Source organism: Marmota monax, unplaced genomic scaffold, assembly GCF_021218885.2.
Source record: "Marmota monax isolate L192 unplaced genomic scaffold, Marmota_monax_Labrador192_F-V1.1 WCK01_AAM20220418_F8-fsc00177, whole genome shotgun sequence".
Classification (NCBI taxonomy): domain Eukaryota; kingdom Metazoa; phylum Chordata; class Mammalia; order Rodentia; family Sciuridae; genus Marmota; species Marmota monax.
The window spans coordinates 182275-243222 of record NW_026694922.1 but is presented as its reverse complement, the minus strand read 5'-3'; the positions used below and the strand labels follow the sequence as shown (position 1 = coordinate 243222).

Sequence of the window (60948 nt, the reverse complement as noted above, 5' to 3'; positions counted from 1 at the left end):
CACTCTCATTTATCTGGCAGGCTCAGGCAGGATGCAGCACTCAGACCAGACCCACCTGTAACCTCCCGGGTGCCCAGGGCAAGCAGGTGGCCTGAACCCACTTGTCTGGTTCTCTCAATGCCCTCTTCAGAGCCTGGCTCATAGTAGGTGCCCAGTAAAATTTTGCTGAGTGAATGAATGAATCCCAGTTGGAGGAATGAGAATCTCAGTGCCAGAGGGTCTCAGCTCACTCCCTAGGCCATTGTGCAATTCAGGTGAAATACGGGCTAAGGAAGAACTTGTTTTTATAATGAGAAGGCTGGGGAGGAGATAGGCGGTGTTAACTTCCCAGCAAAATGGTGTGGGGCTGGGAGAGAGCCAGGTGCCCGATGTTCCCCTGGGCCAGCTGGTCAGGCCAGCTGAGCTGTGATCACCACTGAGGGCCCAGTCATCACTCAGCTGCCCCTTCCCCCAGCCTCTCTGGCGGGGAGGGAGGAACATCCGTCAAAGTCTCCTTCCCTCAGTGACCCAGACAGATTAGCAATCCTGCCTGAATCTACTGCTCCTGTCCCCATAGCCGCCTCTTCCTCCTCCCATCAGCCTGAGGAGCAGGGGCTGAGTGGGGGCATGACCTCAAGCTGGCCCATCCTAAGCACCATCTATGTGCCAGGCACTGGACCTATTTCTGTGAATCTTCTTCTTCCAGGTGACGGGACACTGCTGTGTACCCATTTTACAGAAGAAATGGGCTCCAAGCCGGGCACAGTGGTACAGCTCTGTCATCCCAGGGGCTTGGGAAGCTGAGGCTGGAGGATCACACGTTCAAAGCCAGCCTCAGCAACTTAGTGAGGCCCTAAGCAACTCAATGAGACCCTGTCTCTAAATAAAATATAAAAAAAGGGCTGGGGCTGGGGCTCAGTGGTTAAGCACCCGAGACCAAAAAAAGAAAAAAGAAATGGGCTCCAAGCCCCCAAAGACTCACCCAGAGCTACACAAGTGAATCCCAGAGGAGTCCCATTGCTATCACTCCAACACCAGTTTGTCCCCAAGCCCCCACTTTTAACCCATGCTGTCCCCCAGGCCTCAGTTTCCCCTTTGCACTAGAGAGCTGCAGTCTTCCGCCTAGAGGAGCCTGGTGGAGAGGACACCCCTGCTTGACTCCATGCAGCATCCCAGAGACAGCATGATGGATGAGGACCCGTGGGGGGCGGGACCGGCAGGCCCACACACCCGCCAGCCCACGGGGAAGGTGATGCATCTTCTCTCCCCCTCCTTCCCCCCAAGGGCACAGCTCCATCTGGTCAGGTGCGGCACCAGGCTGATGGATGGGCTGCCCGCCAGGCCACCCTCGCTGCCGCCACCACTAGCACCCTCGACGCTGCGCTCCAAGGTCAGGAGGGCAGGCCTGCAGCTGCTCATTCAGTCATTCAGCAAACACATTCATCCAGGGCCTACTAGGTGCTAGACCAGAGGAATGAGCAAATCAGCTAGGAGACCAGCCGTCACCCTCTAGATATGACAAGGGTGCTCACAAGGCAGATGGAAGGTGGCGGTGAGAGTTAAACGAGGCCTCCTTTGCCAGTCCCGAGGGACCAGGGTGACGGAGCTGAGTTAGGCCGACAGAGCAGTTCTTACCAAGTCCTGAAAGTGAGAAAGGCGGGGTGGGTTCTTACAGCTGTGACAGGGGCAGGGGGGTGGTGGTGAGATGGGGCAGGGCAGGAGGAACAAGACTGGAACCAGCAGGGGTCAGTGCCCAAAGCAAGGGGATGGTAGATCAGCCCTATTTAGTTAAAATTTTTATCTAATTATTTTCAGTACTGGGGATTGAGTTCAGGGGCACTCTATCACTTAGCTACACCCCACCAGCACCTTTTTATTTTTTTTATTTTGAGACAGGCTGTCAGTAAGTTGCCCAAGCTGGCCTCAAACTTGCTATCCTCCTGCCTCAGCCTCCCGAGCTGCTGGGATTACAGGTGTGTACCACCATACCCTGGTATTAGTTTTATTTTAAAGATGAGGAAACTGAGGCTCAGATATGCAGAAGGACTTGCCCAAGGTCATGTAGGGAGGGAGAAGCAGAGCTGGGCCGGGGGCAACCTTCTGTGAGAGCCTGGAACCCTAGAGTCTAGGTCTCCTCCTCCTCAGCCCAGACAGGCTCAGAAGTCTGAAGACAGCCCCAGCAGCCCCAGCACCTCCTCATTCATGGAGGCAGCTGTCCCCTTTGCGCCTCCACGGACAGGAGCCAGGCAAGAAATATCACCTCATTAAAATGACAAATCTTTTCACTAACTGAACCGGAAGCCCTGCCGCCCTGCCTTGGATCCCTTCACTCCCCCTTTCCCCCCACCTGGGGCTCATCTCTTCTCCCAGATCAGCGGGCCAGCAAGAGAAACTATTCAGGGTACAGCTTTGTACAGCTGGGACCACTGCCTTGTCCCTGAGGTGACCTTGGGTCCCCCAGCCCTCTTTCATTGGAAGGGCTGTGTCACAGGGGCCTCATCAGCCCTTCCCAGCAGGGACCCGAAAGGAGTAGGGTGGGGGGCTCCATTCTGTAGGTGAGGAAATTGAGGGTTGGAGAGGGAATCCTCCAGATGGGGTGCCCCCTGCCCCCCACAAAGGTACTGCCTGTTGGTCCCAAGCAAGGGGCTGCTCCAAGAGACAACAGAGACCCCGTTCAAGTCTGCAGTTTCACAGTCCATGTCCCTGTCCCTGCTCACAGGACAAAGCAAGAGTGACATCCCCTGCTGGGCTTGGTGGCTCACGCCTGTCATCCCAGCAGCTGGGAGGCTGAGGCAGGAGGATCGAAAGTTCAAAGCCAGCATCAGCAACAGCGAGGCGCTAAGCAATTCAGTGAGACCCTGTCTCTAAATAAAACACAAAATAGGGCTGGGATGTGGCTCAGAGTCAAGTGTCCCTGAATTCAATCCCCAGTAACCCCCCCATCCCCAAAAAAGACTGACATTCTAGAATACTGTCCCCAAGTGTGCTCTGCTGAAGAGCCCGTATTTAGGGTCAACCCTGCCACCTACCTTGGTGGGACACTTTGTACTCTGAGCTGCTGTCAGTTTCCCTGTCTGACTATGGGGGCTACTCCTAGTCCCCTTGACTGAGGCTGAGTCTGAGCAGGGCCTGATGGGTATTGAGTGAGCATGTAGTCACACCCACCCACGTGCGTGCATATGCAGTGAACCCTGCACACGTAGATTGCGTGTGATGCGTTCACCCTTGCCACTGACACATGCGTGTCTGCTCTGACTGGGCTCCTGCTCTGTCCTGGCTGTGGGTTTCTGGGGCAGATGTCAGATCCCTGAGTGGATGAACATATGCACCTGGCATCCAGTGGCCACAAGCACATGTGTGCCCACACACCCAGCTGCTGACACACACATCTGCACTGACAGGCCACACAGATCTGAGCATGTACCTCTGTGTCATGTCCATAGCCACTGGAGGCCCCACGTGGGGTCCAGGTTCCTCTAGGGAGCAGGGCAGTTAAGCAGGCAACAGAAGACACGGCCCAGCCCTGCAGGCAGCCCTGGTTCCCAGAATGACCCCCCCCATTTCCCATCCCTCCTCCAGGCCCAGCCTGCAAGGACACACCGTCCGTCCGCCCAGTGTCCTGGTCTCCTTGGATGCAGACAGAGCCCACGGAGGCGTCTGGCGCATCTTGACTCGGCCACAGCAGCTGCACCGGCCTCTAGCCCCCGTGCTCAGCTGTCCTCCTGTCCTTCCCCACCTGCTGAGCAGGGGAGGCAGCTGCCACCAGCCACCCTCCCGCATCCACAGTGAGGAGGGGGCTTCTTTCAGGACGGCCCAGGAGAGGTCTCCCTAGACCTCCCCATGACCTTGGGTAGGTCCTTCTCACACACCTGCTTTCTGTTCTGGAAAATGGGGGAGGAAGGGCAAGCTAGAAACTTTGGTGGCCCCATCCAGGTCTGGCTATGTGATTTTTCTCGGAGGCCAAGAAAGGGAAAGAGAAGGGGGGTCAGGTGGGAAGGCGGGAGCAGGGTGGTAGGGACAGGCCCCCCAGGGTTGGGAGGGCAGACCGCCTGCGACTGGGGCTGTGCTTCTCAGTGATCTCCACTCTGCCTTCTGGTGGGTGTTGCTTGGTCATTTTGCAGATGAGAAAACTGAGGCCTGGAGAGATCCCATAAAGTGCCAAGAGCTCCCAGCTGCCTGCACTGTCCCACACCGAGGGTCAGAGTGTGGGAGCCATGCCCAAGACATCTCCTGCCCTCGGTCAGAGAGGTGATGTTCCCGGAACGGCTTTCTCCAGAGCCAGGCACTTCCCCACCCCCTGCAAGAAGCACCTGGCTCCGAGCCTGCCCCCAGCGCAGCCCATCCATCTCTGTCACTTCCTGGCTGGGCTAGTGGCCATATATCACCTGGCCATGCCGAGGCGGCAGGGCCAGGCGGGTGGGCAGGGTGTTGCTGTGCTCTGGTGCCACCCACCTCAGGGCTGATGGTGGGATTTGACACTGTCATCTGCCTGTGAGTGGGGATCTGGGGCCAGCAAGGAAGGGGCCTTCTTGGGGTCCCACAGGCCACCCCACAGGTAGCCATTTCTTTTGGGGGAATATGAAGGGGGCAGTTGGAGGCCCCAGGGTGACCTGGCTGAAGGGGAGAGTAGGTCAGGGTGATGGCCTTGTAGGTGGAGGGGACAGAGGTGGTGCAGCTCTGCAGCGTTTGGCAGGAGGACAGAGATTTTTATCTCCCCCCCCCACACACACACCGCCTCCCCGAGTAATTTGCTGATGTAGGTCGCTGGGGCATCGTCTCCTGACTGAGCTACTGCTGGGGGGTGGGAGCCAGTCAGCCAGAAGGAAAGGGCCCACAGCCAGAGGTGTCCCAGTCACTCCCCTGGCCCCATGTCAGCCTCCTGTCTTCTTCAGCCTCTCTATACCCCCTCAAACCTGCCCTCGTCTCCCAGGGCTGCTTCTGTAAGGAACCTCCAGTTCTTTGTTTGTTTGTTTGTTTGTGGGGAGGGGGCAGTACCAGGGATTGAACTCAGGGACATTTGACCACTGAGCCCCATCCCCAGCCCTTTTTCATATTTTATTTAGAGACAGGGTCTCACTGAGTTGCTTAGGGCCTTGCTAAATTGCTGAGGCTACATTTGAACTCACGATCCTCCTGCCTCAGCCTCTCTAGCTGCTGGGATGACAGGCATGTGCCACTGTGCCCAGTGGAACCTCCAGTTCTTGATTCATTTGACAGTCATGTATAAGCACCTACTGTATGTTATGATGCTAGCTGTGAACAAAATCCAGCACCAGGCAAGAAAAGCGAGTTGGCTGTGTTACCCTGCGTTAAATGCAAACCAGGTCAATAAAGCAGCATAAGGAGGAGAGGCATTATTTATCTTTGTTTGTTTGATTTAAAGCTAGGGTGGCCAGAGAAGGCCCATTAGGAAGGTGACTTTTGAGTAAAGACCCAAAGGAGTGAGCCATGAAGGTATCTGAGGGGAGAGCATTTCTGGACACAGCAAGTACAAAGGCCCGGAGGCAGGAAGGTGCCTGGTACTCAGCCACGAGGGCCCAGGGAGTGAGATGAGGAGGTGGGGAGGAGGTCCTGTGGGCCCCTGCGGGCACTTTGGCTTTTCCTTGGAATAAAGGTGGGTGACATGGGATGACTGGCAGAGTTTAGGGGAGTGATTGTGGTAGAGTAGGTGACCAATGGAAGATGCTAGAAGGTCAATGGGACGGGCCTGGAGGACCACTGAATTGGGCATGTTATAGGCGCCCTCTGCCCTGGTCTGTCTTCCCTCCTTCCTTCCTCTTTTCTCCTTTATTCTTTCTTTTATTAATTAACCCACCATATATCTATTGAGGGCCAAAGACACTTCCAGCCCTTGTGAACTCCATCCAAAGGACACTGCTTCTACCAACCCCTCCATGAGGCACTTCACAAGGTCTGCTCCATGTGCCAGGTCCCCTAGCCCCTCTCCAGGCCCTGGAAGGTCAGCCTTTGTGCCACCTCACATGGGTGCAGATGGCATGTGTGAGCACCCACAGGTTGGGGTCCTGGGTGAGAATGTGCCTTACCCTTGCAGTATGAGATTTGCTGTGCAGCACACACAGGGTGTCCCTGCCCTCCTGTGCCTCAGTTTCATCATGTGACACACAACTGGGGAAGGGGGACTTAAGAATCCTTCCCATTTTAAAATGAAGACATTTGGGGAGATGAAGTTCAAGGGTACGGTACTTGCCTAGTATATGCAAGGCCCTGTGTTCAATACACAGTGCTACAAAAAAAAAAAAAAAAAAAAAAAAAGACACTTTGTGGTGGCCCTGAGTCTGGAAGCCACTGGTGTGAGGCAGGGACACTGGATACCACAGGTGTAGCTGCATGAGCCCTGTGAGCCCAGGGGACACAGGGAGAGACTAATCTTGGGGAACCCTCCATCCCTGTTCTCTATAGGACTGGGCTGTGAGTGTTGGGGGTCCCTGTGGGCTGCTCCTCTCCCGGTGGGATGGGACCCAGACCTAGAAGGGGCTACATGCAGATCCTGGGCCAAACCTCCCTCCCACAGCCACCCGGAGCCCCAGCTTGGAAGCGTCTAGCAGTGTGACCCAGCTAGCCTAGGAAAAGCCCCTGCCCCTGGCCCCACATGGCTCCCCAGTTTACCCCGGCCCCCCACAGCTTCTCTAATTACACAGCCATAAAGCACAAATCTCTAACGATCCAATTAGTAACACCATTACTGCTCTGTCCAGGATTAAAATTACCAATTAAACTGCTGTCGATTTTATCATCACTTAGGCTCTACATGACTGGGGCATTGCAGGCATCGAGGCCCATTACTGGACCCTCGGGTTGGGGGCTGGCCAGGGACATGGGCCTAGCTTGGCCCCAGGGGACATTCCTCCGTCCACCATTGAGGACTTCGAAGGATTATAGCCCAGTTCTCCATAGAATTGATGGTGGCAGAGGGCTGAGGTGCTCCTCAAGCCTAGCCCCTCCCTGGGAAGTGTCTCCAGCCCAGACCTCTCCCGAATTCTCCATGGACAAAACTATCCACCTATGTCCCAGTCTCAGTGCCAGGTTAATCTAAGCAACTGAGTCTTAGGATGAGAAGTGGAGGTTCCTGCCCAGTGTGGTGGTGCACACCTGTAATCCCAGCAGCTCAGGAGGCTGAGGCTGGAGGATCGTGAGTTTAAAGCCAGCCTCAGCAATTTAACAAGGCCCTAAACAATTCAGTGAGGCCGTCTCTAAATAAAACATTTAAAAAGGCTGGAGATGAGGCTCAGTGGTTAAGGGCCCCTGGGTTCAATCCCTGGTACATAAAAAATAAAAATAAAGAAGTGGAGATTCCTCATCTGAAATCCTGTCCCCCACTCCTCCTGTCCCTCTTTCTATCATCACAGCCCTCTTTGCCCACAGGCTCAAGGTTGGCACCTCACATGATATCCCACAGCATGGAGGGGAGGTGTCACTCTGATTGATGAGCAGGCACAGATTAGCACTGTTCCTCTCCCAAGTGACAAGTGGGTGCCCCTTTAGAAGCCCTCAGTGCTTGGTCTCAAAGCAGGGGAGATCTTTGAGCACAAAGGTAATCCTCAGGGCTCTGACCAGTACTGGCCACTCCCTGGTGGTGTACAAATAGGCTGCCTCCGGAGCCTGGACCTTCTAAAAAAGAACTTGGAATGAATGCTCAGTCTCATGTTCTCCAACCATTTCTAGGTGCTTCTAGAAAACAAGAGGGGCAGGGCCCACAGGGTGGGAGTCTGGTCAGCTGGAACTGGAGATGCAGCCAACTTGAAAACCTAGCCCAAAGGGGTCTGCTGAGGGCAGGGGTCTATGGCATTGTGAGACACTGCAGGTATGTTTGTGCAGTCCTGGATCCCGGGTTCAGTGCCTTTGTACCTTATTCTTTTGGTGCTCAGCCTGAGAAATGGGTTACAGGTTCCCTTATTCCCTGGGGAGGTTCCCAGAATCTCAGACGTCCAATTTGCCCAAATGTGGCCACAAGTGTGGAGAGGGTTGCCACATGGGGCCACAGAGCCCACCTCACTATTCTGTGTTTTTCAGCCTCTGAGCTCACACACAAGCCCTTTATATCACACAAAGAGATCTGGAGAGGAGGGGGACTGCGGGGTCCCAGCCTCACCCTGATCCAGGGTGTCAGGATCCTGGTCAGGAGAGGCAATCCATCACCCTAGGCTGTGGTGCCTGGGCTGGCCGGAGATGGGGTGTCCTTTGGGGGAGAGGCTGACCTGGGCAGTCAGTCCAGCTTCTGTTCAGAGGCAACAGACTAAGGCAGGAATCTAGAGAACCCAGAGCAATTAGGAGCCGTCTCGCGCCTCAACTCTCACCAGCTGCCACAGCTGTCACTTAGGAAGCAAGCCTGGAGCAAGGACTAGGGCAGTGGTAACCATGGTCCCCGTCTCATCTATTTAGGGTTCTGATCCCTGGGGCAACCTCCCATCCTGTAGCCTGACCAGACCCCAGGTATAGGCTCCCACTTCCCAGAGGGAAACACTAAAACTTAAAAAATATCAGAGACAAGGACCTCTGTTATTTCTTAGGCAGGACACACACAACCTCTTCTCACCTCTGCCCAGCCTCAGTTCCCACCCCCGCAGGCCCTCTTTGTCTAGAGCATGGCTTCTCACTCTGGCTGGCCCTCAGTGCTCCTAGGGAGCTATTAAGAATTTTCTTGGGCTGGGCATGGTGGCACAAGCCTGTAATCCTAGTGGTTTGGGAGGCTGAGATGGGAGGATCACAAGTTCAAAGCCAACCTCAGCAAAAAGCGAGGCCCTAAGCAATTCAGTGAGACCCTGTCTCTAAATAAAATACAGAATACGACTGGGGGTGTGGCTCAGTGGTCGAGAGCCCCTGGGTTCAATCAAAAAAAAAAAAAAGATCTTGGTTGGGCACATTGGCACATGCCTGTAATTCCAATAGCTATGGAGGCTGAGACAAGAAGATCACAAGTTCAAAGCTAGCCTCAGCAACTTAGAGGGACCCTAAGCAACTTAGTGAGATCCTGACTCAAAAACTAAGAAAGGGCTGGGGATGTTGCTCAGTGGTTAAGCGACCCTGGGTTCAATCCCTGGTATGTATAAATAAACAGATGGAAGGAAGGAAGGAAGGAAGGAAGGAAGGAAGGAAGGGTCTTGCCCAGCTGGGAATAGGAGTGCGTATGTCTGTAATTTCAGCTACTTGGGAGGCTGAGGCAGGAGAATCACAAGTTAGAGGCCAGCCTGGGCAACTTAGTGAGACTCTGCCTCAAAATAGAAAAATTCAAAAAGGGCTAGAGGACGTAGTTCAGTGTTAGAGTGTTTTCCTAGTATGTGTGAAATCCTGGGAAAACCAGTGGGAGCAGAATCTCAGAGAAGGAATTGTGCCTGGATGAACTGGTTTTTTCCAGTTATGGGTGTCAAACCCTGCCTGGAGGGTCTGAAGCTTCTCCACTTCTGGGGCCACACATTCTCCCCTGTTTTCCAGCTCCACCCAGGGTAGCCAGGTGAGATCACTCCTAGGCTTGGGGGAATTCTAGAGGTCAGTGAGGGAGGTTCAGAAGGACCAGGCTCAGGCACTGTGAACTTCATCATCTCGGCAGATCTGTACAGCAGGCTGTATGACGGCAGCATCAACCCCATTTTACAGGAGAGAAAACTGAGGCCAGAACAGGTGCCACACTCAAGGCACGAGGCTAGGGACAGGAGTCAGGCTTCAGCCCAATCACTCTACCTTCAGTGCTCTTTTCCCATCCCCAAGTTGCTTCTCAAGGAGAAGGACTTTAAGGGCCTGTCCTCTTTGCCCTGTTTCCAAATAAGGACTTTGTTCCCTGCTCTTCTGTACACTCTCACCACCTTTAGGAGCTGGGCCTCTGAGGGCTCAGAGAGGGTGGCCAGAAAAAGGCAGGGACCAGAGCAGGCAGGAACCCCCAGATTCTGGACTGCACCCTCTCTCGGCCCCAGCCTGCATCTGCCAGTTCATAAATTCCATTATTCATCAAGTGATTGCATGAGTTTGCCCGGACGATGAATATTTTATTCACCTCCAGACACTGTCCCCAGCGGGTTCTTGGAACAATATTGTTCTCCAGCCAAGGAGCAGAGGCCAGAGCCTCTGCTGTCACTGGACACCCCCTCCCTGCCACCTGTACCTCCTCATCTCCCAGTACCTTCTCTCCCAGCAGGCCCCTTGGTTCGGGCAGGGCTGCAGTCAGTGGTCTAGGCATGACCTTGGACTTGGTGCTTACCCGCCCTCCACTTTGATTTCCTCCTCTGGACAGTGGGTTCATGGATCTCTTTGGCAGGCCGTCCGGGGGCCCTCTACTATATCATCTTCCCCTGAAGGACCCTGGGTTCTTCTGGGAGCTCTCCCTGGTGCTGAACACAGGTGGCAAGAGGATGCGGGTGTTGGATGAGAGGTCTAGGAGGGGCCTGTGCTGGTCTTGAGGAGAGAAAGTTCCAGTGTTCTGGGGGGACAATCCCAGTCTCGGGAGGATAAGGACCAGGCCGGTCCTGAGAGGAAGGAGTTTGGTCTCTGGACACTGTAATTCCCCCTTGCCTTTCTGCCACTTGGGGAAACCCAGAGTCACAGGTTTCAGTGGATCGCCTTTCCTGTTATCTCTAGCCCCCTGAGCCAAGGATTAGTAGGTGAGGTCCATTGAGCCTCTTCTTGGGGAGGCCCAAGGCCTGCACATCTTCTGGTGGGCACCCAGGGAGTGCAGTGTGACAGCGGCAGCACCTTCCCCAGATGGGGGAGCGACAGACATAATTCACACCCTGAAATCATGCCATCTGCTCCCATGACGTGTAGAGGAGAGGACAAGACTGCCCTGCCGCAGGGCGGGCGGGTGAACAATCATTCCATTCATTGTCTCATTCATTCATTCAACAGATCATCTTCCCAAGCTCAGTTCAGCCCTGTGCCAGCTATGAGAAATGGGAGACCCCGGGAGATGCAGACCCAGACCCTGCCCTCCAGAGCTCAAGAGTGGTCCTCTACACTTCTGAGCTTTTGCCCACCCTGGTTCCTCTCCCCGGGTATCCCCAGATTTGTAATAAGAGCCACCAGATTCTGTGTTCTGAGCACTTTACATGCAGGATCTTATTGTTCATTCAAGGGCTAGATGCATTCCCATTGAATAGATGAGTAAACTGAGACTCAGAGAGGTCACACAGAAAGCTCTGGCTTCTCCATGAAGAGCTCTGACTGCTCATGACACTGCCTCCCCGACTCCTCATCCAGAGACTTTTCAAATCCTGCCACCATGATTCTCTCTAAAAACACCTCCCCCAACCTTTCAGCAGAGCACATGAACTCCAGTCTTGCGATACTGCTCAGCCCTCTGACCCTTGCTTTGTGAGCCCAGGTGGAAGCAGCTCTATCCTCTGAGTTCTGGCCTGAGATGTAGGGCCTGGCACCCAGGGTCTGCCCAATGAACCTTGGTACTCAGCAGTGGAGGGCTGAAGAGGTCAACAGTGGTTCCCAGAGGCAGCAGGACTCCAGCTGAGCCTGGGAGAGCACAGAGAGATCAGCATGACCTAGCCTGCTCCCTGGAGTCCCTGTGTCCGCCCTGGACTCCAATCCCCCAGCTCTGCCTGTGGCTGTATAGCCCAACCTGGTCCTTTCGGCTCCCTCAGCAGACATGTCCTTGCCTGTGAACGGGGGCAAGGCATGATAATGGGGGCTGGACACTCCCATGCACAGCCCGAGGGTGTCCCATGTATTCCCCAAGGAGACAGAAAGAGGAACAGATACAGCTGTGGCATGTGGAGGTGTGGTTCTGACCAGCAGCCCCCACTGTGTGGAAAGCCAGCATCATGGGCTATGGCTTTGCATCAGGCGAGAGGACAGGGACTGAGTCACCAGGGGACTGGGATGACAAAGATGGCCCAAATAGTGGGGTGCACCACAGCGTTAGACTATAATCCCCAGCAAGCCATGCACTTTTGGCCTGGAAGGAGATGGCCTCGGGGAGTACCCTGGTCACAAGACAGACAGTCAGACCCCTTAGACCAGACAGACCAAGGCCAAAATCTGGGGGGAGGCTCATGTCTCCATGGATATCCAGATCCTCCCTCAGGACAGACTCACAGGGCCTGGCCATCCTCGGGAGGCTCACTTGATTTGTGCTTGATTCACTCAGGGACTTTTTCTGTCCCTTCTTTTTGAAAATTCCCCACCCGGGTGGCAAAACCAGGAGCTGCAGAGGACTCAGGGGGAGCTGCCCCTCCATCAGGCGAGTGCCAACGTGCTCTGCAGCAGCCTCCCAGGGAGTTGCTGGGAGCTGAGTTTCCTGCCAGCCCCTCAGCCCTCCCTCAGCCCAATTTCCAACTGGCTGGCTGGGCCAGGGCAGCCTGGACACTCAGCAAACTGAGTACTACTGCAGCTCATGCTCTCAATCAATACTCAATGCTATAATTATTAATTCATATTCCTGGGGGGGTTCATTCTAATAAGAAACTCCCAAAGATGGAGGAAGGCACTCATATTTTTTTAATTTGTTCATCCTCATTGCTGCCTGAGGGTGGCATTGCCACTCTCATTTCACAGGTGGGCAAACTGAAGCCCTAGGAGGTTAAGGGGCATGATTAAAGTACTATGGCAAAGAGGAAGCAGAGGGAGGAGCCAGGTCTGAGTTCTTTCTTCCTCCCATCTCTGCTGCATCAGAAACTCCAAAGGAGCTCAAAGCATTCAGTTGTATAGGTGGACAGTCAGACAATGGAACAGGTGGGAGAGGAAAGCTTTTGGGTGGGGACCTTGTGGGGCCTCTCACACCTCCAGCCCAGGTCTTAACAGGGTCTCCCCCCATATGCCTGGGGAGACAGATAGATGGACAGCTGGGGTCTTTCCTGGATCCTCTGCAGGTTGTGGGTGCTACTGGAGTAGCCCAAGAAGTGCTGAGGCCCAGGACTGGCTTACTGAGTCCCCTCTCTCCAGGCCTGGAGACAGGGATATGATTAATCAGCGACAAAAGCAGAAACAAGCAGAAAAATGTAATCAGCTTGGGAAGGGCAGGGCCGGGCAGGGCTATGGCAATCAGCTTTCCTGCTGGGGCCTTTGGCTGATTGGACCCAAGGGGGCAGGGAGATAATTCTGCTGGGGGCTTCACAGATAAGACCTAGACTGAGGCCAACCCAGGTCAGAAGGTCATCATCCTGTATACACCCAGGCCTCTCCCAGCCCAAGGACTTGCACATCTGGCCCCACCTGCCCATAGGTTCTTGCCCCTTCCCCCTCCCCTGCTAGTTCACAACCATGGCATACACAAGTGACCAACACTCCTAACACTCATCCATCTACACGTAGATGGAAAACACATGTACGAACACTCGGTGGCACATGTACACTTTGAGAAAAAAAGATATACGCATGCACATGCTGCTCCCTCAAACACTTGCCACTCCCCACCCCCACCCCCACACATGCTCTGGGCCTAGGGAAGCCCTGCATGCACATTAAGTGTGACTTGCAGCCACTTGAACACACAGGCCCTCACACCAGACCCCACAGGCTTGAGGCCCCATCTCTGTCCCTCCCTGAGGCCATGAGACAGACCAGGGCTCCCCATTTGCAAATGGAGTGACAGAAGCTTGGGAAGGATCTAGGACTGGGGTCCCATTCTGGGGAACAAGGTCAGCTGCTAGTGTCAGCCACAGGACAAGGAAACCTGCCGCAGACCTGTCCCCTTCTCCTGCCTGCTGCCCACATTCCATGACCTTGGTCAACGTCCTTCTCTCAGCCTCAGTTTCCCTACCTTGAGCTTCTCCTGGCACCAACACCAGGCTACTTCTTGAGGAACCAGGCATCTGGGACTAACCTCACCTTTCTGGATCTCTGGTCCTCAGTTTCCAGGTCTCAGCTACTGGGGGAGGGGGGCAGGGACTGTGGGGGAAGGTGGGTCAAGGGGTTCGAAGGAAGGGCCCCATCCTAATTCACCCCCATCCTGGTCCTGGTGGCTGCGAATGTGAGGTGTGGGAGACGAGAAATCTGAGGGAGACCTACGAAAAGGAGAATCCGGGGCCGAAGGGAGGAAGGAGCCCGGGAGGGCTTGGGGCGGCCGCTCAGGGGCCGGCGGCGGGCAGGGGCGGGAGGGGGGAGCGCGGAGGGGGCGGGCAGGCGGCGGGCGGGGGAGGCGGGGAGCGCAGCTAGCGCGGCACAGAGCGAGCGAGCGAGCGAGCAGCAGAGGCGGCGAGAGCCGGAGCGGCTGGCCGGGCGGCCGCGCCGGCGAGCGGACGAGCAAGCGGCGAACAGCGCGGAGCGCGCGGGGAACTGAGGAGCGGGCGCGGCGGGCGCAGCGCGCGGCGGTCGGAGCCGAGAGGCCGGAGCGGCGCCGCCCCCGCCGCCCCTGCGGGGCCCCGGCTGGGAGCCCGAGGAGGGAGGGGGCGGCATGGCCCGGCGGCCCGGGGCGCGGGGGCGTTAGGCCCCCGGAGGGGCGCCCCTAGCCTCGCGCCGCCGTCCTCCGCAGCCGCGCGCCCCGCCCGCTCCAGCCGCCCCGGGGGCCACGGGCGGCCCATGAGCCCCGGCCTCAAAGTTTGCGGCGGGCGGGCGGGCGCGGAGCCTCCAAGATGCCGTTCCACCCGGTGACGGCGGCGTTGATGTACCGGGGCATCTACACCGTGCCCAACCTGCTGTCGGAGCAGCGCCCCGTGGACATCCCTGAGGACGAGCTGGAGGGTGAGTGAGTGCCCTGTCGGGACCCCTGCCCGCCGGCCCTCCTACCTGTGCGCCCAGGTGAAGCGCCGGCTAGGGGCGCAGCGGGGCGGGGGGCTGTCCGCAGGTACCGGCAACCAAGTGGACCGCTCCAGCGAGCAGCTGCGCGGGAGGCAGGATCGGTTCGCACCCCTGGGCGCCGCGGTGAGGGTAGCCGAGGCGGAGGGGCGGCCCAGCCCCTGGCCGCGTGGTCCCCTGCGCTGCGGAAACTTGCCGGGCCCCGCAGCAGGGTCAGCGGGCCGCGCAGCCCGCGGTGACGGTGCGGCAACGCGGTGGACTGGGGTGGGAGTCCGAGCTACGCCCCCCGCGCTGGCCGGGCCAGAGTACCCGCATCCCGATCCCCTCCGCGGTGCCCGCCCGTGGCTCTGCGCTCGCATTGACATTCCGCTCGTGTCGCTTTAAAAATCCAATCTGCTTGGGCAGCCGAAGAAGGGGAGAGGGCGACTGCCCTGCTCTTGCGGGTTGTGGGGCTTCCCCCAGCCCCTTCTGAGGCCGTAGCCCCTTCCCCTCAGCTCTGCGGGGACCCCCCAGCCCGGAGCGCCCGGAAGGCGGCCGGGGAGGCGGTGGCGACAACAAGTGGCCGGATTGGGCGGCTCAGTCGCGATAGCCAAGCTTAGAAGGGAAAGGCAGAGAGGCAAGGACCCAAACCTGCCCCTTACCCCAGTCCCTCGGCCTCTCAGACATGAATGGGGACCTCAGGCAACTGTCTAGAAGAAATCAGAACAGGCGACCGCAGCTGGGGTCCTCAGAAAGAGTGTTCTGGGGAGCAGTAAGACCCCTAGGGCCTGCCCAACTCTTTCCCTGCTGAGGTGGGGGGAGGTGCTCATGATTCCCCTCCCCCAGACCTCCTGGTGCCCCATATGGAGTGGAGTTGGGGGCTCTTGGCTGATGGGAGTCTTGGCCTCTTGGGATCTGCTTGTCTGCTGCTGGGGGAGGGGCTGAGATCACCTCAAGGATGAGCCTCTCTGGGTATCTTGGGTTGAAGGGTCTCTCAGATCTGGGGTCTCATTACGGCCGATTAATGTACAACCTAGGGAACAGTGCAGTTAGGGATGGTGGTGGGAAGCCATGAAGGGAGTTCCCTCCAGGTCTCTAAGCTGGAATGGGGCAGCTCTTTGGGGAGTCAGACTGGGTCTGGGGAAGATCCAGAGAAGGCAGACACCACCACACTCACTGCACCACAAGACCAGGAGCCACCTGCTCCTCACCAACAACCCACACAAACCCTTGGGTTCCAGGAAAGCTTTGGAGGCCAGGTCTGGGCTCTGGTGCAGGCAGGACAGATGGAGGGACACTGGTTTCCCTGCCCTGGCCTTATCATTCATTCCCAAAGCCCAAGTCCCACCCTCTCTAGACCAAAGCCCATGGTTCAGAGCTTCCTCCAGGGCCTGGGAAAAGGAGGGGGCATGATGAGGGGCAAGAGGCAAGGGAAGGGGCATAGGCCATCTTTTTCCCATCTTCATTCCCTCCTGCCTTGGGCCAACCAGACCTCCTGCCAGTTTCCCCCTCCAGAGACCCTCATCCTGGTCATTTCTTCCTGGTCACTCAAACAGGGGGCCACATGCTTCCCCACACCCCAGGCAGCTTCTACCTCATTCCCTTCCCTTGCTCCAAGCACCTCCAACATGACCCTGGCACCCCAGCTCTAAGCCTCATTGGATCCCTCCTTCCCTGATCCTCAATCCTGGAGTGCATGCTCTGAGAGAATCAGAGAGCGGGCTGGGATGCAGGGGTGAGTGGGCCACAGGGTGGGCAGTCCAGGGGCAAGGAGGCTGCAGGCTCCCCTTGGGCCACCTAGCCGACATGTTGGCAGGAGCCCAGCGGCGTTAGTCACCATCACACCAAACACACTCCCTGCTTCTCTCCCGCCCCCTTATCCTGGGCTAGCAGAGGGGCCCTAGTGCAGGGGGCACCTGAAGGGCAGGGACCTCCCTGAAGCCATCGGGTGGAGGGCATGGGACCAGCAGATACCAGGGTGGCCCTGGGCCATCTCTTGGCCTGCGGGCATCTACAGATGAAGACACAAAGACTGACTGACCCCCTTCTCCGCTGCAGGAACCTCAGAAGCCCTCAGAAGGTCCTGGGCTCCTTGCAGGGGTCCTTGAATGCCAGGGCAGGGTAAAGAGAGTGGCCATCCCTGGCACCGATCCCTTTTCTGCTGCCTCTTTTGTGCTCCACTGGTGCTCCTTTCCCGGGACTGTATGGATAAGACCCAGGCCCTTGGCTGGGAGGAGGCCCTTCGTGGGGGAGCCACATGTGCCAGGAAGAGGGAGCCAGGCAGACTGGGATGAAACACTGCAGTTTGTGTCTGCCTTCACTGAAATCCAGGGGGCAGTCAGTCTGCATGGGGAGGAAGATGAGGAAAGGGGATGGGGAGGGCAGCCTTAAGATGAAGGCTTCCCAGCCAGATAAAGCTAAGTTCAGATCTCTGCACCCTCTGCTCATGGAGTGACCTTGGACAATCTCTTGCTTCTCTCAGCCTTGGTTTCCCTGTATGTAAGGAGGGGGTTGGTATTGCTCTCCCGGGGGTCTTGCAGGTAGAGGATACATTGAAAGTACTCAGGACAAGGCCTGGCAGCGTGTCAGGGGTCCCACCATCACAGCAGGGGAGATTGAAGAAGGGACGCTGGAGGAATATAAGCCTGGAGTGTGTAGTGTCCGTGAGGCGGGGCTGTAGGGTGAGGAAGGCAAGCTGGGGGGCTAGGTCTGGCAGAGGCACTTGGGAACCTGTGGCCCTAGGGAACTCTGGATGGCAGTTGATAGGGTAGGGGCATGGCTGGGCAGAGCTGGCTTGGGGCCTACGCAGCCCCACTGAGGGAATGGGAAGAGCTCCGTCACATTCCCTCTGTATGACACACTATGGCTGCGAAGCACCCCCGTTCTGCCAGGCACCCACAGCAGAGGCCTCCAGGGGTCCCAAGGCATCAGTGGGCTTGAGCACCTGAGGGTGGGAATGAAATAGCTGCAAGCCATCACCCTTTCTGGCCAGGGACAGATGAAAAGAGTATGTAGGTAGGGAGATGGCCACCCGGGCAGGGTTTTGGGGTTGTCCAGGAAGACAGTGAAGACTGCATTGAGAATGGCCAAGTGGAGACCTTCTGGGGAGGAGGAGCCTGGGTAGTCTCCTTTCTGCCTCTGGTCCCTGCAACCTGAGCCCAGCAGCCGCCTCTGCACAGGCCAAAAACTCAGGGAGGCTGAAGAGGTGGGGCGCAGGGCCAATGCCGCGGAAATGACAGCCTCTGCAGAGGATGGACACTGCCCCTTCCAGTGACCTCCATTCCGTGCCCCTTCTCTGGACTCGGGCTCTCTTGACAGAGCGCTGGTGGCCTTTGGGGCCTGCTAGGGACTCAGGCCCTGACATAACTCCACAGGTTAGGGAGGGGGCTGGGGGATGTTAGCCTGGGGTGTCAGGTGGGGTACAATGTTAGCCTGGAAACCTGGTGGCCCTGCCAGTCCATTCCTGAGCCAGGCATCCCCATGCCAAGATGGAGCACAGCAGGTTTACCCTGGCCTCATGCGGCAGGAAGGGAGCAAGGCTTTTGGGGAAATGTGCTGGGCTGTGATATGTTGATGGCACACAGAGACTGGGAGTCATGACATCTATGCCTCTCAGGGACCACCTACTCCTTATTCCACCCCCTACACACACAGAGGCCAGGCCTCAGCCATCAGGCAGGAGTCTCATCCCCATTTCACAGACCAGGCACCTGAGGCTCTGAGAGGGAAGTGCCTTGCCCAAGTCACCTGGCTCGGGACAGCAGAGCCAGAACCTAAGCCCAGGCCTTGGGTCCTGGCCCCAGCAGTGGGCAGACCAGCCTGGCATCCCAAGTTCTCCCTCTCCTTCTGGCTCTACCATCTGGGACAGTCTGATTTATAGCCAGGCCTGGCCAGCACTTACACGCTTGATTTTCTTGCTTAATCATCCCAGAAAGTCCCATTGTACAGGTGAGCAAACTCAAGGTCACCCAGCCAGGGTAGAGGAGGTTGGGTTTTGAACCTGGGTCTGTGTGATATCAGGATGCCTCCCTGACCAAGGAAGGTGGAGCCTGAACTGGGTCTGTGTGGGCACAGGGGCTTAATGGGGTTGCGGGGCTCCCGGACTGTGGTACGAACTGGTTGTGCAGTGAAGGGGGGGTGAAGGGACACGTGGGTGGGGAGGTGGAAGGCTGTGGATTTACCTAGTGGCCTTGGGAGGTCAGTCCTGCCTGAGACATGGCCCTGGGACCTGCTGGGCTGCCTCAGAGCCTCTTGTCCACCTGCCTTCCTTCCACTGCCTCTGCTCCTGTGTGGTGCCTTTCCTCGGGGTCTCCAGGGAAAGGAGTTGGGTTCCAGTTGAGGCAGCTCTGGCAAGGTGGAAGGAACATCCGGGAACTCAGCTCACTGGAGGGATGAAGGGGGCTGCCTCTGCAACTTTCAGTGTCCAGGGCTTTGCCAGCCCACCCTGAGATGCCCAAAGAAGCCTGTAGAGAGGGGGAGACCAAAGACTTGGAGAGACTTGGTACCCGATGCTGGGTCCCCCTGCCCCAATTAAGTCCCTGGGTCAGCAGCCCGAGGGTGGTCCTCCACCTCTGCCTTTGCTCCATTTCCCATTTCTGTGGCTGGCTCACAGGGTGGGTGAGGGTGCTGCCCTTTGAAGGCTGGGCAAGGGGACAGGCAGCCTCCTCAGCCTCCCTTCCTGCTTCTTCCCATTGCTGACTGTTAGCAGGCTCCAAGTGATGGCCTCACGTCGAACGGTGCGTGAACTTCTGCTCAGCTGCTTTCTCTGTGTGCCCCAGTGGGTGGGTCCCCACATCAGTTATTCAGTTTCGTCATTCATCCAGCAAATGTTTATGCTTGAGTGACAGGCCCTGTCTCAGGTCATGGGGATAAGTCATGAATAAGATCCCCCGATCCCTGCTCTTACAGCAGTCATAGTTCACCATTCAGTGTGGGGGAACAGCAGGTCTGTGGGGCCCCAGAGGAGAGCCAAGGTCAGGCAGGGGCAGGGAGGGCATCAGGGAGATGGACTGTCCAGGCTGAGAACTGGGGCTGCATGGGAGGTGGCAATGGGGAGAGGAAGAGCGTTCCAGGTAAAAGGAGCTGTATGTTCCAAACCTGGAGATAGAGCAGTGCTGATGTCCAGGCCTGGGAGGGGCTCCTGGGGGCTAGAGTTCAGTACTTGGAATGGCCAGAGCCTAGGGCTGGGTTGGCACTGGCCAGAAACCCACGTGTGTTTGTGTGTGTGCGTATTTGCCTCCATCTCTACCCAGGGACTCCCAGGCTCTTCAGAGTGAGCCTTGTGGGAGCCACACCTGTTACACAGCTCTAGTCATGGGGAGCACACTGCTTCCTTGGTGGCTTAGGAAAATGCTTGGTGGGAGTTGGCCTAGAGTTTCCAGAGTCTAAAGTTTGCAGAAACCCTGGGCCTGGCCCAAATCTCTCAGCTCAGCCATTTCCCTAGCTCCAGATTCTCAGCTTTCCTTGAAATGTACCTAGGCAACTCGGGGGGCTTCCCTGTGTTTGTCTCAGACATACTTGTGAGACTCTGACCTCAGCTCAAACTATCTGGCTGTAAGCCATGGCTCCTGGTCTGTGGTAGAACCAACAGGCTGAGCTGTCCCCCAGAGACCAAGGAATAACCCCAAAGTGTAGGATTCTAAAAGCAGTTTTAGGATTCACAGACGCCGGCATTAAGTCCTGGATCAGCCTGTCCAGAAGCTGGCTGCCCAGCCTCTTCAGGACTCAGTGTCTAGGTGGGGAGCACGGGGGCATTCCTGTGTCTCTAAGGAGTTCAACTCTGCATGCTGAAAACCCACCCACGGGACAATTTAGGCAAAGACCAGCAGGCTGCTAAGTGAAGAAAGACCTCCAGGGAACTGGAGCTAGTGGACTGAGATTTGTCCCCCAGAGGGGCCCTCTTGGGGCTGTGATAATTAAAGAAGCAGAGGAGGAACAAAGGTGAGAAATTAGGACCTCATTCACGGTTCCTGGATGTCATCCTCAATATCATTCCACCCATTTTGCTATGGGTGAGACTGAGGCCGGTCCAAGGTCATACTCTGCAAGTGCATTGTTCCCCAACTAAGTGACCCAGGTTCTCGGGCCTCAGTTTTTCCCTCTGTGCAATGGGGAGGAGACTCCCACATCTGATCTAGCATGAGCCTGGTGGGGCCCCTCCACCCCACCTCTGTCTCCCCCAAAACTGGAAGGCAGTATGTGTCCAGCTGGGAGCCCATTAGCTGGAGCTGCTGCCGCCTCATGTGGCTGTCATTAGCGAGGCTGGCCAGTGTTAAGGAGCTGAGTCTCTGGAGGAATCTCAGGAGGTGGGGATGAAGGAGAGAGAGAGATGGAAGGGATGGGAATGAGAGGAGAAGCCCTGGCCTGGCAAGCCTGGCATCCTCCCTGTACCTACCACACGGGGGCGTCGTGAGCTCATCAGGAGAGGCTCTGGGAGCCTGGCATGCTCAGACTCCAGGGGACAGTCACCGCAAAGGGCCAGGTACTCCTTTGCAGCCTGGCTCGGCCTGCCCAGAGACCCCAGAATACAGCACCACTAGTGAACCCTTGGGCCATCCTGTGACTGTTTCTCACCAGATCTGCAGATTCTGGGTTGGTTAGATCCCAGGGGTCTGACAAGGGGGCTGTTGGGGACAGGGTTGAGGTTCCAGACTACTCTGCTCCCCCCACAGAGATCCGCGAGGCCTTCAAGGTGTTTGACCGTGATGGCAATGGCTTCATCTCCAAGCAGGAGCTGGGTACGGCCATGCGCTCTCTGGGCTACATGCCCAATGAGGTGGAGCTGGAGGTCATCATCCAACGGCTGGACATGGATGGTGAGCACTGGCCCTTTCACCTGGGCCCCGGGGATGGGGGAGGGTCTGGGGCCTGAGTCACTGAGGCTTAGTCTACCCTGGGCCTCTTGTTTCCCCTACTCCAAGCCACCCCAAAGTCTGTTGCAGGTTGTAGCCAGACCTGGCCCCATTTCTCACCCTGGAGAATCGAGACCAGATAGCCCTAGCCACATGCAGGGCTCAAAGACTGCTCTTCTCATCTCACTCTGTAGACTAAGAAATGTGGAAAATGGAGAGTTTATAATAAATATATCCCCAGCTTTCACCATCCCAAACAAAATCATTGAGTTGTTTTTACCACTTGACATTTTATTAAGGAAAAATTCATGAGAAAGACCAATAATGCCAAGTCCTCTCTGCTTCATCCCACCAGAGACCTCAAGAGAGCAGGTCACCCCCTCCTGAGCCTCATTTCCTGCCTGTATGGTGGAGGCGATGTCTGGCCCTGTACCCGCCCTGGTCAGCAACAGGGTGCTGGGGAGCCCTGGATGGTTTTGTGTAAACTGAGTGAACTCTGGGGCCACCTGCTGCTCTCCATCTCCACCCTCCCCCGTGGGGCCTCATCACACTTGGTGGTCTCCACATTAGCCCAGAGCGTGGCATGTTAGGTGCCCCTGAAGTTGAATCAAGACTTAAAAAGGGCACTTGCCTGATATGCCAGGACTCCATCCCAAGTCCCAAAGGAGGGCAGGAACTGCCCTGCCGGCCCCAGGTAGGTTTCAGCCTGACAATCTGATTGGACCTGTGCCCACTCTAGGTGATGGCCAGGTAGATTTTGAGGAGTTTGTGACCCTCCTGGGACCCAAGCTTTCTACCTCAGGGATCCCAGAGAAGTTCCATGGCACTGACTTTGACACTGTCTTCTGGAAGGTATGTCCTGGTTGGTTGGGACTCAGGGCTTTGGAGAGACTTAGGGGTTTGTAAAGGGGAGATGACCACTCCAGGCTTCTGTCCACTGCATGTCTTCTCTACTGGGGGGGCCATGGGCTCACTGGGAGAGGCAGGTGTCGGTCAAGGATGCCATAGGAATGAAGCAAGAGTTTCCAGTCCTTCAGAATCTGGAGGACCGTCCCTGGGCTTTTGTGACTGCAGGGTGTTGGGTGGGGTGGTGGCCAGAGCACTGTTCCTCCCCCTGCCCCAAGTGCGACATGCAGAAGCTGACGGTGGATGAGCTGAAGCGGCTGCTCTACGACACCTTCTGTGAGCACCTGTCCATGAAGGACATCGAGAACATCATCATGACAGAGGAGGAGAGTCACCTGGGCACAGCCGAGGAGTGCCCTGTGGATGTGGAAAGTGAGTGACAGGCCCCTGGGACAGCTCAGCCACTTGAGCAGAAGGACATACCAGGGGTTTGCAGAGTGGGGCTGGCGGGGGTGGGGGATGGTTTCCTGTGTGTCCCAAGCTTTGTGTCCCTGTGTTCCCATGGGTTGAGACTGCGTGCCAAAGTGTAGGCAGCTTCTGATTCTACCGCTTTGGGTCTCCTTCTCTCTGCTCCCTGGTGCTCCCCGTGGGTGGCCGCAGCCTGCTCCAACCAGCAGATCCGCCAGACATGTGTCCGCAAGAGTCTGATCTGCGCCTTCGCCATTGCCTTCATCATCAGCGTCATGCTCATTGCAGCCAACCAGGTGCTGCGCAGCGGCATGAAATAAGTGCCACCTGGGCACCTGGTCTGGCACGTGCAGTGCTGGGCCCACTCCACACCCACCACCACCTGCAGCCCTTCTCCCTCAGCTGGCTCTGGACCAATATCCTGTGTATTTCGGGGCCTGGACGTCTGGTGACCCCCACCCCTCTCACCCCATGGCCCTTGCATGGAGCTGTGGCTAGGCTGCGGAGAACCTGGTGGTGGCCCCGAGGACGGCACCCAGCCCCTACACCACGCCCGTACCCTTTCCTAGCCTGTATGTAGCGCTAACTCTTCCTGCTGCCAGTGGCTCCTGGGAAATGAGGGCCTTGTACAGGATCCCCAGGACCTAGCCACTGCTGTGGTCCCTGTGCCCAGAGAGGGCACCTGCCTACCCCAGCTCTAATCCCTGAGGTTTTCCAGAGCTATGGGCAGGGTGGAGGAGGTGGGGGCAGAAAGCTCCTCTAGAGAAGGAAACAAGGCTGGGTCTCTTGAGTCCTTTCCTCTGACCCAAACTAGCCCTCCTCCCCCGTGTACCTGCTAGGGCCTGAGCCTGCCCATTTCACAGGTGAGGAGCCTGAGGCTCAGAGGGACAGATTTGGCCTCAGGTTTTCCTCAGGGATTTTCAGGAAGCGCACAAGCTCATGGTAGGATGGGGCATCTGAGATGGCCCTGAGGCCCCTGAATTTCTGCTCCCAACCCATCCTAGCAAAGGCCAGTGACCAAGGGTATCCTGGTCCCCAGCACAGAAGTCAGAGCTGTAGTCCCGCTTAGGAAGGGAACAGAGCCGGGGCCAGGAGGCCTCAACTGGCCTGAGCAGCCTGTGTGATCTACCCATTGGCCTGGGTACTCCTCCTGGCAGACCTTGGGAGGGCCCCGGGCCAGCCCTTGGGTGGAGGAGCTGGCATAGTTCAGCTCTGTCAGTGCCAGGAGGTGTGACCAAGCTATTCTCCCAAACCCAGGGCCCGCTTTCTGCCCCCTCCTCCCTCCATTCTTCTGCACCCTCAAGGCCAGAGACCCAGCTCCTGTCCCTGCCCCAAATGTGCCATCCCAAACCTGTGGCACTAGCTCAGCATGGGAAGATGCAGGGGCTGCAAATTCTGCTAGGGCTGAGATGGCAGATGGAGTCCTTGTGCTCCTCTCCCCAGCCTTGGGGCCACTTATCACCTGGGCGACGAGGGAGCCACACTGGCACACCCTTTGCCTGGCTGAACTGAGCCTCTGCTGGTCTCTGTTGAAGAAGGGCTGAGAGGACAGATCACCCTGGAGATCTTGTCTCATCCCAGCCCTGCCTGTCCCCTGGAAAGGATTGAAAGGAGGAGCTGAGAACACCGGTTTAGGGAAGCACAGCCAAACCAAGGGAGGCTTTCTTTATATACACCTGCAAGTTTTCTCTGTCTTCTCAAGACATCCCAGGAGGGCGGGTGAAGTAGAGGGTGAAGCTGCCCAGCACAGACTGGGACCAGGGCTGCAGCTGGTATGGGGGACTTTTGAGTCTCGGGGAGACCAGACCTACAGTCTCAGAGGCTCTGGGGACATAACAGGCAGAGGGCTCGGCCTCCCCAGTAGGAGCAATTGTCTTTATTGTGACAGATAAGTGCTGACCAGGTAGGAGATGAGCAGGGGCAAGGGGCTCAACCCCACTGAACTCTTGGCTGCAGGGGCCACCCCCCGGGTGGGGGTGCCCTCAGGGATGGAGGCAGCTCCTGGACCGGCGGCCATCCTATGGGGTACTGGAAGACAGTGGCTCTGATGGGTTCAGCCCTGGAGAGAAGGAGAAAGAGAATTAGAGCAAGTGCAACTGAGGCCTGGGTTGGAGCACAGCCCAGATCCAGCTCTCCCTCCCACCATCCTGGCTATGGGGAGGGTCAGCTGCCTGCATGGCCCTTCTGGAAACAGAGACTTGAAAACACACAGACCCTTAGAAGCAGCAACCTCCTCTCCAGGAACTGAGCCCAAGGAAACAGTGAGGTTCTAGGCAGATACAGAGCTACAAGAATGGCTTTGAGAAAAACAAAAATAACCTTAGTGTCCACCTGTGGGGGACTGATTAAATACATATGCACGTCCAGTGGAGAATGCTATGCAGCCTGTGTAAAAATTAAGGCAGACATATATGCACTGATGAGGAGAGACATACTATGTGAGTAGGGAAAAAAGCAGCTTATAAAATAATGTATATAGCATGATACTATTTTTGTTTAAAGATATATAACATATATAAATGCATAAAAAAAACCCTGGAAGACACAGCAAAATGTTAACTGGTTCTATCTGAGTGGTGCAATTATGGGTGGTTTTTTTTACTTCTTTATACTTTCCAAAAGTTTTGCAAGCACGCAAGCCTTTGAAATCCGAAAAAAATATTGTCTAAAATGTTTTAAAAAGCCTCATTTCTCATGCTACTCACTGTCCTTAACATTCACCTCTCCCAAGCCACCACCCCAGGGCCCATGGGAAGTGCCATCGATGGAAAGGTATCTTCTGTGCCCAACCTGGGGTATCCTAACCTACAGGAGCTGACTGAGGCGGATGGAGGCAGCCTCCCCCCACCCTTTCAACTATGCCACATTCAGACCTGTCCACACCGGACCTCCCTCAGGCTACAAAGCACTTTGAATTCACCTGGGAGCTCATGTGTTGTCTCCTCGGGCTTGCAGTGCTCAGAGGGTAAAGACTGGGGTAGGAATGGCATTTTTTAACCCCAGTGCCCAGAGCCAGGCCTGACATGCAGAGGTGACACAGTAACTGTGTGCTGAATGACACAGTTATTCAGCTATACGGAGAGCTCTTACTGACTAGGCACTAGTGTGGACCAGAGACCAGGGCCTAGAAAGACCTCAAGAATCTCACATGAACCCTTTTTTTCAGATGAGACAACTGAGGTGCAAGGAGTCCTCACTTGTCCAGGTGACACAGGGGATGGAGGACGAAGGGCTAGAATGCAATTCAGACATTTCTCCCTGCCCCTTCAGTTGCCTTTGTTCTAGCCACACCCCACCCCACCCCATGCCCTAGCCTTCATGAAAGGTGAGCCCTGGAAGCTTCTAACAGGCTTGGGGGCCCAGTGGCCATCCCTCTGCAGAAAGAGAAGGGCCTGGGTTTTCTGTGAGAGGTCTGGACAGGTCTCAGGCCTCCGAGGTGGAGGCAGGGGTGGGGGGCTGTGCTCAGCAGCCCTGAGAGTTTGCCTCTCCCCACCCACTCAACTTACCCTTCTCTGGGCCTGACTGATAGTACAGGGTCAAGGACTTCTGGGAGCCCTAACTGCAGCCTCTAGGATTCCCATTGTGAGAGGAACAGGGACATCCCCTACTCAATGGGCTGCTGCCTGCTGGAAAGCACAGAAAGCAGCTCTTGACATGATTTACGGTGCTGGGGAAATTTCATAAACAGAAGGTTGAGGGTGGAGGAGGCCACAACTGCGGGAGCTGGGGCTCTCTATGGAGTCACAGTGACAGTAGAGCTCCCCAAGGGGGTGTGATCCTGGGAAGCCCCAGCCTCTAAGCCTCAGGCCCTTCCTCTAGCAAATGGGGCACATTTCCAGGCAGCTGGGACCCAGCTACTGGGTTCAAGGCTCAGTCCAGTGTCCCTGCCTGCCCTGAGGCACCCAACAGAGAAAGGGCAACCCCTGAGTCTGCTCACAGATACTGGAGCCTTGCTAGGGCCCCAGATGTGCCAGGCCCTGGGCCTTACAGCCCATACCTGCAGCCCTGGCACATAGTAGACAGAGACACAGGTACATGGGGTAGGACTCTACTTGAGGCTTCCAGCATGGTCTGTTTGCCCTGTATGTAAGGACAGAAGCAGCTCCCTGGCAAATCCCCAGCTGTGGTCCTTACCAAAAGGAAACAGAGTCTTATGGAGGTAGATGGGCCAGAACAGAAGCTGTGGCCCAGAGAGGGGTATGTAGGGGAGATTAAGAGGGATAAAGTCACAATCAGAAGAGCCAACAATGGGAAGCAGGGCTGAGCATTGAACTGGCTGGGGATTAGTCTGTGTGTCTAAGGCTAGCTGCTCCCTCCCTCTGCCACTGTCTGTTCTTGGCAGATCCCTCAGGGTCAGTCTGTTGGGGGAATGAGCAAAAATGCCACCAGGCTGCACCTTCAAGGAGCCTCCGTGTCCCCATGTTGACAAGGAAAGTTGGCTCAGCTCACTGTGTGTTGTGGGGTTCTGCTCAGTCTGCAGGTCTATGTGGTCCCAGGTGGGTCAGGCAGCCATCTGTTCCCCAGGAAGGAAACAGACACCCAAAGAGGAAAAGGGGGCTACCTAAAGTCCTCAGACTGGTCCCCACACATTAATACCCAGGTAACAGGCATCTAGGCTGGCCACACTGCTCCCCTAAATACACACACATGTAGTCTCCATGCCCTGGGGACACCCATACTTGCTCAAGATTGTGAAGGGGAGCTGGGGCTAGAAGGGGCCACGTCTTAGAGTACTAAAGCTCACAGCTGGTGGGGTTGGCAGAGGCAGTTTCAGGCAGAGGAAACAGCATGCATGGGGTTCCCAGAAATCACAAATGACTGTCCATCTAAGAGGCTGCTAACACTGTGACTGACAGGCTAGGTATGACAGGTGATCAGGTGACTCCATGAGTCTGGTAGCCAGCAGGGAGATTTCCTTAGGCCCTGTGAACTAGGCTGTGGAGTCCAGGCCCTCCCAAAGTGGAGGTGGACTTGGGAGGGGTTAAGCAGGGGAGGCCCAGGGCCAGAGTGTGTTTTGGAAGCTGGCTGGGGCTGTAATATGGAGAATGAACTGGAAGAGCTCAGGGGAGGGGAGAGACCTAGGAGAGGGCTGTTATGGCCAGCTAGGAGAGCCACAATAGGCAATCCAGAGGCTGGAATCTAATTCCCTACAACCCCACAGGAGGGGTTCATGGATGCAGAAGCACAGCCCCGATGAGCAGAGGTGTCATGTTTCCCAAAACTACCCTGCAGGGAGAGGACTATGGGAGACCAAGGTAGCAATGGCAACAGCAAGAATAAAAGGTCACCTCCTTTCCGACAACTCTTTTTTCTTAAGGCTGTACAGGTCTGTTCTGCCCAAAGAATGATTCATATTGGCTTTAAGCCTTCAGGAGGCAGGTGAATAGGTGGGGAAGGGGCAGAGAATGTTTGTGGAGAAAGCAGATCTCTTGGAAGTGCCCAGGTTGATTGGCCAGAGGGAAAGTGACCTGGCAGAGCAGTTTAGACCCTGCTCCCCAGAGCCCAAGGTAGGTCCCAGTTTCAGGCACTATTCCAAAAACTGCTACTGCCATATTAGCAGCTCCAATCCAGCTAGACTGGAGACCACAGGGTCTTCCTGGATCCTCCTCACAGCCCTAAGAGGTATTCAGGGTATAACTCACTTTCAGGAGACACCACGGGGCAAAAGCAGGGCCGTAAGTGGCCAGGACAACATGAGGTTGGGAGGAACTCATTCATATGGGACCAGTTCCAAGGAGTGGTGCAGAGCAGAGACTGAACTGAAGTGATCTCAGGAAAATGGGGATCCCCAGAACTCCCTAGTCAGACCAACCCTCTACCACATGAGCAGAAGTAACTTGGCATTCAGGATCTGGATCCCTGGAAGATGGCTGGTAACAACAGGAGGCACCCAGATGACCAAAGTCACAATCCCTTCAGACAGGTCCAAAAGGCAGGGATGGCATACTCCAACATTTGAGTTATGTCCAACTATATAGTTTTAAGGTAGCGGTACACTGGGCACATATTTAGAATAAAGGTAAAATACAAAGTTAACTTTAAAAGACCTTAATCATCTCTTTCCACTGGACCAAGAAATTTGCCCTTCACCTTCTGGCACAGCCCCGAGGGAAATCCATGGACTTCTCTGACCAGACCCTCTTGGCTCAGGTCAGGCCGTCATCCCATGAGACCATACCACAGAGCAACTAGGGCCTGAAGGGCTACTGCAAGATGGGGAATCAAGGTGGCCCAGGGTAGGGCAACTTGCACACAGTCATGTGCAGCTCACAAGCACCCCCCTTGGTCCCCTTTCGTACCCTCTCTTCCTCCCATTTCCTCCCCCTCTCCATTACTGGCAGAGGGGAGCTCAGGAGCCCTGGACTTTGGCTGTGATGCTAGGTGGCTGCGGAAGCCCCTGCCTGTCCCTGTGCTTCTCTGTGTTAATGTATAGTGTGGGCTGTGTCTGAGAGGGGAGGGTCTGAGATGGCATGCAGCCCACATTTGAGGGCCCGTTCCTGTCCATTTTTGAGCATTCTGAATGCTCAGGCCACTTCCCCTTAGGGAGGCGTGGGACAATGATGTTGTCACGCCCCTGTACAGTCCCTGCTCTGCCTATTCCTAGCTATGTGCCCTTGATCAAGTTGAACGTCTCCATGAGCCTCAGTTTCCCATCTGTGGGGCCCTGGGACAGGCAGAGGATGATGGACCACTGGGAGCTTGGCCACCACAGCTCAGGTCCATCCCTCTAGCAATGGACTTAGTGCTGTAGAGTCAACCTGGCCAACACTTCCCCTCCCACCAGCACACACTGCCAGTGGGGGATGAGACATAAAAGGTGGGGACCAAGGACAGGTACCTTTAAATGTACACTCCCTCTGGCCAGTGCCTGGGGACCCAAGAGCTCCACTGTAGCCCTACTCATAGGGATCTCTGGAGGAGAGTAGGGGAAGAGTCTAACTATAGCCCCTGAATTTAGGAAGTTCATGGAGATTCCTCAACTTTAGCAAAGGACCAAAGGACAGGCTGGCTGGGGTCTTGCCCCCAGCAGCACAGAAACACCTGGGAGTCTATACCTGCTGCTCGGGGTTGAGCTCAGTCGCTTGGCTCTCTTCTCCAGCCAGTCCTCCAGGTGGCCCTCAGGGAGCTCGGGTGTGTCCAGAGGCCACTCCCTGGCTCGCCTCTCCTCTGTGGGGAATAGGGAGACAAAAGGAAGGTGAGGGGCACAATCCTGCCTGCCTGAACCCCACCTCCCGCAAAGTAACAGCAACTGGCCAGCTCCGGGGAAGTCCTGGGATGCTACAGCAATCTTCCAGAGAAGTGCAGGCTGGTAGGCCAGGAGCACTGCTGCTGGCTTGTCCCTTTACTGCCCCTACTGCCTGAGCCCATCTGCATCCCATGACCCGGTGCTACAGGTCTGGCTCTGCTCCCCATTGAAGGGAGATAGCAATGGCTGCCTCCCAAGCTTTGGGGAGCTGGAAACAGGATAATGAGTGTAAAGAGCCTAGCCCTCAGGAGGGGTTCAAATCTCAGGTGCAAGGGGTCAAAATCGGCAGTAGAACAAGGTTGAGTCTTGGTTCTGCCACTGCCAGGTCTCCAGACAAGGCATGAGCCTCAGTTTTCTGGTTTTTCTTTTCATATAATGTTGTACAAAAAAACTCTGCCATTGAACTAAAGCCAGGCAACAAACAGTCTGAGTTCATATAAGCTGGGTGTGAGAGGGTGATGGGGTCAGTCTCCAAGTGGTCTGGGATGGGCCATGGGCCAGAGGAAAACAAACTCATGGCATGACAACACTTGGGGGCTGGCCCTGGGCTCACTGCACAGGGCATCATTGCCTGGGGCATCATCACGTTTGACAGGTCAAGACACTGTCTCCAAGAGGTCAAGCCATGTGCCAAGGTTACAGAGGATGTGGAAGAGCCAAGACCATCCACAATGCCAGCCTCCTTGGGCCTCACCCTATCTCCATCTCCACTAGATATGATCTCAGCCTGAGCTCCCCACCACAAGCTAACCATTCCCTGAGAGCCTGTGGCACACGGGGAGCTGGAGACATCAGCACTGCCAGGACTTGCTGGCTGGTGCCATGAGGCCTCACTTCCACCCAGAGAGAGCTCCTGGAAACCCGGTGTCAGTGCCAGAGCTGTAGTACACCACCACTGGCTCCCCAGGGGAGGGCATAGAGCCCGTAGGGTCCAACTGGGCAGAGGGAAGTGAAGCCTAACAAGGGATGAGGACAAAGGTCAAAGTGCCCCAGGCATTCAAGAGCTCCCTGAGGCAGCTGGACAGAGAAGAATGGATAGCAGCCTCCTGGGAGACCCAGAGTCAGTCTCTAACTCACTGTGGGGCTCTCTCAAGGTCCTAAGGTCTGAGGTCTGAGTACTGACCTTGGTTTCTTCATCTGTTCAATGAAGGGGCCAAAGGAGATCAGTTAAGATGTCTAAGAGGGCCAGGCACAGTGGCACACACCTGTAATCCCAGCAGCTTGGGAGGCTGAGGCAGGAGGATTGCAAGTTCAAAGCCAGCCTTAACAACAATAAGGCACTAAGCAACTCAGTGAGACCCTGTCTCTAAATAAAATATAAAATAGGGCCGGGGATGTGGCTCAGGGATTGACTGCCCCTGAGTTCAATCCCTGGCACCCCTCACCCCGCCAAAAAATACCTCTTATTCCCCTCCCCAAAAAAAGCCCTCTAAGAGGGAACCTCCTTGTTCTGTAATTGGAAAGCCAGCATCAAGCTGCCCAATGGCTCACTGGCCTGTTTCTACAGAAGCTGAAATTGCCCTGCCCCTCCCAGAAGTCACTAGGCTATGAGGATCCTGAGGGAGGAAAAAGTGCTTTCTTCATTCCCCTTTCCCAAGTGTGCTGAAGGGGATCTGCCAAGTGTTGAATAGGGATTCCTATGGTGCCTGATGGAGGGGGAGAGGGAGGGATCCCCCACACCTGCTGGGTTAGCGTGTGGGCAGTGGGGCACTTTCAGAGCTCCCAGGCGGGAGCCATATATTTTTCACTTTCAGGAGACACAGCTGTGTTTCTGACGCCCACCTCACATTGTGGAATTGGGGACTCCCTATCACCCTGAGCAGACCTTGGCCTGCCCCACATGATGGCTTCTACTGAGGGACAGGAGGGGAGGTGCAGAGCAGTTTCCCACATCCCTTGTGGGATGTGGGAGCAGGATCCCACATCCCTTGCCCGCACTCCATTCCTGCCCTGCACAGGGCCCCTGCCGAGACACACCCTCCACCTGGATGCTCAGCTCTTGCAGGTCTCGCTCTGACATGTGGGAAAATCTGCAGTTGGAGCCAAAGTCACACTGGCCTGCAACAAGAAGACAGAGTTACTTGCCATTCAGGAAAGGTGCCTATTACAGGCTGAAGGCTCTCTGATGACGGTTTCTGATCTTTTAGAAACAAGGTTTTAGGGTCTCTGGTCCCACTCTCACTCAGCAGTCCTGGTGGACCAAACCTGATCAAAGTGAGTCAGGACTGGGCTGCACAGATCTCTGCAGGCTGTCTCTCATCACCAACCCCTCCTACCCACCTCCATGAATTACATGTGGGTTCCTGAAAGAACACGCTTCCTCCTCCACGCCAGGCTGTTGCACATGCTGTGCCCCTACCTGGAGCCCCACCTGCCCACCTGGCTTGCATGAGCAGCTGGACTGCTCCTCCAAAAGATCTCAGCAGGGGCAGGAATTGTGGCTCAGTGGTAGAGTGCTTGCCCAGCATGTGTGAAGCACTGAGTTTGATCCCCGGAGACCACATAAAAATTAAAAAAATAAAATAAAATAAAAGTATTGTGTCCATCTACAACAACAACAACAAAAATCTATTAAAAAAAGACCTCAGGGGCTGGGGATGTGGCTCAAGCGGTAGCGCGCTCGCCTGGCATGCGTGCAGCCTGGGTTCGATCCTCAGCACCACATACAAACAAAGATGCTGTGTCTGCAGAAAAGTAAAAAATAAAATAAAATAAAAATCCTCTCTCTCTCTCTCTTTTTTTTTTTTTAAATTAAAAAAAAAAAAAAAAGACCTCAGCAGCACCTTTGCTATGGAGGAACCAAAGTTTGGGTGGTTTTTCCAGGCTCAAACAAGGAAACCAAAGTGTCTGGAAATAACAGGAGCATGGTGGTATCCTACACCAGTGTAACCTCCCAGTGTCAAATGTACCTCTAAGCCAAGTCAATGGGAAACTCCTGATCTGCAGGCCTCATGACTATTTTGGGGGCAACACCATTTCCTGAGAAGAACACGGCCTTTCATCCAGCTTCCCTAGCTCACCCATAGTACCTCTCCCCAGGGCTAAGCTCCCTTACAAACCACTGTGGTTTTCCTCTTTGCCTTGGCTTCCAGGAAGCTCAGGGCCAAACTTTCTAGTACACAGACCTCAAGAACAAACATGGAGACTAATTATTCTCCTGGCTTGTCTTATTTTTCCTACCCTTACTTTTATCTGTTTTTGCTGCCTTTGCTTACTAAGGTCTGTATCTCTTTGAAGTATAGTTGTCTTTGTGAGATGAGTATTGAGCAGTAAAATCAATACTTCTGAAAAGCTGAGGACCAGATCAGGGAAAGACCCAAATTCCAACCCATGGGGAGGCCCTGACTGACTGGTCAGCTGAAGCCAGGCTGCAAAGTGGACTCAGGATGGTGTCCAGAGTTGGAGAAGACACTCTACAGAGATCCACACAAGCCAGACAAGGTATTCTTGGTCCCGGAGGGGACCCAAACCAGCAGAGCACTTTACCTGTCAGCAGGAACTTCCTGCAGGGCCGCTTGTTCTGCTCATCCAGCAAGATGGCAGCTGCATCTATAAGAGAAGAAAGGGACTGGGTTCAGATGGCTCCGCCAAGGAGGGAGGTAGAGTCTCAGGGAACTGAGGGAAGAAAAGAGCTCCCCACACATGGAGAAGCATTGCTTTGGTTGACCATAGGGGGGGATGCTTGGCAGTGGGATCCAAGGTGACCTCCATCCCTCACCTTACCCAGGGCCAGCCAAAGTCAAGAAATAGGTTTCAGGTCAAAGGTATTTGACTTTGACTGTACAATGGACTCACATAGGAAGTTTTCTTTTTCCCCAACCAAATAGAGGGGAAGGGGAAAAAAAGCTCTTTTATTTCCACATAAAATCATTTTTGAAGGGGCTGGGGTTGTGGCTCAGTGGTAGAGCACTTGCATCACATGTGTGAGGCACTGGGTTCGATCCTCAGCACCACATAAAAACAAATAAATAAAATAAAGATATTGTGTTCATCTACAACTAAAAAATTTTTTTTAAAAAATCACTTTTCAAGTTTCAGTACATCTTAGGGCTGGGAATGTAGATCAGCAGCAAAATGTTTGCTTAGCATATGTGGGGCCATGAGTTTGATTCCCAGCACCCCAAAAAACAGCAATAACTGGCTTTCTCAGAACAACTTCTAGAATTTTAGGGAACTTTAATTAAAACATACGTTAACCAAGTGAGAACTGACATGTGGACATTATTTTGTCTCCCCATTCAACAGTGTCATATGTCTTATGTATTATCTCCATCTTCTCTTTATTCCCTAATAAAATTTAGAAGTTTTAAAATAATTTTATTGCTCTTTTCTGTAAAAACTTGACCTGGCAGACGAATTCATCATTTAGGGACTGTCAGTTAACAGGACATAGTTTTATGGCCTCCTGGTTGCAAACAGCCTGACGAATTATTATTTGGCTTAGCAGCCATGTTCTCAGCTGCTATACTGAATGCTCTCCAAAGGTCTTGTTCCTCAGCTTGGTATTGAAAGGTGGTAAGAGGGTGCTCAGAAATGGCAGCAGTTTTTATTTTCTCCTCATGAATCCACTTTACAGTACTAATGTACCCATTCTGCAGAGGGGTAATATTGAGGTTCAGACAGGAAAATGACCTTCCCAAGGATACGTGATCAGAAAGTGGCAGCACCAGGTTTGAACCCTGGTATGTGGAATTCTAGAGCCTTTGTTCTTTCCATGTGGCTGCTGATTTCCTGATGCCTGGATAAATGGCCCAGTAATGGGGATGCCTCTCTTCAGGGCAGCTGGTGGCTGGGAAGGGAGAGGATCTGCTAGGGGCTGGGTGTTGGTTAGGGCAGGATTCACTCCAGGGGGCCTGGCAGAGCCATGAGTGAAGCCAGCAATGTGGAGGAGGGTCCATCCATTAGCACCAGGCTTGTCAGGCTCAGTTCAACCACTAGAGCTAGAGACACCATGGCCTGTCCTGCCTGTCGTTCCTGGGGAAGCTGAGCTGGTGGGATTATGTGGATGTTGCCTAGGACCTCCCTGAGGCTAGTACCACTGAGGGAGGCAGGAGGGCTGAGCCTAAGTCCCAGACAAGAGGCACTGGCTAGGTGGCTCAGCATAGAAGAGTTCTATTCTGTGGTGCTGCTGGCCAGTGGTTCTCAACTCTGACATGCTTTAGGATCACCACGCAACTATTAAAGTACATGGACACCTGCACCTGCCCTTCTCAGGTTCTGCTTTAATTCATCAGCATAAGGGAGATCACAATTGTTAAAAGCTCCTGGGGTCAGGCAGGGTGGTGCACACCTATACTTCTAGTGGCTCAGGAGGCGGAGGCAGAAGGATCACAAGTTCAAAGCCAGCTTCAGCAACTTAGTGAAGCCCGAAGCAACTCAGTGAAACCCTGTCTCTAAATAAATTACAAAATAGGGCTGGGGATGTGGCTCAGTGGCCAAGTGACCCTGGGTTGAATCCCCAGTACCCTCCCCTGAAAAAAAAGCTCTTGGGTACCTCTAAAGTACACCTAGGATTAAGAAAACCCAGCCTACCCTCTGCACAAAGAGGCCCCTGCTCCTCCACATGGTGTTCAAGGCTCCTTGTGATCTGACCTGTTGGTCCTTCTCGCTTCATCTTCCAAAATTAACAGCTGCCCCTGGTGCCCCATGTTTATTTACCTAGTCATTTAGGCATTCATCTATCAAACGTTCACAAAGCACATCCTATGTGCAGGCACTATGCCAGGATGAGGATTTAAGTGGAGATCAAGTCAGAGCGGGTCCTTCCTCCAGTCCAACAGCCACAGTAATCCATGTGGATATAAATGGGGTAAACACTGAACACGAACAAATGACCTAACCTGGCCTAGGGTATGGGAAGGGCATCCCTGAGCATTTACTGCCCGAGTTTAGTTCTGGGACAAAGGAACTATCTTGGGGTGGGGAGGACAGAAGGAAGGACATGCCCACAGAAAGAACAGTACATGCAGTGATCAATGTGGTCAGAGCCAGGAGGGAGAGGCCAGCAGAACATGGAAACCCAGGCAGGACACACTGTTGTAAGTGAGTGGGAGGTCACTTAGAAGGGCCTGTTTTATCCATCTTTGAATCTTCAAAGCCTGTCTGGGGACTGAGGACAGGCAAGTACTCATTGAGCACTGGCTGAATAAATGTGTCCATCAGATAAAGGGCCTAAGGCCACTCCTTCTAAGGACACAGAAGCATCATTCCTACTTAGCATAAACCCCAATGTGCAGAACAGTCATCATGGGATTACTGAGCCTGTGTCACATCTCTGGGAGGTGGGTACTGTTGTTATGGCTGTTTTACATGTGACAAAATTAGGGCTACACCGTTAGTGATTCACGACTTGGGACTGAACCCAGGCAGCCTAGCTCCAGGGCCTGTGTTTGTCCTGACTGTGACCCATGGATCATCAGCCACTCTGAGGCCCTTGGAATTTGTCAAAGGCCATGAAGCTGGGAGCTGAGAACCAGTTGCTCAGGGTAAGTGCAGGCCTAGGGGAACCTTTTGAACAAGAAGAGAGCTCATGTGCCAGCTTGGCCACCAGAACCTGGGGACCATGAGTAAGGCAATCCACTGGTCTAAGTTTTTAAAAATTTTGTTTTAGTTGTCAATGTACCTTTATTTAGTTATATGCAGTGCTGAGAATCAAACCCAGTGCCTCACACATGTTAAGCAGGTGCTCCACCACTGAGCCAAAACCCCAGCCCCACTGGTCTGGATTTTAAATTCATCATTTGTAAGTGAGGAAACTCAGGCCGCCAGCCCCGGTAGCAGAGCTGTTTTGTTTTGTTTTGTTTTGTTTTGTTTTGTTTTCTGGTCCTGGGGATCGAACCCAGAAGAGCTTTACCACTGAGCCACAGCCCTTTTTATTTTTTGTTTTGAGACAGGGTCTCACTAAGTTGCTGAGGCTGGCTTTGAACTCATAATCCTCCTGCCTCAGCCTCCTGAGCTGCTATGATTACAAGCATGTGCTACCATGCCCAGTTCCCTGCACAGCTGTTCTAAGGACTAGAAGTGGCTGGGCATGTGAGAGGTTGATGGGAATGCAAGAGCCCTAAGAAAGGGACTACAGCACCTGCCTTTTCATTTTTTCTGTAAGGAACACAAGGACTTCTACCCATTATTTCTGGACTCCAGGGTCCAGCTGTTATTGGCTGAGCATCTGGGATAAGGAGCAAATGCCAAGGTGATCTTGGCCTAGCTAAAGCCAAAGCACAGCCCCTCACTGGGTTTGGAAGACAGGGAACCTGATGTCAGGATCGGAGATTTCTCAAATAGCTAGGAGCCCCCAATGCCCTTAAATTCCCCATCTGTCTCCATTCCCAAACCCTCCCAATCACAGCTGTGCTGGGCCTGCTGAGCAGCCTTGTCGGCCACCTTCCTCCCCAAACCTAGAAGCCTCAGTTTCTTTGCCTGAAATAGGGAGCATCTGGGAGATGCTTTTTTTTTTTTTTTTTTTAATGGTGCTGGGGATTGAACCCAGGGCCTTGTGCATGTAAGGCAAGCACTCTGCCAACTGAGCTATATCACCAGCCCTAGGAGAGCTTTAAAAACACCAAGCCTAAGCCAGGTGTGGTGGTGCACACCTATAATCCCAAGGCTCAGGAGGCTGAGGCAGGAGGATCGAAAGTTCAAAGCCAGTCTCAGCAACTTAGTGAGGTCTTAAGAAACTCAACCAGACCCTGTCTCCAAATAAAATCTAAGTGCCGGGTGTGGTGGCACACACCTGTAATCCCAGTGGCTCAGGAGGCTGAGGCAGGAGGACCACGAGTTCAAAGCCAGCCTCAGCAAAAGTGAGGCGCTAAGCAAATCAGTGAGACCCTATTTCTAAATAAAATACAAAATAGGGCTGGGGATGTTGATCAGTGGTTAAACGCCCCTGAATTCAATCCCCAGTACCAAGAAATAAAAAATACTCTGCCTAAGCCAGGTGTGGTAGCACATGCAGTAATCTCAGCAACTTGGGAGGCTGAGGCAGAAGTTCAAGGCCAGCCCGGGCAACTTGGTAAGACCCTGTCTCAAAATAAAAAAAATAAAAGGGGGACAGCTAGGTATGTAGCTCAGTGGGAAAGTACTTGCCTAACACATGCAAGGCCCTGGGTTTCATTCCCAGTACTGCAAAAAAGAAAACAAAAACAAAAACCATGCCTAGTCTTTATTCACCCTAACCCAGTGGGGTAGGGAGATCACTGTTACCATGACCAACTAGCCTTATTTATTTAAAGGTCTCTAAGTGCCTAAGAGAGTCACTGAGAAGTAAATGACAAACCATAGCAAGCACAGCATGTAGCAGGTACTCAATAAAGGCTCACTCCCTTCTAGTGAATTTTGTGTCTCAGAACAGAGAACTCCTTCTGTCTCCCTTCCCCTTTCTCCTTGGCCACCTGAACTCAGTTTGTTCCTCCCAGGCTCTGGGCCCTGTCCTGGAAAACTGTTCCCTACCTGTCCAAGCACCTCTGCTGCATCACCAAGCTCCCTCTCCTTTCAGCTCAGCTCCTCCCTGGCCACACTCTGGCCCCTCCCTGACCTTCCTTGGTGTGCACATCTAGTGGCAGCTATGTAGCAGCAGAACTCCCATCCACAGGCATCCTGGGGGCTAGGCCATGGTGGATGCTTCTGACCTGAGCTCTTTCACTCCAGTCGCACCTGCTTTGCAAGAGTCCCCACCCCCACCGCAGCAGTCGGGTTATTCATTCCTCCCTCCAGCCAATCATTCAACAGACTCTTCCTGCACCACACTGTTTACCCCACACAGAGTTCTTGCTGGCAAATGTAGGCCTGGCCACGTCACATCTGTCGAAAGCTCTTCAGAAGCTGCCTTCTGCCCTCAGGACAGTGCAACCTCCTTGCTGTGGCCTCCACAGACCTGAAGGATCTAGTCCCTGCGCACACCCAGCTTTGGCCCCTACCATTCTCCGCATCACTGGCTGTACCCTCTCCTCCCAGGGCATCCGGTGCTTTGCTCATGGCTACCTGTTTCAGAGTCTTCTTTGCATATCCTTGGCCCCAAATGACATGGCTGGCCCTATTTCAGCTGCTGGCTCAAACATCACCTCCTTGGAGAAGCCTGTCTGTTATCTGTATCCCAAGGATGTTCCACTGTGGGTGAAGCACAGAGCCCTCAGTCAAGGTCATCGGCGAAGGGACCTTCCATTTTGGATTGCCTCTCTGTCTCTGGGGCTCTCTCCTTTTTTTTTGTACTGTTTCTATTTTTTTTTTCCTTAGCATGTACTCTATCACTGAACTACATACACCCCAGCCCCTTCCTCTCTCTTTTTTTTTTTGATATGGGGATTGAACCTATTTTTTATTTTATTTAGAGACAGGATCTCATTGAGTTGCTTAGTGCCTACTTTTTGCTAAAGCTGGCTTTGAATCCATGATCCTCCTGCCTTGGTCTCCTGAGCTGCTGGGATTATAGGCGTGTGCTGCCGGGCCCAACACCTTCCTCTTTTGGATCCTCAAAGAGCCCAGATTGACCCACTGTGGTGCTAACCTAATGGTTAGAGGGATCAGCATGCGGGCTCCAGCAGCCTGGCCACAGAGCCCGCAGCACCCACCTCGGAACATGTCGTACCACACCTTCTTGGCCTTGAGGTGCTGCAGCCCGTTCAGGTGCTTCTTTCGGTTGTGGAGATTGTCCTGGAAGGAACGGTCACAGTAGTCGCAGAAGTATCGCTTCCCCATGGCCGCCTACACCAGGTGCTGAGGCTGCCCAGAAAGTCACAAAGCTCTTGGTCAGACCTTTGGAGAAAAGGCCAGAGGACAGAGCTCTGGGGACAGGGCCCCTGACTGAGCACTCCCTGAGGGTCAGGCCTGAGCCAAGCTTTTCTTAAGGTGCCTTGTACCATGAGGAACTTCTAGAGCTAACAAGTCTAGTTCTAGAGGGATCTTTTAATTCTGATGCCCAGCCTCCAATCTCAGCCAATTAAAACAGAACTGGGGTATAGCAGCACACACCTGTTAATTCCAGCTATTCAGAGGCTGAGGCAGGAGGATTGCTACTTCAAGGCCAGCCTTGGCAACTTTGTGAGACTCTGTCTCAAAAAAGGCTGGAGAGGGGCTGGGGATGTGGCTCAAGTGGTAGCGCGCTTGCTTGGCATGCGTGAGGCCCGGGTTCTACCCTCAGCACCACATACAACCAAAGATGTTGTGTCCGCCAAGAACTAAAAAATAAATATTAAAAAAATTCTCTCTCTCTCTCTCCCTCTCTCTCTTAAAAAAAAAAAAAAAGAAGGCTGGAGATGCAGCTCAGTGGTACAGCACCAAGTTCAATCCCTAACCACAAAAACAATAACAACAACAAACTAGAACCTCAGAAGGTAAGCCCCAGACTTTAGTATTTTTTATTTATTTCATTTTATTTTTTGGTACTAGGGATTGAACTGAACCCAGGGGTGCTTAATCACTGAGCCACATCACCAGCCCTTTTTATTATTTTTTTTTTAAATTTTGAGACAGGATCTCACTAAATTGCTCAGGGCTTTGCTAAATTGCCGAGGCTGGTCTCAAACTGCTATCCTCCTGCCTCAGCCCTTGAGTTGCTGGGATTATAGGGCATGCACCACCACGCCTGGCTTTACTATTTTTTTTTAAGCTCTCAGGTAATTCTAATATATAGCTAAGCTGGAGGACCCCCACCTTATACCCTCTGGCCAGCCTCCCTCATCCCTAGCACACCTCTGACTTCTGATCTCTTTGTTCTGGTTTTCTCCATGCTGGCCCCATGGGTCTTCGCCCTGCCCCTCACACAAGCCAGAAACATGGCTGCCTCCAGGCACATGGGTTTGTATCTGCTGTCCCCTTGGCCTGGATGCTCTCCCTGTGATGTCTGCCTGCCATACTTGCTTCCTCGGTCCTTTTTTTTTTTTTTTGCTGGCTGGCTTTGAACTCGCGATCCTCCTGCCTCAGCCTCCTGAACTGCTGGATTTACTATGCCCAGCCAACAGAGGGGTCTTAAGACCTTACAATGTTCTCATTTCCCTCTGGGACTGAATGAGGACCTGCCACCTAAGAATTTAGTAATCTTCTTGGGAAGCTATTAGCCTCTGCTGCCTAAGCTCTCCGGCTTAAAGGACACCCAGGAACATGATTTTAGGGGACTTACAGTTGCATTCTTTTGATCAGCTATGTGACCTCAGACAAATCTCTCTTCCTCTCTTGAATCTCTGGTTGTCCCAAAGGAAAAATGAAAATTAACTCATTTATTCCACAAATACTTGATTGCCTACTCTGTATCAAGTACTATTTTAGGTGCTGGGGCCCCAGCAATAAATAAAGCAAAAATATATCTGCCTTCATGGATTTATATTCTTGTCGGGAGAGAAAGACAATAAACGATAAGAAGTAATTTATTATTTCAAAGGTGATAAGTGCTATGAGGAAAAATCAAGCTGGGAATAGAGACAGCTAAGGGGAGAGTTCTGCAATTTTAAATAAAGTGATTACTGTAGATTGTCAAAAAGATAGCATTTGAGCAAAGATCAAAGGACTGAGGGAAGCCGGGTGCAGCAGCACACGCCTGTAATCCCAGTGGCTTGGTAGGCTGAGGCAGCAGAATGACAAGTTCAAAGCCAGTGGTAGCAACTTAGCAAGGCCCTAAGAAACTCACTGAGACTCTGTCTCTAAATAAAACACAAAAAGGGCTGGGAATGTAGCTCAGTGGTTAAGCACCCGAGTTCAATCTCTAGTACCAAACCAAACCAAACATAAAAACCCTGTCATTGTGACTACAGCTGCCATTCCTTTCCAGGAGAACTGCAGCCCATGGTGGGTGGCAATTCTATGGCTTTCATGCCCAGTGCTTGGGTCCTCCAGCTTGATGTCACAAGACCAGAGGGAGGATGTGTCTACTTGAGGCTGTCAAGTGGGACGTGCAAAGGCTGAGCCTAGTACAGTCCCTCAATCTGGGGTCTGGTCCCTCACTTAACAAAGCAGGCTTCTGAGGCCCAGAGGAGTATAGGAAATTATTTCCTTGAGGTGAGAAGGTGGCTGCCCAGGCTGGCAGCCAAAATCCCAGATTCCCAGGACCTGGCAAATAAGGATGAAGCTGGGACCTGAGCCACAGAGCAGACTGATGAGTGGGGAGGTAGAGGGGACAGATGGGGGAATGCTTCTTGGGAAGAAGAGACTAGGGATAGATGCAGAGACAAACAAGCATTCTGGGCAGTCCAGACAGCCAAGCAGGTTGATGGAAAAAGTTGCTCCTGCAGCAGACAGGGACAGCAGCCATTAAGTCAGGGGCTGTAATGGGATCAGGAACAGCCAGTCATTCCAAATGAAAACGTATAAAATCTCTTCTCCCATTACTGCTGAGAAACCCCACATCTCAGACATGCGGACTTGATATATTAAATTTGGCAGCTCTAATACATTCCGTCTTGCCAATAAACTTATAGGAATTGGATTGAAATTGTAAGAGATGAACGCTTAACGGCCGAGTGCTTAACCAAGCCATTCACGAAGCTTGAAGCTCCAAGGAGCAGCTGATTCTGGAGAGTAATGGGGAAGGGAGCGGAGGAGAGGAGTGTCCCTCTGGGAGACTGACTCAAACAGTGGCTCTGAAGCAGACTGAGCTGGACCACACAAGGCACTGAGAAGCTGGCTGTGTAACCTTGGGCAAGTCACTGTCCTCTCTAGGACTCTATTTCACTGTGAAAATATGAGGCAGTGGGTCTAAATGATCTGATTATTTCAGAAGTGTACAGAGAAGTTTATTAATGCGAATGGATTATTAAGGCTGGGGATGTAGCTCAGCTATAGACATTTGACTAGCATGTGCAAGGCCCTGGGATTGATCCCCAGCACCACTAAATAAATAAATAAATAAATAACAAAGACCACTAATTGACTAGCAAGTATTCAATAAGTGTTACACTATTGTAAGAGTTAGTAGTTTCTTGAGCACCTACTATGCTCTAGCACCATGCTAAGAAATATATACATCATCTCATTTGATCCTCAGGATAACCTGTGGGAATAGGACCTATGATGCCTTTTCAGATGAGGGCATAGAGGCTCCAAGATGTGAAGTGACTTGGTCAAGATCACACCACTAGAAAGCATCTGAGCTGGGTTTATAACTAGGCAGCAAGGCCCACACTCCTAACCACTCAATCCAAGTCTCCTCCAACAAATCAGACCAATGGCAGTTTTCCTTCATTAATCACTCACTACACCCCCAGGACCATGCTGGCTCTTTGAACTCTAAGAGGTATATATTATAAACCCACTTACGAATGGGAAAACTGAGGTTCAGAGTGCTGTGCTGTGAAGTTCCCTGGGTCACGTATAGGAAGAGCAAAGAAAGCTTCAGGGTGGGAAGGTCTGTTCATGCTATCTAACTAACTGTCCCAAACCCTAACTCACCAGGAAATTGAGGCCACAGGCAAATGTCTGGCCATCCTGGTCAGGTCTATAGGTCTACAGGACCCCACATTCTAGTTCCAGCTCTGCCAGGTGAGACTGTGTCCATCACTTGCCCTCTCTGGGCCTTAGCTGCCGTATGTGTAAAGTGGCAAGAGGCTGGCTGGTGATCTCTAAGGACCTCTGCATTTCTAATATCCACTGATCAGATGAGAACATGCCCATGATAGTGCCTTTTGCCCACTTGTCCCAGCTGGGGACAGCATTGAGCACAAGGCCCTGCAATTATATGGCCTCATACAGCTAGGCTGCATGTGGCAAGAATAAGGGCTGGACTCTGGAGTCGACCTCAGGGCTTACATCCTGCTTTGTAATTTAGTGATCTTGATCATTATTTAACTTCTGGCCTCAGTTAATGCTATGAATACTGAGATAATAATAGCCATACTCCTCAAGGGGTTGCTGTGAGGATCAGATCATCCACATGCATGCACAGAGCTGAGTCCATTAGAGATGCTCAAGGAATGTTGGCCATCACCATCCTTATTATTGGCTTCCAGAAAACAAAGGCTCAGACAAGAAACTGAATTTCAGTGCCCAATGACCTCTGGGGCCAGCTGGTCCACATTACAAATGCGGAAAGGGAAGCCAGGAGAGGGGAAGTGAGTCCCCCAAAGCCCACAGCACAAGAGGCAGAAATGGAACTGGAACCTCCACTTCCATGGTAGGCCCAGTCCCCTGCCCTGCACAATAGCTCTGCAGAACCCCTCTGCCTGCAGATGGCACTGGGGGCCAGTGTTTCCCATTTACCTCATGAGCTTGTCCCCATAGTCATGTGCTCAAAGCCCAATTCCTGGGCAGGAATTGGCTTCTGCAAGGTCACTGCCCTAAGCACCAACTTCTAGACTCCTGACCAACTGCCTCCTGCTTTAGTGCTTTGGAGCACATTAGGAAAAGGTGCGACCTGCAGAAGCCTCTTGACAGACACAGTGTCTCGCCAGCTGCATACCTTGACAAACAGAATGTTGGCCAATTTCAGCTCCAACTCACCTGCTAGCCAGGCGTCTGCACAAGACAACCAATACTACCACACTGCAGCCCTGACTAGGGGCCAGGGACCCTGAGTAAGGGTGCAGGGACAGGGATGGAGGGGGACAGCTGAAGCATCTCTAGGTGGTGGGGCCCAAACACCAGCAGGGAGTTCTGACTAAGCTGGCCTCCTCTGCTATGATTCATCCTCATCCTCTGAGGGTGGTGTGTTTAGCAGCATGTGAGCAAGCCCCTGTCCCCTGTCTAGAACACAGAATGACCCAGCCCCACTTTCCCACTGGGAACACAGGTGGTGCCACCAACTCACTTCCAGGGACAGGTCTATGGCTGAGATAACATTTGCTGACTTCCCAGAGCTTTGCCAGGTGCCAGAGCTGGCTCCTCATAGCCAAGAGGCACAGGGATGCGAGCAGGATAACTCTGGGGTCACATAGGTCTGGATTTGAATTTCAGTTCTGCCACTTACACTTGTGTGATCTCTGAAAGTTATTTCATGTCCTTGAGTCTGTCTTTGGTTATAAAACAAGGATCCCACAGCTGCAGAGAATTTACCAAGGTCACTGTCATCCTTCAGTATCCATAAGGGATTGGTTTCAGGACCCTCATGGATATCAAAATCCTTTGATGTTCTAGACCCTTGTATAAAATGGTATATTTGCATATAACCTACACAATTTTTTCCACATACTTTAAATCATCTCTAGAATATTTATAATACCTAATACAATGTAAAAGCCATGAAAATGGTTGTACTATATTGCTTAGGGAATAATGATGAAAAAAATCTCAGTGTTTTGACAGAAAGGACCAAGGATATAAAGCAACAACATACAGTAAGTGCGCGAGAATGGAGATGTAGGGCTAGAGCTGAGTGGTAGAGCCCTTGCCTAGCATGTGCAAGGCCCTGTGTTCCCCCAAACTACTTCGGTTAATGGTATCACCCAGGTACTCATTCCCTCACCCACTTGGTAAACACACCCTGATGCCAATTTAAAACTGTGATCAGCAGGGTACCATGGTACACACCTATAATCCCAGCTACTTGGAATGCTGAGGCAGGAGGATCACAAGATCAAGGTCAGCTGGGAAACTTACGAAGACCCTTTCTCAAAACAAAAATATGGAAGGCAGGAAAACACAACTGCAAAGTCCATGCCACAGACCCCTGACCCCTCTTACACCTGGCTGTTTTCTATAGCATGTCTCCTCACATGCTGATCACTGTCCTGAGGACCTGCTTCCTCCACTAGCACACAGGCTTCTCATGGGTGGAGCTGTCTGTCCGACTGCTGCTCCCTAGCACCTGGAACAGGGCCTGGCCTACTCCAGGGCCCCCTGCTGCTTGTGCAAAAGTTAAGGACTCCCACTCTCTGCTCAATGCCAGTACTTCCCAGGCCCTCTTCTCAACCATCTGGGTATAAAGATGAGGAGCACGCAGGAGAGACAAGGAAAGCCCTGAAGTTCTCTCACTGCCACCTAGCTTCATCTCACAGGACGTCTGTGTCCACCAGAGCCCTGGCCTGCTCCACTGTGCCGTTGCCCATGGAACCTGGTCTACTGACTTAATCCTCATTTGGCTATCTCCTGGCACCTGATTTCAGCCCTCTGGACTCAAAGAAATGATGACCTACTATTTGAGACACTGAGGGGAAGAATAGGGAAGAAAAGAGACTGGGGGTGCGGTGAGGGGAAATCACTTCAGATTTGTTTAATCCTCATCAAGTCCTCTGAGTAGATAGCGTGGGGTCCATTTTGCAGATAAGGAAATAGCCTCAGAAATACTTCTAATCTACTCACAGCCATGGGCAGGAGAGATACAAAATAATGGTAAGAAGTAGTATCAATAACAATGATGCTTGTACCAGTACTAATGTCTTCTCTTGAATTCTGGGTTAGCAATGCTGAGAACCCCCATTCCATCTCTTGGAGTCTTCATCACAATGTCGCAAAGGTACATGCTGGAGGTCCCACCGTCAAGGCACCCAGAGCCAACATTCATTCTTGGGTCTGGCGGACCCCAGAGCCCATTCTCTTCCTGCCCCACTATGAGGCTGCTGCAGGGCAGACATTTGTACTTCATCATTCTCTTGGTTCACTTATTGTATGCATCTCAGGGACAGAGCTGGCTTTGGCACAGGGCTAAAATAAGCCAACAGCTCGGCCTTGGCCAGGCGCTGGGATGCACACTGTAATTATCCTGGACTTGTGCTCACCACACGCTGCCCTAAAGCTCACCTGTCATTTCTTCTAATTATGGCACCACCAGAGTCCAGGTAAACAGTAAACCACAGCCAGAGGACAGCTTTATTGCACACCCACTAGGAGCACGGAAATGTCCCAGTGCCACGTATGTCTGCCGTCTGGAGTTTGATGGCAACAGAATTGCCCCGTGGGGGTGGCCCATCAACAGCCTGCTCGGGCCCCTGCTCCAACAGAAGTGCCAAGAAAATGCAGATGTCTTTCCTGACAGGAGCTCCCATATGTTAAGGGCATCCTTCAGATGTCCCAGTGTTTAACTGCAACTACACAGCTTTCTCATTCCGACCTTGTTTGGATGTTTGCTTCCTGCCCATTTTGGGGTGAGGTGCTTCATCTTATTCATAGCAGTCTAAGGTAGTGGGAGCCCCACCCACAGAAATTTCGAACTCAGCAGGTCTGGGATAGGGCCAGGATCTAAGCAGGCTAATTCCAAAATCCTCCGAGCAATGCTAGACTAGGGTGGCAGATGACAGACTGGAAAACAGAGAGGGTGACAGTCTCCTGAAGTCACGCAGACCACCCTGGTCTAGCCTTAGAAGTTATTTTTCCTTAAACACAGATAGTCCTCAACTTACAATGGTTCAGCTTTGGATTTTTTACTTTATAATGCAGTACGACGCTGGGCTCCAGCGGTGCACCACAGCTCCCAGTCAGTGCTGCTGGCACAACAGGAAACGACCTGACTCTACACTATATACTGTGCTGCAAAGCTGGGAGGCTTGGTAGGTTAGTTGTATCAAATGCATTTTTTTTGGGGGGGGGGGTATGGTGCTGGGGATTGAACCCAGAGGCTCATGAATGCTTGGCAAGTGCTCTAACCTTGAGCCACACTCCCAGCACTTTAAATGCATTTTTGATTTACCATATTTTCAATTTACAATGGATGTATCAGGAGGCAACCCCACCGTAAGTCAAGCAGTATCAACCAATCCAGGTCTGAATTTCATCCCTGACACTCTCTGACTGTATAAATCTCAACAAACTAATCACCCTTTGCATCTCATCTGGAAGACAGGAGTAATAATGCTATTCTAAAAGATGACTATGAGCACTCAGTCATGAGTGCTGGGTGCTGAGCACAGTTTCTGGCACACAAATGGTGCTCACTGTGCATTTGTGGAGATGGCAGCCAGACTCCATGGCCCCCAGGGGTCCTCCTTCCTGATTTTTCCACTTTGTATGATCCCTCAAGAGCTGCATCAGAGTTAGTCTGTGTGAGCAAGAGAAGAGAGGTGATGGTACGCCATTTCCATGGGCAGGTTATAAAACACACTGCAGCTTCCTTCTCAGTGTCTTTCTCTGATCACTTTATCTAGAGGACATCAGCTGCCACGTGGTAAGCAGCCCTATGGTGAGAGGAACTGAGACCCCTGCCAACAGCTGAGTGTTACAGTTCAGATATGTGGTGTCCCCCAAAAGCTCATGTGTTAGTGCAAAAAGTTTAGAGGTAAAATAACTGGATTATGAAAGCCTTAATCTCATCACTGTGCTAATCCACTTAAGTGGATTAACTGAGTAATAACTGTAGGCAGTAGGGTGTAGCTGGAGGAGGTAGATGACTGGTGGTGTGCATTTGGGACTCATATTTTGTTGTTGAGTGGAGCTCGCTCTCTGCTTCCTGACTCTCATGTCCTGAGCTGCTTTCCTCCTTCACATTCTCCCACCATGCTGCTGTTCTGCCTCATCTTGGGCCCAGAGCAATGGAACTGGTTGTCTACAGACAGAGACCGCTAAAGCTGTGCACCCCAAACTTTTCCTCCTCTAAAATTCTTCATATCATGTCTTTTGGTCACAGCAATAAAAAGGCTGAGTATAATAGTGAGAAAGCTTGAAGACCCTCCCAAATTCCTGATCCTGAGAAACAGCAGGAAATAATGAATGTTTGTTGTTTTAAGTCATTAAGTTTTGGGGTAATTTGTTATGTGGCAGGAGATAACCAATACAGTGGTATAAATGAATGAAAAAATTAAGATCTGTTGCAGCTACAGGAACAAAGAGCTCCATATCCCAAAACACCCCTAAGTCAAGTCAAAGGAGGCCCCTGTCCCCACTCCCACATGCACAACCCCAAGCTTCCACGGGTCCCTTTTCATTCATTCATTGACCAGCCAAACATTTGCTCAGCACTTTATCTCTGCCAGATAATGGTTCACATCTCACCACAGAGGCCCTGCTCTCACAAAAATGTAGACTATGTGCTGGGGGTAGCAGACAGATACATCCCTGATACCCTGTACCAAGTAGGCTCACTTGGTACCACTTTGGGCCCAGTAGTACCAAGTGAGCACCTGTATCCAATTCCTCTAAGACACTGCAACTTCCTTCTCAGTGTCCTTCTCTGATCACTTCATCTAGGGGACGTCAGCTGCCACATGGTAAGCAGCCCTATGGTGAGGCCCATGTGGAGAGGAATGATCAGAAACAATCACAAAATTCTTGGGTACAGATTGAGTATCCCAAATATGAAAACCTGAAATCCAAAATGCTCCAAAATTCAAAACTTGGAGAACTGATATGATGCTCAAAAAGTTTCATATTTCAGGTTTTCAGATTAGGGATGCTCAACTGTTAAAGTTTATGCAAATAATCCAAAATCTTAAAGATTCTGAAATATGAAATGCTTCTGGCCTCAAGTATTTTGGATAAGGGATACTCAACCTGTACCCCAATGAGCAGAACAAATGTAATTTATCCTAAAACAGAAATCTAATGTACAGCAATAGGAAGAGAAGTTATCCACTGCTCACTAAATGCTAGGCACTTAGCCACTGCTCAGTCTTGCATGAGGTGGGGACAAGGGTTTAAAGATGATGTACACAAAGCCTGAGGTGTCAATTCTGTTGTTATTCTCATCTTACCCTGAAAAAAAAAATTGTGGCCATAGAAAGCTCACATTTGGGGGCTGGGGATGTGGCTCAAGCGGAAGCGCGCTTGCCTGTCATGCATGTGGCCCGGGTTCGATCCTCAGCACCACATACAAACAAAGATGTTGTGTCCGCCGAGAACTAAAAAGCTCACATTTGGCAAGGATCAAGAGTAGGGTACGGTGGGCTGGGATTGTGGCTCAGTGGTAGAGCGCTCACCTAGGATGGGTGGAACCCGGGTTCGATCCTCAGTACCACATAAAAATAAAGGCATTGTGTTGTGTCCGTCTATACCTAAAAAATAAATATTAAAAAAAAAAAGAGTAGGGTATGGGCCAATCAGTTCAATGATATCCCATACAGCTATTAAAAAGGCAAAAGCCAGGCACAGTGGCACATGCCAACAATCCCAATGACTGGAGTGTGAGGCAGGAGGACAGGAAATTTGAGGCCAGCCTGGTCAACTTAAAGAGACCCTGTCTCAGAATAAAAAATAAAAAGGGCTGGGGATATCGCTCAGTGATACAGCACCCTAAGTTCAATCTCTAGTACTTAAAAAAAAAAAATCAAGTCAAAGGAAATATTTCTTCATTTAAACAACTGTTCATTCTATATTGTTAAATGAAAGCAATAAATAAATAAAATGGCTCATTATCACATAAGTATGTACAATGATACTACTGTTTTAAGGAGAAAGACTCCTCTTCCCATATATAAAACGACTAGAACAGACACAATATTTACCGTGCTTATGTCTGGGTAATAGGATTACATGTGGATTTTTTTTTCATTTTGTGTTTTTCCATTTTTCTAAGCAGTTTCTACATTTAGTTGTATTGTTTTAAAATCTGAAATCCCTTAAAAAATGTGGATGCTGGGGATGTGGCTCAGTGGGAGAGCTCTTGCCTAATATATATGAAGCCCTGGCTTTGATCCCCAGCAACACACACACACACACACACGAGAAATCTGCCAGGCAAGAATAAATCCTATTCCTTCTCCCTCCCTCAGGAGACTGCCAGGGATGGTTCCAGGGACCTGATTTGCCTGAATAAATCAGTTAGGTTGTTAGGTTTGGTGGTTGAAAGGGACAGAATAGACAGTTCCCTCGGCTTCTGGCTGAAAACTGACAGGGTAAGCCCTGATATTCCAACTCAACCTGGCCTAGCATGCCCCAAGGCCCAGTGAAAAGTTGGCTGAGCCCAAATCTGGGCTCCAGGGACTACAGGCTGAAGACAAGAGTTTCTCATTAGATAGTTACAGGTCCCAGGAGCTCAGTTTCCAAATAGGAAAGATAAAAATAGTCTGGAAGAGACTTCTAAAAGAGATACATGGACTTAGAACTGCCTTGTATCCTCCTCCTTCTGCTCCCAGTCTGGGCTTCAAATACCATCTGACCCTCTGTTACCACTGTTCCTGCTGTCCAAGTCAAATCCCACCCCTTCACATCTGGACCAGCCTCCTCAGTTTACCCTACCTGGGTTGCATCAGATCAACTCTCTTAAACCACCCCTGCTCAAAATTTTCCATGTCCCACAGGGGGGAACCATTTTAAAAATGAAGTCTTCAGGGATGGGCATGTAGCTCATCAGTAGAGTGCTTCCTAGCATGCATGAGGCCCTGGGCTCAATCCCCACCACATTTCTCCTGGGTAAGGGTCAAGCCCTCAGAAATCCTGAATTAACAGATCTGGAAGGGGACTCAGAAATGTGCATTTTAACTAGTAAGTCTAGTATCCCTAGTAAGGATCTTCTAAGAAAGAAAACCCTGTAGGAAAGAATCTCCCCTTGACTCCCAAAGGCAGTCTATGGTGGGGAGTCATTCCCAGTAAACATCCCCAGCCCTGGATTTGTGTCCCAGCAGACAGAAATCAGTCTGATTACAAATGAACTCAGCTCACTGAAATGGTAATCTCAATGAGATGCAAAGCACAACTTACAGAGTAAGAAATTATTTTCTACTGGATAAGTGTCTTGTCATATACTCCAGAAAAGTTCTGAATTGAAAACAGAGGTGGAAGAGTAAATCAAGTTCACCGTACTAAGGTTCCTGAACTAAGTCTAGTAAAAATCAGCATGTACTTGGTATTTAAAAGTATCCTAGGCGTGGTGGTGTATGACTGTAATTCCAATGACTTGGGAGGCTGAGGCAGGAGGATTCCAAGTTCAAGGCCAGCTTCAGCAACTTACTAAGCCCTAAGAAACCTAGTGAGACTGTGTCTCAAATTTTAAAAAGGAAGGCGGAGCTAGGGATGTGGCTCAGTAGTTAAGCACCCCTGGGTTAAATCCCCAGGACCAAAAGTATCTGTAATACTGCTTGGCATTGTGGTGAACACCTGAAATTTCAGTAACTCAGGAGGCTGAAAGAGGAGAATCACAAATTCAAGGTCAGCCTCAGCAACTTAGCAAGACTCTGTTTCAAAAAATAAAAAGGGCTGAAGATGTGGGGATGTAGCTCAGAGGTAAAGCACCCCAGGTTCGATCTCCTAATACAAAAAAAAAAAAGTATCAGTAATATTGAAAAGAATTTGACATTAAATATTTAACAGATAAGCATTGTGATTCTGATTTAAGGTATAAAAGTTAAAATGTACAGTTAAGTAATTGATATAATATATGTCAATAATTGATATTAGACTTGTGATTTTAGTTTGAGAGGTTAGCAATAATTGGAACACTGGCTGTCTATTAGAATCACCCGGGATGCTACAAAGGTTAGTTAAGGAAGCCCCCATATTCTGAGTTCATGTCAGACAAAGAGCCTATATTTTTTAGACAGACAAAAGCCACTGACAAGAGAATTTTTTCTAAGTCTGTAAAAAGTATTAAATTGTTTACAAGAACTTGAAATTCAGTATGTTTATAAGTTTAATTAATCAGATTTTCTAGTAACCAAGTATCCTTGGGGATATTGAGCTTGTTAGGTTATACATCTAAGTACTTAAAAAGAAAATCAAATATATTAAATTTATAAATGGAGTTAAAATGTTTAAGGGAATGTAATTAAGCTGCAAATAGGGCTGAGTGTTTAAAGGAATTTAGTTTGTTAAACTTGAGATCAAACATCAAAGGAAAAGTGAAGGCCATTTTTCTTACTTTTCTAGATTTATGTACAGAATAATAATTCCTAAGTTGAAAGTGATGGCTTAAAGATAATTAGGTTTTTAAAAACTGTTATTCTGGCCAGGTGCAGTGGCACATGCCTGTAACCCAAGAAGCTCTGGAGGCTGAGACAGGAGAATCCTGTGTTCAAAGCCAGCCTCAGCAATGGCGAGGTGCTCAGCAACTCAGTGAGACCCTGTCTCTAAATAAAATACAAAATAGGGCTGGGGATGTGGCTCAGTGGTTGAGTGCCCCTGAGTTCAATCCCCAGTACCAAAAAACAAACCTGATATTCTGCCGGGCCTGGTGGTGCATGCCTGTGATCCCAGTGACTAAGGAGGCTAAGACAGGAAGATTGCAAGTTCAAGGCCAGCCTCAGAAACTCAGTGAGGCCTTGTCTCAAAATAAAAAATAAAAAGGACTGAGAATGTAGCTCAGTGGTGAAAGTGCACCTGGATTAAATCTCCAGTATCAAAAAATAAATAAATAAAAATTGTTATTCCAAAATGAGAATTTCAGTTTAAAAGATTTAAAAAAATTAAAAAAAACAGGAGAATAAGCCATATCTTTCACTCCCGGGGTTCTTCCCTATTCATCCCACCTAAAATAATTGCCTCTGAACTGTCCATCAGCCAGGTTTGTTTGTTGCAGGTGATTAGCAAGAAGTAAGTAATCTTTTCCTTCAGGCTCACTACTTTCTGCCCCAAGGAGTTACCAGGATGCGTTGCAAATAGTAAATAACCACTTTAACGATAACTCATCCCAGATGTAGAGCATTTCACACTTCACCTAACCAGGGATTACAGTTACTTCCCCTACTCACCATCCCATGGGGATTGAGTCCAGAGGCACTTTACCACCATCACTGAGATACATTCCCAGCCCTTTTCAGTTTTGATTTTGAGACAGGATTTTGCTAACTTGCCCAGGCTGTCCTACAACTTGTGATCTTCTTGCCTCAGCCTCCAGAGTAACTGGGAATATAGGCATGGGCCAATTAACTGTTGCTCTTTACAGATGAATTAAATAGGGCCAGAAGTCCAGACCTGATTAAGGTCACAAGTAAGAGCCAGGGCCAGGCTTGAAGTCTGGTCCATGGTTTTGAATGCCCCTCCATCCTGATGGCTCCTATCTCAGGCTCATATGTCTCTAAACTTCAGAGAGAGAGAGACCTCCACTCAACTGTGACATCTCCACTTCCGATATAAACGGAATGTGGTTAAAGCAGAACATAAGATCATTCCCATTGATTTTTAAGTCATTTTGTGGTCAAAATTCCATTTCTCTTTCCTACACACATCTGCCAGTTGTTCTGTCTGCCCTATTCCCTAAAGTAATAAAAAATCGGTTTCTCTAATCCACAACCTAATCTAAATCATCATCATCCTTCAACTGATCCCCAGAAATAATTTCCCCTCTTCATTCATTCTCCCTAGAGCATCCAGAACGATGACATTAAAATACGAATTAGATCTTGCAGCATTCTTGTTTAAAACCCTTCAATGGTTTATTAATGCAAGTAAGAAAAAAATAAGACTTCTTACCATGGGTTGCAAGGCTAAACTGAGCCGATTCCAGCCTACCTCTTCATAGTCTATCCTATTTTCTTTAAAACATCCCAGGACTGCAGTCACCCCAGGGCCTTTGCACCAACATTTTCCTGTGTGACCCTCTACTATAATCATTCAGGACTCTTGTCCACTGTCACCCTCGAGGCAGCCACCCAGGCAAAACTCCCACCACCACCACTACCTTAAACATCCATTCTCTTGTTTTTCAAAGCACTATTTTGTTAACTGTCCCCTCCCCATCTGCCTATACAAAGTAGATTGAGCGCCCCTAGCTCAGGGCCTTCTTCACGGCGGAAAACGTTTGAGAAATACACTTTACCCCCAAAGCCCTGTTCTTTCTACTCCAAAGAAGCTCTTTCTAGTCCCAGGTCGCCTGCATTCTTGGATTCGAAGCCAGAAGTGAGAAGAGAAAGCGCATTCGAGTCCTTCCTTCCCCTGAGGCCAGGCTGAACAGCTCGGCCCCAAGACCCTAAGGACTTTTGCCAGCTCTGGGCCTGCACTTGGGACAGGCAGTGGCGGAGAGACAGATGGGGTCCCGGAAGCTCAGTTCCCTTAGGCTTTTTATCCCTCCCCATGCCAGGAAATGGCGGGACGCCCAGATTTAAACGCAAGAGCACGAGCCTTCTAGCTGGGGAAAGAGACTAACTAGATCTCGCCCCTCACGTCCAGCCAAAGAAGGTACCTCGCTCCGCGGGGCTGGACGGCTGCGGGCTCCTCCTCCAATGCCCTCGAGTCGCGCACTGCTTGATGGTATTCGTAGTCCTTCCTTGGGCCCACCCTTCCCAGAAAGCTTCGGGAAGTCAAGCCGAGACAGAGTGAGAGGAGGTGGGGAACACGAGGGCTTCTGGGAGTTGTAGTTTAAAATATTCAAGCATCAAGGAAGGACTGTGAAAAAAACTGGGTAATAAATATTATCAAATTTGGGCTATGGGGACCTGAATTTCATGAGATACCTTTTTCTCCTGTGCATGTTATTAGTTACCTCCAGGGTTCAAAACGACGAGTATGTCTATTCATAGGAACCACAAATCCCAGAAAGCGTTGCACGTGGAGGCCTTTGGAGAGCGAGGTCGGCCTCGGCGCAGGCGCGGTGGCTCAAGTTCGGCTGTGAGGAAACATGGCGGCCCCGGCGCTTACTGCGAAGTTGTATTCCCTGCTGTTCCGAAGGACTTCCACTTTCGCCCTCACCATCGTGGTGGGCGCTCTGTTCTTCGAGCGCGCCTTCGATCAAGGCGCGGACGCTATCTACGAGCACATCAACGAGGGGGTGAGGGCTTGAGCCATGCTGACCTTGGGTCCGCTGAGGGGTGACGGTGGGAGTGGAGGTGGGACGGGGCTCAGTCTGTCTTCAGCTGGAGAAGGGCAAACCATAGGCATCTTTTGCCGAGAGACTGATATCCCCCCTCCCGGTTTGGTGGGAATCCTAAAACGATGAATGAAATCCATAGACCCCATTTTGCAGGGGTTGCAAGCGTTGATAATGCCCCACCTCACGTGCCCACACGTCCATTTGCAGGAAACTAAAACCAGGTTAGAGCGAAGGATTTACTAGGACCCCACCGTCAGTAAGTCAGTTGCAGTTCCGAGCTGGAACCCGGACCCTTGTCTCCTGAAGGTGTCAGTAGCAGATTGAAACAATCGTGAAAAGGACATCTTAGACACCGTGGTTGACCTTTTAAAGATTGCTCTTTCAGTTCCCAAGGTGTTCCACGCCGGCAACGTGGTATTTATGACTAAAAGTAGGGCCTAGCTGGGGAGCAATATTGGCCATATTATATTCTTATATTGTGTGCGTGTACGAATATATAACAACAAATCACCATTATGTACAACTATAGTGCACTAACTTAAAAAAATGTGGAGAAAGAAAAAAAGAGTGGAGGCTAGGAAATAAAAGAGCCTATCTGGGAGTACTGGGCCTTGTCACTTAATAACGGTACTATTAAGTTGGGCAAGTTACTTAACTTCTCTGAGCTTTAGTTTTATCTAAAATAGAGATCATAATAGTAACTACTTCAGGGAATATAGATCTAGTGTCACAGTGCCTGATAGGTGGTACCACTGAAAAACAGCATTTATTACTTTCCTAGAAAGTAAGGAAACAAGAAGGCAACCGCAACACCTTTTTAGATTTGCTGTGTACCAGATGCTGTGCTAGGTTCTGTGCATGTTTTATATCATCAAATTGTGACTGTACTGGAAAAGGCCTGGTGCAGATAGTCCTGTTCACCATTTCCCTGTGTTTTTAATTTGAGGCTGTATGCATCTACAGTCTAGGAAGGCTCTGTCCACCAATGCCAAACTGCCCAAGGCCAGGACAACTTCCTGCCCACATGAAAGTGTTGCTGCTGCCCCATCATTAAAAAAAAAAAAAAAAAGAAAAGACTAATTTATTTCAATTATGGTTGGACACAATACTTTTATTTTATTTTTATGTGGTGCTGAGGATCAAACCCAGTGCCTGGCACATGCTAGGCAAGTGTTCTATTGTAAGCATCTCCATAGGTCATCCCCACTGATCTGGAAAGGCATCTAAGTATGCTGTCATAACCCACCTATTTTCCTGTACTTTTAAGAATGATAATCTCGGGGCTGGCGATGTGGCTCAAGCGGTAGCACGCTCGCCTGGCATGCGTGCGGCCCGGGTTCGATCCTCAGCACCACATACAAACAAAGATGTGTCCGCTGAAAACTAAAAAATAAATATTAAAAATTCTCTCTCTCTCTCAGAAAAACAAAAAACAATGATAATCTCAGTCAGTTTAGGTTGAGTAAACAAAATTCAGTGTAAAACATTTGGGAACTGTGCATGTAGGACAGTAGTACCTGGGAGTCAAAGAATGGAGACATCTTTTAGGCTTTTTTTTAAAAAAAAAAAACAAAAAAAACCACGGATTGAACCCACAGCATTTAACCCACTGAGCCACGTGCCGAACCTTTTTTTATTTTTTATTTTGAGATAGGGTCTCGCTAAGTTGCTGAGGCTGGCTTTGAACTTGCAATCATCCTGCTTCAGCCTCCTGAGCCATTGGGATTACAGGCACGTGCCACCACACCTGGCTTCCAAGCTGTTTCTTAATAATTGTGTTCTTTGGAGCCATTCTCTTAATATGTGTTTCCATTCCCTGTAAAAGTAGGATTGTCCATTCCAGCTTCAAAGTATTTTATAAATATTTAGAATTGTGTGTCAAACCTAGTGTTGCTTCCATTCTGCCCACCACAGCTGTACATTTTTAATCAGACCATGATACTGGTTTCTCTCAAGTTTGTTTTAGTTGCTTAGTTTGTGGAGTAGTTGTAAAATGTGAGAGCACAGGTTACAGTTTATGGTTCTTGTCTTTTAAATGCAGAAACTTTGGAAACATATCAAGCACAAGTACGAGAACAAAGAGTAGTTTCTCACCTCCAAGGAAATGAAAGGACCAGATCCACCCACCAGCTGTTTGCCCAGAATTGAGGCCTCAGCCTGAAGATGATTCTCAAGTATTCTTCAGGGACCGCCGGTAGCTGTTGGCAAGAAATGGCTCCACCTGACAAACAGACTCTTTAACTTCTGCCGGGTTTGAAGTGTGTTTAGAGTCATCCGCAAATAAATGTAAATTGTCCTTGAGACCTGCTTCTGCACTGGGTGCTTTGTTTACCTGATCTTTACTTTGACAAGTAAAGCCCTTTGCAAATACCTAAAGGACAGACTCCACCACATACTCCTCCACGTGGAGTTTTCCATTAACTTCCAAAGAATTCTGGTTTTCAGGACAGCCTGAGTTGGAGATATTACCTTCAACATTGGCCTCAAAACTGTTAGTTACATTCTTAAGTCTCACAGAGGTGACCTTACTCTCTTGGCCATAGGAAGCACTGTGGCCTCTGGGGGAATAGAGATTGGCCTTGGGGCCTTTAGCCAAACCTGCCTCAGTCTTTAGTCTGCCTTCTGCCTTTTGCTGAATTTATTGGTAAGCTGCTGGGGCAGGGCCTCCTGTCAAAGTTCCACTGAGGAGTTCAATTTATTAGAATGCTTAGTTGGGTTTGAATTCCACTCCAGCAGTTCTAGCTGGGTGGACCAGTGGCACGCACTTGACCTTGCTGAACTTAAGTTTCCATATCTTTAAAATTAAGATAATACAAATACCTATTGCATGTGGGTTTTGTGAGTTTTAAAGTACTTTAATGCAGCTGGGGAAGTTATAGATGCTGGTAGTTGGAGGAAACTGCTTGCAGAGACAAGGTTGCTAAGGACTAGAAAAACCTGAGCATTCTGCTTGAAACCTGGAGCAATAGGAATGTAAGGAAGGGGAATTCAAGGAACATTATCTGGTCATTAATTCAAAAGTTTGGGTAGCCACTGTGCTAGCAGGAGGTTTTGGGAAAGTAGCACATGGGGCTTGAATTCCCACAGGGCGAGATAGTATAAATGCCATCCTACATGATTACAGACTGGGGCAAAGGTTGGGGAACAGTGCATTGTAACTGAGCCAAGACCTAGAGGTGATAAGGCTGAGTCACTTAAGTCGGTATTGGAGGCAAAACAGGAAGTAGCAGGTTTGAAGGCACCATATTGAGGAATGGATTTACTTAAGCCTGGGAGGCTGAAGGTGATTGGAAGTGATCATTCAGGACCTGATGTATCAGTGAAGATTCTGGATTTTGCAAAAATTAAACTGAAAATGGCTTAAGCAAGGGAGCAATAAGTTCTGTTTTATTAAAAACCTCACTCTGGTAGGGCGGGATGATTACATTGGAAGCAGGTGGGAGAGAAGCATCTACCTAGGAGGCCAATGCCCTGCTGTTAGTTAAAGCTCATGGCTATAAAGAGACCTTGAAAACTGAGCACTCTGGTTTGGGGTGGCAGTGGAGAACACTGAAAAGTGTAGAACTCCCTGTTTTTATATTTGGGAAACTGCTTGGCCTGGGAAGGAAAATGACTGACCTGGTAAATGTCTATCACCTTGAATCTAGAATGATTTAACCAGACAGAGCTAGATCATCCAGAATCTTCTCTGATGGAAGAACATTCAAATCTCCACCCATACAGAGGTAGAAGAGATCCTAGAAATATTTGTTCTACCTAAGGCATATTTTCATGAAGTATAGGCCTAGAGAAATTGTCCTGCCAAAGATGGTACAGCTCTGGGTTCAAATCAAGACCTGAAATAGAGCCTCGTCTAAGATTTCATTTCTTTATTTTCCGCAGCACAGGGGGTAAAACCCAGGGCCTCACACATGCTAGGCAAATGCTCCACCATTGAACTAATATCCTCAGCTCTAGTCTGACTTTTAAGAATGATTTCAGTACCAGCACTGTGGTGCAGGCCTGTAATCCCAGCAACTTTTGAGGCTGAGGCAGAAGAATTACAAGTTTGAGGTCAGCCTCAGCAACTTAAGAAGACCCTATCTCAAAATTTAAAAAGAGGTCTGGGGATGTAGCTCTATGGTAAGAGTGTTCCTTGGTTCAATCCCCTGTACCAAGAAAAATAAAAAGTGATTTTGGCATCATGTAGAGTATAATTCTGGACGTGGAAGATTGCCACTTTGCCCAAAGTGTCAGGCAGTGTGCTGGTAAAAAACAAAGCAATGAACATGTTAGAAGAGTTATCCTGTTATTCTACAGTAGGTAATGATGAGCTTTCAAGTGGGGCACATTCCCAGACTCAGCCCAACTAGCAAGTATATCCATAAGATGCCCCATTATTTGTCACCAGCATTTCTAGGCTACTGTAGTGTGTGTGCTCTTTCAATAAGAGATGAACACTAAAATTATAATTAACCCTGTTTTATGTATTGTCTTAGAAGAACCATGTCCTGCCAAAATTCAGGTCTACCTAGAAAGTTAAAACGTGACCTTTTTGGAAATAGGGTTTTTGCAGATGTAATAAGATGAGGTCATACCATTGGGATAGGCTTTCAATCCAATGACTGGTGTCCTTATATGAAAGCCACGTATGCCACAGGTATGGTAGTGCATGCCTGTAATCCCAGTGACTCAGGAGGCTGAGGCAGGAGAATCACAAGTTTGAGGTCAGCCTTGGCAACCCAAGAAGACCCTGTCTCAAAATAAAAAATAAAAAGGGCTGGGGCTATAATTCAGTGGTAAAACACCCCTGGGTTTAATCCCCAGTGCCAAAAGAAGAAAGAAAACAAAAAAGAAGGAAAAAAATCACCTAAAGATACATCTAAATATGGAGATAGAGAAGGAATTACGCCACCTTTGGCCAAAGATTGTCAGCAAACACCGTGAGCAGGGAAAATGGCAAAGGAAGATTCTTGTCCTAAGACGTTGGAGGGAACATGGCCCTACTGACACCTTGATTTTAGACTTCTAGCCTCCAGAACTGTGAGATAATAAATTTCTATTGTTTTCAGTTACCTAGTTTGTGATAATTCATTACGGTAGCCCTAGGAAACCAGTACATCTATCAAATTGTTCAAACTAAAAAATAGTATTGTTGTGTTTGGTGGCCCGAGCCTATAATTCCAGTGACTTGGGAGTCTGAGGCAGGAAGATCACAAGTTTGAGACCAGCCTTAGCAGCTTAGTGAGGACCCAAAGCAACTTAATAAGACCCTATCTCAAAAAAAATTAAAGGTGTTGGGTATGTGGCTCAGCAGCAGAGCACCCCTGGGTTTCAATCACTGATGCCAAAAATAAAAATTCTATCTAACCTTATTGAGAACA

At 51.2% G+C, this 60948-nt stretch overlaps 3 protein-coding genes and 1 non-coding gene across 5 annotated transcripts; 2 read left to right on the top strand and 2 right to left on the bottom strand.

The window, feature by feature from the left end:
- The first annotated feature begins 14450 nt into the window (after positions 1-14450).
- On the top strand, positions 14451-24595 carry Cabp7 (calcium binding protein 7). The gene is made up of 5 exons (XM_046427301.2): positions 14451-14616; positions 21321-21464; positions 22240-22352; positions 22625-22778; positions 23007-24595. The coding sequence occupies exons 1-5, from the start codon at positions 14508-14510 to the stop codon at positions 23132-23134; spliced, it is 648 nt and encodes a 215-aa protein (XP_046283257.1). The 5' UTR covers positions 14451-14507; the 3' UTR covers positions 23135-24595.
- Positions 24596-24670: 75 nt separating this feature from the next.
- Positions 24671-55053, bottom strand: Zmat5 (zinc finger matrin-type 5). 2 transcript variants are annotated; one of them, XM_046427303.2, is made up of 7 exons: positions 54959-54997; positions 41174-41234; positions 39627-39777; positions 33547-33609; positions 32038-32118; positions 29870-29981; positions 24671-24873 (listed from the first exon to the last, which is right to left on the bottom strand). In XM_046427303.2, the coding sequence occupies exons 3-7, from the start codon at positions 39751-39753 to the stop codon at positions 24744-24746; spliced, it is 513 nt and encodes a 170-aa protein (XP_046283259.1). In that variant the 5' UTR covers positions 39754-39777; positions 41174-41234; positions 54959-54997; the 3' UTR covers positions 24671-24743. The 2 variants fall into 2 exon arrangements, with proteins under 2 accessions (XP_046283259.1, XP_046283258.1); XM_046427302.2 differs by lacking the exon at positions 41174-41234 and having other exon boundaries at positions 54959-55053.
- Positions 37525-37597, bottom strand: Trnav-uac (transfer RNA valine (anticodon UAC)). The gene has a single exon. It is a non-coding gene; the product is annotated as a tRNA-Val (tRNA).
- A 296-nt stretch (positions 55054-55349) lies between the features above and the next one.
- Positions 55350-57886, top strand: LOC124081122 (cytochrome b-c1 complex subunit 9). Its single transcript, XM_046427288.2, has 2 exons — positions 55350-55543; positions 57627-57886. Exons 1-2 carry the CDS (start codon positions 55394-55396, stop codon positions 57669-57671), a joined length of 195 nt encoding a protein of 64 aa, XP_046283244.1. The 5' UTR covers positions 55350-55393; the 3' UTR covers positions 57672-57886.
- Positions 57887-60948: the final 3062 nt, after the last annotated feature.

Excerpts from the sequence above, each read along its gene's own strand:
- Cabp7 (XM_046427301.2), top strand. The coding sequence starts at position 14,508 with ATGCCGTTCCACCCGGTGACGGCGGCGTTGATGTACCGGGGCATCTAC. Across the intron at positions 14,617-21,320 it reads CCCTGAGGACGAGCTGGAGG|AGATCCGCGAGGCCTTCAAG; the intron begins GTGAGTGAGTGC and ends CTCCCCCCACAG. Across the intron at positions 21,465-22,239 it reads CCAACGGCTGGACATGGATG|GTGATGGCCAGGTAGATTTT; the intron begins GTGAGCACTGGC and ends TGCCCACTCTAG.
- Zmat5 (XM_046427302.2), bottom strand. The coding sequence starts at position 39,753 with ATGGGGAAGCGATACTTCTGCGACTACTGTGACCGTTCCTTCCAGGAC. Across the intron at positions 33,610-39,626 it reads GTGGTACGACATGTTCCGAG|ATGCAGCTGCCATCTTGCTG; the intron begins GTGGGTGCTGCG and ends CTTCTCTTATAG. Across the intron at positions 32,119-33,546 it reads CAGGAAGTTCCTGCTGACAG|GCCAGTGTGACTTTGGCTCC; the intron begins GTAAAGTGCTCT and ends TTCTTGTTGCAG.
- LOC124081122 (XM_046427288.2), top strand. The coding sequence starts at position 55,394 with ATGGCGGCCCCGGCGCTTACTGCGAAGTTGTATTCCCTGCTGTTCCGA. Across the intron at positions 55,544-57,626 it reads ACGAGCACATCAACGAGGGG|AAACTTTGGAAACATATCAA; the intron begins GTGAGGGCTTGA and ends TTTTAAATGCAG.